Below are 72,089 nucleotides of genomic sequence, written 5' to 3' on the forward strand. Positions count from 1 at the left end.
TTAAAAATGCATTTTGTTCAGAAACATCCAAATGGATCACTTCTGTGTAGTCCGGTGAGGTGAGTGCAGCAGCTTGGGAGAGTACTTGTTTCATGTCAGTGAATGCTTGTTCAGCTTCAGAAGTCCAGGGTAGTCGTTCTGTGAGGTTTCGAGCCCCTACCTCGTTGATCATTGTCCGCAAAGGTTGTGTCCGATTGGAGTAATCAGGTATGTGGGATCGGCTGTAGCCCGTTAGTCCCAGAAATGACAGCATGTCTGCCACCGTGGTGGGCTTTGGATGGTGTAGGATTGATTCCCTGTGGGCCGTAGATACTCCCAATCCTGATGCCGAGATTTGTCGGCCTAGGAATAGGACTTCTTCTCTGCATAGCTGCACTTTTTCTCTCTTGACTTTGTAGCCCTTTTTGTGCAGAACTGAGAACAGTAGGGCAGTGGCCTCCAGGCAGAGGGTAGATGTTTCTGCTGCCAAGAGAAGATCATCTACATATTGGATGAGCACAACCCCTGGTGGCCATTGGAGTTCTAGTAGGTGTGCTTTTAGTACCTGATTAAAGAGACCTGGCGAGTCCCTGAACCCCTGTGGCAACCGATTGTAGGTGTACTGTTTGCCCCCAAACGTGAAAGCAAACATGGCTTGTGATGTTTGTGCCAGTGGAACACTGAAGAAAGCGTTTGCCAAATCTATGACAGTGAAGTATCGAAATGCTGGGCTTAAACTCGTGAGTGCTACGTGTGGGTCTGGTACTGGATGAACATCTGGAGTCGTTACATCATTTATAGGGCGGAAGTCTTGTACCATTCTCCAGCCCTTTCCCCCTGCTTTCTGTACCGGTAGTATGGGAGTATTCCATGGGGAGTGGCACTCGTATATTACCCCGACGTCCAGAAGGCCCTGTATCGTGGGGGCAATTCCCTTCATTTGATCTTGGGTTAGGGGATACTGCCGTCGATAAATAGGAGGTGCATCTGGGTCTTTCAGGGTGACAATCACTGGTTGTGTTTCCAGGGCTCCTACGTCATGGGGGGTTATAGTCCAAAATCGTGAGTTCACCGCATTCAAAACCGCTCTGGCTCCTGGGTGGTCCGTACATGGGAGTCCATGTTGTCTTGGCAGTGGTATGTGTTCTGGGAGGGAGACATCCGTGGTATGGGGGCCCGTGAAGCACCACATATCTTCCTCTGGTGGGGCTTTGGCTCCTTGGCGGGGTTTTTGGACTTGGAGCGGCCATGTTGCTTAGATCAGTCAATTGAGATATGTCTACCCCTCCTGTGGGGAGGCCAAAGTGGTCCTCGTTATCTCTCATGAAGTCCCGATCGTATCCACATGCCGCTGATTTAGGGTTGTATCCTCCAGCCGCTCCCCGTTCCTCTTTCTGGCCGCCAATACTGCTGGCAGGTGACTTTACTCTGGTTGACCCCTCCTTCCTTGGGTCGATATGGTTTCCACCACTAGGTGGCTTCGAGGGATTTTTTGTGAGAGGTCCTTCTGGTTCACTTTCTGACCAGGTCTTTTCTGAACTGCCTTGACTCCTTGATCCTCCAGGGGGCTCCAGTGCCGTTATTCGCTGTTGCAGTCTTTCCACTTCTCTCTTCATTTCCTCTCTGTCTTGGTCTTGTACGAGGACTTCCACGCCGGCCAATGTTAGTACTGGTGCTTGTACTGCTGTGTCTGTGGTCTGTGCAGGCATAAATCTTTGGTGGGTGTAGGGAGGTGGGGCTGTTGGGGGAGATGTCGTTTCTGGAGGCCCAGTTGTTAACTTCTCTGGCAGGACTGGATATATGCCCCCTCCCCCTCCCTGTGTCTCTTCATGTTTGTCTCCCCTCTCCATTCTTCTCTGCTGTAACAGGTCTTTTAGCATTAGATTTGTTACTCTTGTCTCTTCTTCTTGTTCTTCAAAGATCTTTTTGAGTGGTTTGAAAAATGATCGCTTGTCCTTTTCAGCCTCCATGTTCTGTCGAGCTCTCTCTAATCTTTGTTTGACATCATTCACCATTATATTCATAGCTTCTCTTGATGGCAGCCCGTCCTTGGTGATCCATCCCTTTATCTCCCACCTTTTCGCTACTGATTTAACTATCTTCCCATCTCCCTTTTTACTTCTATCCTCAGTCATAACTCTAGCCTTCAAGGTCTCTACGAAGTCTTCCATTTCCCCCTCGTTCAATCCCTCAATACAATCAAAAGAATCGCTCCTAACGTTACCCAGACCAGCCCCAATCCCACTAGGTTTATTTAACAGACTCGTCTTAATAAGTTTTTCTAGTTCTAGTATCTGTCTACTCACTACCGTTATCGTTGGTATGTGTATCTCTGCTGTTGCTGCTGAGTGGAGAGTGTCACTTCCTAGAGCGTGCAACAGGGTGTCGGCTGCTTCCTCTTCTTCTTTGTTATCTATCTCTCTGAACTCTTCTATGTCTATATCATAAAACTCCATGCCATGTCTAAATTTTCTTGTATTACAACCACTGCCTACGCTTCTCTGCTCGACAGCGCGGTTCCGGAGAAATTGTATCGTTTCCAAATTACTATAAGTTTTCCTGTATTACAACCACTGCCTACGCTTCTCTGCTCGACAGCGAGGTCCCGGAGGAGTTGTATCGTTTCCAAATTACAAAGTACTATTTATGCAGTCTGTTGGTTAACCCAAAACACGCTATGTTCGTTAATAGAGTGACTTAATTATGTGCAAGAATTCTCATGTTTCACGGGGTGTGGTGGGTCCGCTACTTCATGATACTGTACACATAAAAGCCCTTCTATTCGTCCTTCATCTCGTGTTTTCTGTTAGGTTCAGTCACACATGTGTACACACTATGGCAGGTTTATTTTATCACTTTTGCAGAATATGTTTTCCTTCTATTTTTAACATTTTATCCTTTAGTTAAATTTTGTCTAAAGTATTCATACTCACACTCGGTAGTTGTTGATCACCTAATTTATATTTTTCAATATACAGAATTCAATTAAATAGGTTTCTGCTTACCTTTTCGGTTGAGCGCTCATGTGATCAACTTTCCCGAGAGTGGATGAATCCTTCTGGCCTCCACTTTCTTTCAGGAAGCCCCCCTCCTTCTGCAAGACAGGAGGTAGTCGTTAAAATTCTTTCCTCCTCAAGCTTTTCTCCCAACCATCCTCTGCTACCAGATTTGTTGTGAAAAAAAATAGTAAGCTTGAATATAGGAGGAGAGTCTATGGGTTGTATCAATAACAGCGCTTTATTAGCACAAATATCAGGAAAACATATTCCGGCAGTTATACGTGCACGGACCTAAAAGTGAACTCAACATAGGGTTGAATTTACTCAAAAGGCGCTTTACAACAGAGTGCGCAGTGTATTTCAAGAGACTCCGCATGAGTCTGATTGGCTCATTCTATAGATGCAGGCGGAGCGTAATTTTAGCATGCCGCGGCCTGGTTGGAGCGCTGGGTATCTCCACCCACACTGGCTCATACGGTCCATCCCTCCGGGTGCTGTCTTCTATGTATGTGTATGTATGTTGTCGAGATGCACATATATCATATACTCCCCCCCTGTGCGGATTCCGCTAAGGAATGTGTCCTATGTATATTGTTTGGCCCCTACCCCCGCTGCTCTCTCGCCTGTGCCTGTGGGTGTGTATGTGTGTGTAGTAATTTAAAACATGTGTGATTAGCTTATGTATTTACATTTTTCTCCACAGTTTGCTTTCGGGATTTTTCCTTTTACTCAACAGTTTAAAAACATCATCATCGTTCATGACTTCGTCTTCGTACAATACAGACTCCGCAGCACGGGTCGCGGTGTGACCAATATCTACCTGCAGCTCAGCAACTGTCTGCTCACCTTCCTGACTCATCTGATCCTCCGTGCCCTCACCTTCCTGATCGCTGTCAGCCCTGTTTCTTTTCTGAGGATCCTGCGTGTTCCTCCGCGACTCGGCCGGCGCAGGGGCACCGCCACCGGCTCCAGCCGCGGTCCCCGCCGTGACCGAAACCGTGGCCCCCGCCGCGACCGAAACCGGGGCAAGAGCCGCGGCCCCCGCCGCGACCGAAGCCGCGGCCCCGGCCGCGACCGAAGCCGGGGCCGGAGCCGCGGCGGAAGCCTGCGCCAAAACCGCGGCCACCGCCGCGACCGGAGCCGCGACCGAAGCCGCGGGCGGCCCCCCCCGCGGCAGGAGCGGCCGGCGGCCCCCCCGCGGCCCCCCGGACACGAGCGAATCATATGCCCTTCGGCTCCACAGCCAAAACATTTCATTGTGTCCGAGGTCACATGTACAATGTAATCATACTCGTCGATCCTAAATCTAAAAACCAAATTCAGCTCCTCATCATTTTTCTTTAGGACCATGAACACTTGTCTCCTGAAAGATACGACATGCTTCAGGTGGGGAGACTTGCAGCTAATGGGGATCATCCTCACGGGGGACACCAGCTGTCCGTGTCTCGCTAGCTCTTTTTCCAACAGCTCATTCTTCAGAAAAGGGGGGACATTTGAGATGATAACCTTTTTTGCAGGGTTAACGAGTGATGACACAGGGGTGAAAGTACCTTTATGATGTGGTTCGTACTGAACCTGGCACGGCAGTCATGGGTCATCAGGGTGAAGAGCAGTAGGCTCAGGACGCAGCCCTGGGGGGAACTGGTGCTGAGGGAGATGATGCTTGAGGTGTTTCTGCCAACCCGCACAAACTGGGGTCTGTCTGTGAGGAAATCCAGCAGCCAGTTACACAGGGGGGTGTTGAGTCCAAGGGGGGCCAGTTTGCTCATCAGGTGCTGATGATAGTGTTGAATGCTGAGCTGAAGTCCAGAAACAGCATACGCACGTGGGTGTTGTTCTTCTCCAGGTGATCCAGGCTCAGGTGGAGTGTGGAGGAGAAGGCGTCCTCTGTGGAGCGGTTGGAGTGGTAAGCAAACTGGAGCGGATCAAAAGAGGGGGGGGGGGGGGGGGGGGTTGGAGATGATGTGGTCCTTCACCAGCCTCTCGAAGCACTTCATCATGATGGGAGTGAGTGCCAAAAGGTCCGTAAGGACGTGAGCCAGCTGGTCAGCACAGTCTTTGAGCACCCGTCCCGGTATGTCATTGGGGCCCACTGCCTTTCCTGCGTTGATTCTTCTCAGCGTCCTCCGGACCTCAGCTGTCTCAAGTCTGATTGCCTGTTCATCTGGGTGAGATGTGGATTTCCTCGCAGGAGTGTTGTTGAGTGCTTCAAACCGACCAAAGTAGTTATTGAGTGCGTTGAGGAATTCTGTGTTGTCCTCACAGGGTAAAGGAGCAGCCTTGTAGTCTGTGATGGTCTGCATGCCTTGCCACATGCATCTGGTGTTCGTCGGGTCGTGGAAGAATCCCTGGATTTTCTGACCATAGGCAAGCTTTGCTATTCTGATGGCACGGTTCAGGTTGGCTCTGGCTGATCTGAGCGCCTCTCCGTCCCCAGACTTGAACGCTACATTCCGTACCCTCAGCATTGCACGTAACTCATTGGTCATCCAGGGTTTCTGATTTGCCCGTGTGATGACGATCTTAATGACAGAGACATCCTCCATGCATTTCTGGATGTATGCAGACATAGATTCAGAATACTCCTTCACATTGATGTGATTGTTTTCAGTTGCAGCTTTCTTGAACATGTCCCAGTCTGTGCACTCACAGATTCTGTAATGTTGACACAGATCCCTCAGGCCAGACCCTCACCTGCTTCACAGTGGGTTGTCCTCTGGTGAGCAGGGGCCTGTATGCAGTAATTAGCATTACAGAAAGATGTTCTGATGAGCCAAGGTGGGGCCGGTGGGGCTGCATTGAATGCAGCCTTGATGTATGTGTAGGCTTTGTCTAGTGTGTTTGAGCCTCTGGTTGCAAAGTCCAAATGCTGATGGACATGAGGGAGAACTGTCTTCATGTTGCCCTTGGTACTAAATGTGTCACACTATAGGGTCCTATACTATAACCCTGAAGTTGAATTAGTCAATAATAACAGGGCGTTTCCTTTTAAATTGAATCCAAAATCAATTGTAATTTGTCTCATATTTGACAGGCTTTTATTCTGAAACTATACATCAGAATGTTTTGATACTTACTGGGTCACACTACAGGGTCATATACTATAACCCTGCAGTGGAATTATTCCTTGATAACAGGGCGTTTCCTTGTAAATTGATCCCAAAATCATGTGTAATATGTGTCATATTTGACACTTTGACAGGCTTTTATTCTGAAACTATACATCAGATTGTCTTGATACTTACTGGGTCACACTACCAGGTCATATACTATAACCCTGAAGTGGAATTATTCCTTGATAACAGGGCGTTTCCTTTTAAATTGAGCCCAAAATCATGGGTAATATGTGTCATATTTGACACTTTGACAGGCTTTTATTCTGAAACTATACATCAGATTGTCTTGATACTTACTGGGTCACACTACAGGGTCATTTACTATAACCCTGAAGTGGAATTAGTCAGTGATAACAGGGCGTTTCCTTTTAAATTGATCCCAAAATCATGTGTAATAATTCTCATATTTGACACTTTGATGGGCTTTTATTTTGAAACTATACATCAGAATGTTTTGATACTTACTGGTTCACACTACCAGGGCATATACTATAAATCTGAAGTGGAATTATTCCTTGATAACAGGGCGATTCCTTTTAAATTGAATCCAAAATCAAATGTAATTTGTCTCATATTTGACACTTTGACGGGCTTTTATTCTGAAACTATACATCAGAATGTCTTGATACTTACTGGTTCACACTACCAGGTCATATACTATAACTCTGAAGTGGAATTATTCCTTGATAACAGGGCGTTTCCTTTTAAATTGAACCCAAAATCATGTGTAATATGTCTCATATTTAACACTTCAGTTTACCTTAGTTTGAAAGACACAGGAAAGACTTGAAACTTCCTGGGTGGCAATATGAGGCGGTGTACGTCTACTATTACCCTGAAGTGAAATTTGCATGTGGAAACATGGCCTTGTTAGAAATTTCAATAAAAAAATGGCTTAAGCTTACAATTGTCAATTATTTGAGCCTTTATTTTGAAAGTACATATCACAACGTCCGTACGTTTCCGTTGACAGTATTTGCTTTCGTTGACAGTCTTTCGCTATGTACCCGACGAATGCTTTTATTTTGAAACCAGTTCTGAGACGATATTACCGTAAAGATACTACAATCACGTACAGCAAAAAACTGGGTCGGCTGGCTTGACTGACGTTCACGATGTGTCGGCTGGCTTGACCGCAGTTAAATCATCTACTCATGACGCCGGCCACCTATGGTAAAATCGCCTACTTCCTCAGTTGATCAGATCATGTGATTTTACCCCTTTAAGATAATGGCCTATGTCATATATGTATTACACTTTTGGTGAAGTTTTTTGTGTTTCCTGAAAAACTTGAGAAAATGAGTTAGGCGATTATTTTAACAGGGTGACGAATACGGTTTTGCTAAATTACAGCTCTCCAGAAGATGGCAGTAGTAGGCTATAACAAGAATGACACGACAGTACAATCGAAGAAGAGAACGGAGAAACAAACATTTGACAAATATGAGATATGAGAAAAAAAAAATGCTCTGTGTCTTTCGGACTTGCTCAAGCACACGCACGCACGCATGCACGCGCTCAGTGATTGTCATGGAAACAGAACTGACCCATCAGAGCAGGTATAAAAGCGCTGTCCACCATTTGGAGTTCTCTTTTTGCACTTGGACTGGATACGAATTGGAAAGACTGAGAGAGTTGGACCAAACTGTGGAAAGTTTCAAAGCGCTTGCGAAAAACCAACGAAAACACATCTTGTCGAGAACCAAAGTAGAGGATAGTCAACGAGCTACTGTTTGGAAGAAGAAGAGACCGGCGACGACGACGGCGACGATGGTCCACTGGGATCCATGGATCCTGGAGGATCACCTGGACCTTGTTTTGGACCTCGACCTTGATGGTAAGACACCTTTTATATTTGTTTTAGTTTTATATTTGTTGATTCATAGCCTAAAAACCTTAAACATCGCCCCATGTCCAGAAATCAGTGAAACTATCGGAGTTTGAAGGTGAACAGTTCATTTGGTGAAACCAGACACTCACTCGACGGTTTCTCCATGTAAAATGATTATTTGTGGGACAGAATGTCTTAAATATGGCGGGAGAACCGTGTAGTGTTGTAGTTGTGTGGTGGTTCGGAAAAACACTGTTTTGGTTTGAGGGTGTCAAAACTTCAACATCTTACATTGAGATTTGTGAAAAAAGATGCGCCAGGGTCATATTTCATAAAATGCCCAAAAGTATTATTATTAGTCGTGTTCACCATGGAAACGATGGGAATGTTCGGGTCGAACGTCACAACGTCAGGACGCGGCGTACAGGTGCAGTGGAGCCGGGCTCGATTTGACCCTGAGTGTCTTTGTTGGGATGTTGAAGCTGCACTTCTTCTCCAAACATCTGCTCTTCTTCAACACATTCACTCCGGGTTGAACACGAGACGCCTCCACGATGACACCGTATCCTGCACGCGCTGCGACCTGCAAATGATAAACGGGGTGATGAATAAGAATAAGAATAGTATATCTCAAAAAGTCATAGTGTAGCATATTGAAAAAAAGTGGTAGTATGATGATAAAAGTAATACAAAAAATCATAGTATATTTTGTCAAGAAATGTTATAGAAGAGGCCCTGCGATAGATTGGCGTCCTGTCCAGGGTGTAACCTGCCTTCGCCCAATGACAGCTGGGATCGGCTCCAGCCCCCCCGTGACCCTAAATACAGGATAAGCGGTAGAAAATGGATGGATGGATGGATGTTATAGAAGAGTCAAAGTATAATATGGCTTTAAAAATCAATGGTGTAAAATGTGAAAAAAATAATTATATTGCAGGACAACAAAGTCGCGATATACAGTAGTATGTTGAAACAAGTCTTGTAAGAGTCATTACATAATATTCCATTAAAAAGTGATATTAAAGTATGTCAAATAAATTCATAAAGTCATTGTATTGCGTCTAAAAAAAGTTTAGTTATTAATTTAGTTTAAGTTTAGTTATTAAGTATAGAATTTTGAAATAATTCATGAAGAGTATTATATTCAAAGTATATGTCAAAAAAGGTCATACAAGTTCTATGTCAAAGAATTAAGTAGGTTAAAAAGTCAAAGTAGAGTTGGTCAAAAATAGTCAAATAGAATTGTATCGTATCAACACTGATGCATGCAGATCTGATTCTGGTCATGGACAATGGAGAGGTAACAAATATACACAAATACACAAGATAAAGTTTGTGTGGTCGTAAACCTAGACATACAATAAGTGTTCTGTCCAACAGGTGGCAGAATTAGACTGTCCAGTAGGGATGTCCAAATGAAGCTTCGTGAAGCATTTTCTTTATTTTCTGAGCCCAATAGATGGCGCTCTCTGTTCAACAAAGGGTTGAAGGCCGATATATTTCCATTGCTTTCAAAGCCCCCTATGAAGAAAAAACACACAAGGAAGTTTACGTCGCCCGGATTGGCGTCACCGGGGCCCCACCCTGGAGCCAGGCCCGGGGTTGGGGCTCGCAGGCGAGCGCCCGGTGGCCGGGTCTGTGCCCACGGGACCCGGCCGGGCGCAGCCCGAAGGAGCGACATGGGCCCGCCCTCCTGTAGGCCCACCACCCGCAGGAGGGTTCAGAAGGGGCCGGTGCGGTGCGATTTGGGTGGCTGTCCTGGACGGGTACCCCGGCGACCCAATCCCCGGACGGTGACTCTAGCCATGGGGACATGGAATGTCACCTCACTGGGGGGGAAAGAGCCTGAGCTAGTGCGGGAGGTAGAGCGCTACCGGCTACAGGTAGTCGGGCTCACCTCCACGCACAGTCTGGGCGTTGAGTCTGAATGGACCTTGTTCTCTGCTTCCATTGTGGACGCGGCTGTTCGAAGCTGTGGCCGTAAGGTCTCCGGTGCCTGTCGTGGTGGCAATCCCCGAACCCGGTGGTGGACACCGGAAGTAAGGGATGCTGTCAAGCTGAAGAAGGAGTCCTACCGAACCTGGTTGGCTCGGGGGACTCCCGAGGCGGCTGACGGGTACCGGCAGGCCAAGCGTGCTGCAGCGCGGGCGGTCGCTGAAGCAAAGGTTCGGGTCTGGGAAGAGTTCGGGGAGGCCATGGAGGAGGACTATCGGTCGGCCTCGAGGAAATTCTGGCAAACCATCCGGCGCATTAGGAAGGGGAAGCAGCCCTCCACCAACACTGTTTACGGTGGAGGTGGGGAGCTGCTGACTTCGACTGGGGATATCGTCGGGCGGTGGAAGGAATACTTCGAGGATCTCCTCAATCCCACTGACACGTCTTCCATTGAGGAAGCAGAGGCTGGAGACTCGGAGGTTCATCCACCCATTACCCGGGCTGAAGTCACCGAGGTAGTTAAGAAGCTCCCCGGTGGCAAGGCCCTGAGTACCTCAAGTCTCTGGATGTTGTGGGGCTGTCTTTGTTGACACGTCTCTGCAACATCGCGTGGCAGTCGGGGACAGTGCCTCTGGACTGGCAGACCGGGGTGGTGGTCCCTCTATTCAAAAAGGGGGACCGGAGGTTGTGTTCCAACTATCGGGGGATCACACTTCTCAGCCTCCCCAGGAAAGGAGAATTCGGCCGATAGTCGAACCTCGGATTCAGGAGGAACAATGCGGTTTTCGTCCTGGCCGTGGAACACTGGACCAGCTCTATACCCTCTGCAGGGTGCTTGAGGGTTCATGGGAGTTTGCCCAACCAGTCCACATGTGTTTTGTGGACTTGGAGAAGGCATTCGACCATGTCCCTCGTGGCATTCTGTGGGAGGTACTTCGGGAGTACGGGGTCGGGGGCCCTCTGCTAAGGGCTGTTCGGTCCCTGTATGACCGGAGCAGGAGCTTGGTTCGCATTGCCGGCAGTAAGTCAGACCTGTTCCAGGTGCATGTTGGACTCCGGCAGGGCTGCCCTTTGTCACCGGTTCTGTTCATTATTTTTATGGACAGGATTTCTAGGCGCAGCCGTGGACCGGAGGGGATCTGGTTCGGGAGCCACTGGATTTCATCCCTGCTTTTTGCGGACGATGTGGTCTTGTTGGCTCCTTCGAGCCAGGACCTCCAGCATGTCCTGGGGCGGTTTGCAGCCGAGTGTGAAGCAGCCGGGATGAGGATTAGCACCTCCAAATCTGAGGCCATGGTTCTCGACCGGAAAAAGGTGGCTTGCTCCCTCCAGGTCGGGGGGGAGTTCCTGCCTCAAGTGGAGGAGTTTAAGTATCTTGGGGTCTTGTTCACGAGTGATGGAAGGATGGAACGTGAGATTGACAGGCGGATCGGTAGGCTGGGTGAACCCTGCCTGAACTTCCGGGAAATTTGGATTTCGCTCGGCAGTTTAGGCTGGACACCCTCAGGCTTACTTTCGCTGTTACATTGCCAGAATCTTTGGCTCCAATCAGAAACGGCCATTCTCTCCTGGCACGCTATTGGCCGGTGACGTGACGATGACGAAACATAATGGGCATGAACGATGCCCATTGATCCCGCCTCTTGAGCAGTAGAAACAAAGCGCAGCTTCCCGGCCATTCTCTCCTGGCACGCTATTGGCCGGTGACGTGACGATGACGAAACACAATGGGCATCGTTCATTTGAACGATGCCCATTGATCCCGCCTCTTGAGCAGTAGAAACAAAGCGCAGCTTCCCCAGACTAATGTTCAATCTTAAAAGATTGACCTTAGTATGGTGAAAACCAGACTAGCGGATCGGTGCAGCGGCTGCAGTAATGCGGTCGTTGTATCGGTCTGTCGTGGTGAAGAGAGAGCTGAGCCGAAAGGCGGAGCTCTCGATTTACCGGTCAATCTACGTTCCTACCCTCACCTATGGTCATGAACTTTGGGTCATGACCGAAAGAATAAGATCCCGGATACAAGCGGCCGAAATGAGCTTCCTCCGCAGGGTGGCGGGGCGCTCCCTTAGAGATAGGGTGAGGAGCTCCGTCACACGGGAGGAGCTCGGAGTAGAGGCGCTGCTCCTCCACATCGAGAGGAGCCAGTTGAGGTGGCTCGGGCATCTGTATCGGATGCCCCCTGGACGCCTCCCTCGGGAGGTGTTCCAGGCATGCCCCACCGGGAGGAGACCCCGAGGAAGACCCAGGACACGCTGGAGTGACTATGTCACCCGGCTGGCCAGGGAACGCCTTGGGGTCCTCCCGGAGGAGCTGGGGGAAGTGTCCGGGGAGAGGGAAGTCTGGGCGTCCCTGCTCAGGCAGCTGCCCCCGCGACCCGGTCCCGGATAAGCGGAAGAAAATGGATGGATGGATGGATGGATGGAAGCTTCATTTGGACATCACTACTGTCCAGATGTGCTGAAGCAAAGACCAGACTCTCTGTTCGCCTCACTGCTTGCTGCTGCCAACACCGTGAACACCTGAACCACAGAAACCATTACTTTCTTCCTCAGCCCTCTCATATTGTCAGAACAAGACCATCTTTATCTTGCAACTGTGTATAAGTATTAATCTTTCTGAACCAATGGACAATGTTATTTCATAATATTTTGATACGAGTGGATGTGAATGTGTATTTAAAACATTATTTTTTATTTACATGCGGTGGCCACAGACTATTGCTCTCTCCTCATCTTTCCTGACTGATTTGCTGTAGTTTTGTGTTCTGCTCGTGTCCTTGACACTATACATGAAGCATGAGGTGGGCCCTGCAGCCCAATCAGGTTGCACAGGTGGTCCAGCTCCTCCAGGATGGCCCATCAATGCATGTGTTTGCAAGAAGGTTCGTGTCCCAGCACAGTCTCAAGAGCATGTATGAGATACCAGGAGACTGGCCAGCACACAAGGAGAGCTGGACAGGACCGTGGAAGGGCATCAACCCAGGACCGGTGCCTGCTCCTTTGTGGACGAGGAACAGGACTGCCATAGCCCTACAAAATGACCTCCAGCAGACTACTGGTGTTCATGTTTCTGACCAGACTGTAAATGAGACACTTGACCAGTGAACAGAGATGTTGCCTACCAGCAGCGTTGTGGTCAAGCCGCTGTGTTTCCTACATTATGTTCCCATAAATGTACCATGAGAAATGTCTTGAGAAAATAATCAAAAGGAATTGTAGGGGTGAATTGTATTTATTTGATTTGAATTTCCTCAGGGAAACACTTATAACCAGAATTAACTTAAAGGCTGATTCTTGAGATTAGGGACAAAAGTACTTTTGAAAAGTGACAAACAAATAATCAATGCCACATTAATTTGAATTGGATATCTTCATAAACACAGGTCTCATCTATCTACCATGAAAAGGAACAGGCAATTTATTTAACCAATTTTTATAAAAATTGACATTTACTCAGTGAGTAACTTGACATTTGTCAACTCCGTCTGACACATGAAAATATGTTTTTTGTGTGTTTGATCAATTCACCAACACTGTGAAGTCTTTAAGTGTGTAGAAATGGTGTGCCTTAACAAGCTTAAGTGATAAATTGCATTATATACACTTTTAATATTATTTTCCATTGTTTTGAAATGAGCCATTTTAAATTACCTTCATTTCGTTGAGTATTTTTTTTTTAAGCCTCTGTAGCAAAGCTCTGAGCAGCTAAAAATAGTTTACACAGACAAATAAAGGTAATGAACCTACTGCTGTGACTATAGGGATTATGGCAATGGGCCAATTTGCCAAAATGTGGAACTGTCCCTTTGTTTTTGTTTTGTTAAGATTTTTCTTCTGGCATAGACGCCTTTTATTTAGCAGTGGTCAGAGAGGAAACATGGGAGAGAGAGGGGGATGTGACATGCAGCAAAGGACCTCCGGTCAGGATTGGAAACAGGGTCGGCTGCATATATGCGTACATGGCATGTGCTCTAACCACTAGACCACCTGCGTGGCGGTGAACTATCCCTTTACCTGTAGCTATAGTCAGTTAAAGGGTTACCGTGGCAACTTGAAGTCCCCACCAGGCTGAGGGAGACAGAAACGTGGAGAAAAAGAGCCATTTTCTGCTTCTGCGCTGGTCTCACATTTGGGCTGTTTTTGACAAAACGCTAGGTCTTATCAGAAAAAAAACACACCATCATCGCTGTAAGGACTTTGTTTCTGCATACAAATACTGGGCAGACATACTGGGCGGATCCCCAAGAAGACATTATGAATGTTCTAATGAGCGGAGGATGGGGAGGTGGGTCGTGGGCACTGACCTAGAATGGGTGGGAATACTCAAATGTGCCTTATTCCTACATCAGAGTAAGCGCCGAAATTGACAGGCTCATCTGAAAAAAAGGGCGGGGTATTTTCAGAAATCCGTTTCTCACTCAAAAAAGCATGTGCAGCCTTATTTCACCAAAGACCCCAAACAACACCCCAAATCCCAGAAAAAGTGGGTTTTGTCATCATATGTCACCTTTAATTCAATCAAAATGTATACTTAGATTATATTAGCATGTTATGTAGTTGTTATGCATTAATTAATAAGGATTTGGGAGCCCTTTTCCACTCCGTCAGCTCACATGTCAACACCGTCAGACGAAATATCTGACAGAGTTGACGTCTGACGGAGTTGAAAAAATTACATGTTTTTTCAAATTACTCATATCTAGTAAATGGTAGCCATTTTGATTTTTCTCAGTTGTCAGCTGCCACTAAACTAAACCTAAATACCAACTTTTATTTCAAAATTATTGATTGAAATCACCCCTAATTTGAAGACAGTGTTGACACACACTAGCTGTGACCACAGAGATTTCAACTTGTTTGCTGAATATTTTTGAAAATGAGCCATGTGTTGGACTGCTGCATCCATCAGCAGGAAGGAGTCAGAGGGGGTCCTCAGGGTTAAGGCTGACCAAAATATGCCTGATTTATTTAGAATTTGAAAAATATCTTACGGAGTTGACTTTAATTAAGGACAAACTTTGAGAGGCTGTTGTAAATGTATAAAATAATGGAATGTCCACTTTAAATGTTTTGTGGTATTTTATTAAGCCATACAATTAACCTCATATTAATATTTGGACATTTTGGGCATTTTAAAACACTTTTTTTCAGCAGTTTGATACTGTGACCTCTATGGAGGACGAGTTCATTTGCATGGGCTTTCATAGTACAGTGCCGGTATTTTATCAAATTACTATGAAATAATATAAATATATACAAAACTAAGGGTGTACACATACAAAAGTCTTTCATATCCAACTTTTTAAAATAAAAAATGTATTGTTTTTTATACGACAAATTGCAACATCTTGATGTGGGACATGTTTTGTTCCTTATCTCAAGAATCAGTGATATATATATATATATATATATATATATATATATATATATATATATACACTCAACAAAAATATAAACGCAACACTTTTGTTTTTGCTCCCATTTTTCATGAGATGGACTTAAAGATCTAAAATTCATTCCAGATACACAATATTACCATTTCTCTCAAACATTGTTCACAAATCTGTCTAAATGTGTGATAGTGAGCACTTCTGCTTTGCTGAGATAATCCATCCCACCTCACAGGTGTGCCACATCAAGATGCTGATCTGACATCATGATTAGTGCACAGGTGTACCTTATACTGCCCACAATAAAAGGCCACTCTGAAATGTGCAGTTTTGTCTCACAGCAAAATGCCACAGATGCCACAAGCATTGAGGGAGCGTGCAATTGGCATGCTGACAGCAGGAATGTCAACCAGATCTGTTGCTCGTGCATTGAATGTTCATTTCTCCACCATAAGCCGTCTCCAAAGGTGTTTCAGAGAATATGGCAGTACATCCAACCGGCCTCACAACCGCAGACCACGTGTAACCACACCAGCCCAGGACCTCCACATCCAGCAGGTTCACCTCCAAGATCGTCTGAGACCAGCCACTCAGACAGCTGCTGAAACAATTGGTTTGCATAACCAAACAATTTCTGCACAAACTGTCAGAAACCGTCTCAGGGAAGCTCAACTGCATGCTCGTCATCCTCATCGGGGTCTTGACCTGACTCCAGCTCGTCGCCGTAACAGACTTGAGTGGGCAAATGCTCACATTCGATGGCGTCTGGCACGTTGGAGAGGTGTTCTCTTCACGGATGAATCTCGGTTTACATTGTTCAGGGCAGATGGCAGACAGCGTGTGTGGCGTCGTGTGGGTGAGCGCTTTGCTGATGTCAATGTTGTGGATCGAGTGGCCCATGGTGGTGGTGGGGTTATGGTATGGGCAGGCATCTGTTATGGACGAAGAACACAGGTGCATTTTATTGATGGCATTTTGAATGCACAGAGATACCGTGATGAGATCCTGAGGCCCATTGTTGTGCCATACATCCATGAACATCACCTCATGTTTCAGCAAGATAATGCACGGCCCCATGTTGCAAGGATCTGTACACAATTCTTGGAAGCTGAAAATGTCCCAGTTCTTGCATGGCCAGCATACTCACCGGACATGTCACCCATTGAGCATGTTTGGGATGTGCTTGACCGGCGTATATGACAGCGTGTACCAGTTCCCACTAATATCCAGCAACTTCGCACAGCCATTGAAGAGGAGTGGACCAACATTCCACAGGCCACAATTGACAATCTGATAAACTCTATGCGAAGAAGATGTGTTGCACTGCATGAGGCAAATGGTGGTCACACCAGATACTGACTGGTTCTGAGTCCCCAGACCCCCAATAAAGCAAAAAAATGCACATTTCAGGGTGGCCTTTTATTGTGGACAGTCTAAGGCACACCTGTGCACTAATCATGATGTCAGATCAGCATCTTGATGTGGCACACCTGTGAGGTGGGATGGATTATCTCAGCAAAGCAGAAGTGCTCACTATCACACATTTAGACTGATTTGTGAACAATGTTTGAGAGAAATGGTAATATTGTGTATCTGGAATGAATTTTAGATCTTTAAGTCCATCTCATGAAAAATGGGAGCAAAAACAAAAGTGTTGCGTTTATATTTTTGTTGAGTGTATATATATATATATATATATATATATATATATATATATATATATATATATACACACACACACACATATACACACACATGCAAGGCAACATGTGAAGGCATTCTTTTTTTTCAGTATATTTGTATTATCATTCTATGTTTGTATTAACCAGACCTCACAAATAAATAGGCCTATACTCACAGCACAATGCACAGAACTTTAGATCAAGCCATGAGATCAAAGCGACCAAAATAAAAAGGCAAATAATTTCACCACAAGGTGTCCACCGGGTGTGGACCTGAACACATGTCATTGAAATGTCATTGAAATGATCGCGAAAATCTTCTAAACTGAATGTTGTCGATCTAAAATAAAGACAGATTCAGCAACTGCATAGCTTATTTCTCGCTTAAAATGTTTTCAGAAACACCTTTCGGTGAACTATTTTCGTAAAACAAGAGAAAATTGAGCTGCCATGTTGGTCTGCGTGAACTCCAGAGCAGACAGGCCACCGGTGAAAGCGTTCATCCAATCAGGTGCAGCCATGAAGTGGTTGTAGCAAGCAGAGCGCCTGTCAATCATCCTCTAGTGGCCGCCCACCAAGCGTGCAATACTGGGAAGCGGCGCGTCCACTCGCGTTTAAAATCGCCCCTGTGGACACGTACCTTTAGCAGCCGACTGCAAAGACGTCACAGGGTCGCGACCATATCACGTGACCCAAACCATCGCGGGAACAAGTTTTTAAGAGCCGCTTCTTGCAGCGCTTGGCAGCGCGGTCTACGGCGGCTGCAACCGGCTTGTCCACACCTCCGCTACAGCGAAATGGTTCTCATTGGTTAAAAGTTCAATGACGTGTGTTCAGGTCCGCACTCGGCGGCCACCTTGTGGTGAAATGATACTTTTTATTTTGGTCGCTTGATCTCATGGCTTGATCTAAAGTTCTGTGCATTGTGTTGTGAGTCGGCCTATTATATGTGAGGTCTGGTTAATACAAACATAGACTGATAATACAAATACACTGAAAAAAAAATGCCTTCCACATGTTCCACCAAGCGTCCAATACTGGCAAGCGGCAATAGTGTAAAAACATTTTTTTACTCTGGATCATCTAATAATAATAGAAAAATAAATAAAATCCTTGTTATAGTAAGGACTTTTCAGTGGATCTTACTTTGTCCTTTTTCCCTTCCCCCTCCCCCAGGTGCACCAAAGATCCAGCTGAGTACTGGCAATTTGGAGGAGGATTCTTCTTTATCTGCTACATTGCACTGTCACCTCTGGTACAGATTAATTGACCTTTTGTGGTATGTTTTGATTTTATTTGATAATACACTTTACATTTAAGGTTAAATTAAGAGGGCTAAATAGGCTAAATTAAGAATGTAATGCATGTGCATAAATACTACAAATATTATTGGAACTACAGTATACAGAGCCCCCAAGGACAGGAGAACATTGTGGAAAACAATATAAAACTGAATTGGAAAATACAAGCTAAAAAACAACTGACAACAACCCCCTCAGCCCAGCAGCTCTCCACCTGTTTCAAAAGTGAAACGCCATCACCTCGTCATGATAGCACAGCTAACAGACAAGATAGACACATGGAGAAATAGAATTTTTAGTTTTTCAATTCTTCCTTGGGGGTCTCTGAAGAACTGTTTGTGAATAATTGGTTGATATTGTAAATTTGCAACTCAATACATTAAATAAAGGGCTTTTAGAATCAATATTGGTGTGTATTTTATTTGTAATTAAGTTTCGTGACCTACTTTAATTGAAACAGTGATCTTTAGATGTATCGATTTTGAATTTCCTAAGTATGTTTTGAGTTGAGGATATTTCACAATAATCTTTTACATGATATTTTCAGTCAGTACAGTATTACAAAATATTCAATGTATTACATTAAAACTGTAATATTACAAAAACTGAATCATAAATATTAATTATTGAAGGTGTTTGATTATAAGAATATAGGAAAAATATGTAGAATAGTGGTATTTTTATGCAGAACCATGCAGAATGAAAATTTCACTTAATCTGAATTAGATGTATTATTATAGATATTTGACTTTAATTTTAGGGTTTTTAGCCGTAGCTGCCAGTCATTTGACTGTTTTAAGGTGTTTGATTGCAGTGTTTGGAATAACGCCGTTATTTTTTCAGTAACGGGGTAATCTAACTAATTACTGTTTCCGTCGTTACAACGCCGTTATCGTTACTGAACATTAAATGCGGTGCGTTACTATGAATTGAATTTGTCGGTTGTCGGTTAAAAAAAAAAAGTCAGGATAATTATGCTTGCGCGCCGCTCGTGCCATGGTCTCGGCAGCCTGTTGTCCGTGGAGAAACGTGCAAACTTGCCGCGAGCTGGAGCCGGAGTTGTCCCACCGTTCTGGTGTTGGACGGGAATCGGTGCAGCTGTGGAGCGCGGATGGTGAAGACGGTGGTGATGATGATGATGATGATGAACGGCCCGGCGGCTCGTGGAGGCACCGGGGTCTCGCCGTCATTATGTCTACTGCTGTGCGTTCTGACCCTGTTTTGTGATATATGACAGACAGCGTTGTATAATTTCTCCTCAAGTTTTAATTATTCCCGCATGGGTGCGGTGGAGAATGCGATCTCAATTATTATACACAAGATACACGCTACGCGACTATAGGAGTAGACTACAAGACTACAGTTTGCCATCTCATTACAAGATCTTTTTTTGTGTGAAATGAACAACTTATCCCTGAATTTTTCATAAATTATACTTAATAGCCAAAATAAAAACATTTCACGCCGGTGCGTCTTTTACGCATTCCGAAGGTGCCCGTTTTATCTTGGATGGGCTTGGATTCGGACATTATTACATTTCAGGATTTTCAATGGTAACAGATAAGGCCCAGCAAACATTTTCTCGACCTACGTCTAGATGAAGACGTCTAATCGACGTCGCGTCACGTCGTGACTTTAATTCAACTGTTTTTCAACATCATAAAATAATATCATGGCAAATATGACCTAATTAAATATGCATTTTAGAGCGGTTTAACTGAATAAACACTGCCAAAAAACGTTTGCTCGACCTGCGTCTAGATGAAGACGTCCAATCGACATCGCGTCACGACGTGACTTTAATTTGACTGTTTTTCGACATCATAAAATAATATCATGGCAAATATGACCTTATTAAATATGCATTTTAGAGAGGTTTAACTGAATAAACACTGCCAGAAAACGTTTGCTCGACCTGCGTCTAGATGAAGACGTCCAATCGACGTCGCGTCACGACGTGACTTTAATTCGACTTTTTTTTCGACATGATAACATTAGGGGGAATACGATCTCAAAGAAAACATATTTAACTGAAAAAACACTGTCAAGAATGATTTCCTCTATCTACTGCTGTGTCGAGATGCAGATATCCAATCATGTCGGGACGTTTGATTAACGTAGGGCAGGCAGGTTGATTTGACGTCTACCTGAGGGGCTGAAATGACCAACGTCATTTAGACGTTGTTTCAACGAAATATCAACGCACGAATGTTAAAAACTATTCGAAATAATGGAAATATGTTCGTGAATTTAAGAAAATAATGTAGTGTCATATTGGCAATGTGGGCTAAAATGTTTGTGATTCTAGCATCCATCTAGGAACTATTTTTCCTCGCGTAGTTAGCGCACCTAGCGGTTTCCTACGCATGCGCAAGAAGAACTTTGCAGCGTCAGTTGACGAGGAGGAGACACAGACACCTGTGAAAGGTGAGTTACTAAAAGTACTGTAATTTAAAATGAAACCGTGTTTGGTAAGACATTATACGTTTATCAGTTTCATGTTAGAGTTTTGATTTTGTTGCTGCATCGTGTATTGTTACAGATAGCTGTTTTTTTGTTGCTTTTTTCCGTATCCGTACACAGGGAGTCTATCTGTGGGAGTCCATCGAGGAAGCCCATTGAGGTAGGTATAACATCTCAACCCCCCCCCCCCCCTCCCCTCCTCGCAGCCATGTGTCTTATCCCAGTCAGGACATCGCACTGGAGAAGATTTTACCGAAGTCCCTTCATTCGAGGCTGTAACCCATCCAATCTCTGCTACCCACCAATCTCCACTGGTAAGGAACTTGAGGTACTAGGGGGGCTGTGGAACTGCCAGTCTGCAGTCAAGAAGGCGGACACCATCTCAGCCTATGCCTCCCTGCAGACTCTCCACTTCCTGGCCCTCACAGAGACCTGGATCACCCCAGAAAACACTGCCACTCCAGCTGCCCTTTCAACTGCCTACTCGTTTTCACACTCCCCAAGACGAACAGGGCGAGGAAGAGGAACTGGGCTCCTCATCTCACCCACATGGTCCTACCAGGTCCTTCCTCTCGACCACCTACCCCGATCTACGCTTGAATTTCACGCCGTCTCTGTCACCATTCCTTTCAAACTCAACATCATAGTGATCTATCGCCCACCCGGTCCTCTTGGTGACTTTTTGGATGAGATGGATGCCCTCCTGAGCTGCTCCCCTGATGATGGCACACCGCTCATCGTCCTCGGTGACTTCAACATTCACCCGGGAAAGCTGCATTCATCTGAATTCATTGACTTCTTTTCCGCATTTGACCTCACACTCTCCCCCTCTCCACCAACTCACCGGGCCGGGAACCAACTTGACCTTGTCTTCACAAGATCCTGTGGCATCTCGGCACTCTCTGTTACCCCGCTCACCGTGTCCGACCACCACTTTGTGACTTTCTCCCTCCCCATGAAGCCCACCTCATCCCTCCCCTCTACGCCTCGAATGGTCACCAGCCGCCGCAACCTGAAATCCCTCACTCCCTCCGCTCTCTCCTCAACTGTTATCTCCTCGCTCCCATCCTCGGAACAGTTCTCCTTAATGCCTACTGAGGAAGCCTCCTCTATCCTGATGTCCTCACTCGCCTCTTCTTTGGACACTCTCTGTCCCCCAATCTCACGACCGGCGCGATCATCTCCCCCCCCTCCCTGGCTGTCTGAACCTCTGCGAACCAACAGATCATTGTTGCGAGCGTCAGAGAGAAAATGGAAGAAATCGGGACAGCACAAGGACCTTGCTCACTACCACCTCCTCCTCTCTGACTTCACCTCAACTGTTTCGGCAGCTAAATCTGCCTTCTACCTGGCAAAGATCAACTCTTCTGCCTCCAACCCCAGGAAACTCTTCTCCATGTTCTCTTCCCTCCTCACCCCTCCTACCCCTCTCCCTCCCTCCTCCCTTACTGCCGATGACTTTGCAACTTACTTTACCAAGAAAGTAAATGACATCAGCTCCTCATTCACGCCTATTCCCTCCCAGAAGACATCTCCCCCAACTCTCAACTCGGATGGTCTTACCAGCTTTAGCCCCCTCACCTCTGAAGACGTTCACGCACTTGTTACATCTAACCGTGCCACCACCTGCTCCCTTGACCCGATTCCCTCCTCTCTTCTCCAGGACATCTCACACGACATCTTGCCATTCCTCACCACCCTGATCAACTCCTCCCTCACCTCAGGTGTCATTCCAGCGGATTTTAAGACCGCTATCGTGAAGCCTCTCCTGAAAAAACCCACCCTTGACGCTACTGACATCCAAAGCTACAGACCTGTATCTCTTCTTTCATTCCTCTCTAAAACCTTGGAACGTGCTGCCTACAACCAACTGTCATCCTATCTCTTGCGGAAGAACCTCCTAGACCCTAACCAATCAGGATTCAGGACTGCCCACTCCACTGAGACGGCCCTCCTCACTGTGACCGAGTCCCTGCGAGACGCCAAAACATCATCCAACTCCTCCGTTCTCATTTTCCTTGACCTATCTGCTGCATTCGACACAGTCAACCACCAAATTCTCCTCTCCACTCTGGCTGAACTTGGCATAACCGACTCTGCTCTCACCTGGTTTACATCATACCTGACAAACCGCACCTTTCAGGTCACATGGAATGGCTCTATGTCCAAACCCTGCTCTCTGGACACAGGTGTCCCTCAAGGCTCAGTATTAGGACCGCTTCTGTTCTCACTATACACCAGATCACTAGGTTCTGTTATCACATCGCATGGATTCTCCTACCATTGCTACGCTGATGACACCCAGCTGTTCCTCTCTTTTCCCCCGTCCTCTGACGCTCACATTGCAACTCGCATCTCGGACTGTCTGGCTGACATCTCTGTCTGGACAACTGCACATCACCTCAAGCTTAACCTGAATAAAACCGAACTCCTCTTCATCCCAGGGAAAGACTGCCCTCGCATGGACCTGTCGGTCACTGTTGAGGGCATCACAGTATTTCCTTCCTCAACTGCGAGGAACCTGGGTGTAATCCTCGATGACCAACTATCCTGCACCCCCAACATCACTGCTGTGGCCCGATCCTGCAGATTTGCCCTCTACAATATCCGCAGGATTCGGACCTTCCTCACAAAGGATGCAACGCAGCTCTTGGTCCAAGCACTGGTCATCTCCCGCCTTGACTACTGCAACTCTCTCCTGGCCGGACTCCCGGCCTATGCGATTAAACCATTGCAGCGTATCCAGAACGCTGCAGCACGCCTTATCTTCAATCTACCCAAATTCTCCCACGTGACCCCCCTCCTCCGTGACCTCCACTGGCTCCCTGTTGCAGCACGCATCCAATTCAAGACGATGACACTGGCCTTCAGGGCCATCAATGGAACGGCACCTGCCTACCTTCAAACACTGGTCAAACCTCATGCCCCGAAGCGAGCACTCCGCTCCTCTACTTCAGCTGGCCGGCTGGTACCACCATAGCTGAAATCAACAAATGTCGCTCAGCAAAGTCCAGACTCAACTCCCGACCAATGTCAGGACAGCAGAGTCATTTGCCATCTTCCGAAAAAGGCTCAAGACTCACCTGTTCAGACTTCACCTCGACTCTACATAGCATGACCCACTAACACCCTCCCTCGACACCCCCCCCGCAAAAAAAAAAAAAAAAAAAAAACCTTACCTATAGCACTCAGATCGTAGCACTGTTGCTCTTGAAGTACTACTTTACTCAGATGAGGACCTAACACTTGTTCTATTTTTATGTGTTTATGCTCTTACTGCATCGGCAATGATACGTCGTGCTTTCTTTGTTTCCTTCTTTTGACAAATGTACTTATTGTAAGTCGCTTTGGACAAAAGCGTCTGCTAAATGACCTAAATGTAAATGTAAATGTAACCGAGCAGCGGCTAGCAGCCGAGTTAGCTGCCGTGTGAACTAGCCCTGAGTTAGCTCACAGGCTACGTGAGGTGCTCGATGCTAAACCGAGCCGAACATCTGTGCAACTCTCGGTTTAGCATCGTTACAGAACCATAACACTTTAAGGGGCCGTCCAGACGGGCGAAAAACGTTATTTTTTCTCCGTCTTCCTCTGCATTGTTTCAAGAATATTTGCATCTAGACGGATCCACCGAAAACGCTGTAGTTCATATGCCAGGCCTATAGGTGTCGCTTGACATACACCTAAAACGTGACGGAGAGACGGAGCATGCGCAGAAGGTTTTCGCTCTATAATTTGTTCTTGCCATCTATAAAGTGCATTTAACATCTGAATAGGCGCTCTGTAAAAATGTTTATTTTTTTATTATGCCCTCTCTCCAGCTGCTGTGAAGAGATGGAGTCCAAAGGCCACAGATGCAGAAATAGAGAGTGTGATTCAGAACCATTTTAATAGCGCATTTAATAGCGCATTTAAATCTGATCAGTTAACCGGTTTAAACTGGTTAATGAGGCTCGGTGGTCGGTCAAAAATATTTTTAGTTTTGGCCATCCCTAATTCGAAGAAGCAGCAGAGATGGCGAGTCCGGAGCAATCCGATGAAAAGTTGGCATTTTCAAGGTGGAGATGTCTGTTCTACTCATTTCAACTGACTTGTGAAAACTGCTCAGAAAAATCCAAATTCTTTGACATAAAGCAACTTTTTTTTTTCTACAGTAACGCAAATAGTTACTTTCCCTGGTAACTAGTTACTTTTATTCTAAAGTAATTCAGTTACTAACTCAGTTACTTTTTGGAACAAGTAGTGAGTAACTATAACTAATTACTTTTTTAAAGTAACGTTCCCAACACTGTTTGATTGTAATAATTTAGGAAAGATCTGTAGAATAATGGTATTTTTCTACAGAACCTTTAGCACTGTCACTTTATTAAAGGTGTTTGATCATAAAAATCGAAGCAAAATCTGTAAAATAACGGTATTTTTCCTGCAGAACATTTAATGAAATTTTCTGTAATAGTAATGTTTTTGCACTTTATTTGAATTAGGATATTTTACTTTAATTTTATGGTTTTTGTTTGGCAGCCGCAGCTGCCAGTCATTGACCGTTTTTTTTACACTTTTTTTTTCTTACAGTGTATCTAACAAACACTGAACAAAAAGGTGCAAAGACATTTCTTTCTTATTTTATTGTCTTTGCTGTTGCTTATTTTTTCTTATAAAATGTTATTTTTCTTTCAATGTCGTCTAATTTGTAAATTCAGCATTCCCATTATGGCATAATAAAAAAAGTAACATAGTAAGTAACATAGTCTGTTTTTTGCATGTATAGTGTATATTTCTAAATCTCTCACCCCATAAACACTTAAACATTGTCACTCATCTCGAGTTTCCACATTTGTGTGTCCTCGCCGGTGAACCAGCAGCATGTGACCAAACTGTCGAGCAACAGGAATAGTGGTCACCTCAGGGGCCCCCGTCGACCCTCCTCCTCTTCCTGCCTGTCATCACTCACCCCTGACCCTCATCCGCCGGGGAGCCGTCGCCCCACTGCCGGCCCCCTGTGCCGGTGTTGCTCCACAGGCCCAGCCAGTACGAGTCTCCCTTGCTCAGGCTTTCCCCACAAAAACACCTGAGCAAATTTCATCAGTTTGTTGAGAAATTATTTAATTCCTCACCCTCGTCTCCAGAAATGATTCAGCGTTCATTCAGCTGAGTTACATATACAGTAAAACAGTGAAAGACAAAACCTGTGATGACCTCAAACCGCTCATGCAGATGTCTCCATATTTCATAGAGGTCTTAAATCTATTCTTAACTTCGCTCTCTGATAGTGTGTGTGTGTGTGTGTGTGTATGTGTGTGTGTGTGTGTGTGTGTGTGTGTGTGTGTTGTGCATATTTAAACGTGTGACCCAACATCTGATATTTCACGGAAAGCATCTCAAATGTTTACAAGAGGACAGACCGCAGCATGGATGATAAATGAAGTTCCCTGTGAGACGCATGAATGCGAGGCCGTTTCCACCGATGTTAATATGACAGAGTAAAAAAGAATAGAATTAAACATTGACTTTATTTGTGGAATATGTGATGACAATAAGTCAGAGTGTATGGAAGTAGAGAGCAGAAACAAACCTGCTTCTCCTCCGTCCTGACTGTGGCTACATCGCCACCCAGTGCCATGCAGCGGTACTGGCTGCTGATCCAGTCGGCACATCGTCTCCATCCTCAGTGTCTATTCATCTATGTCCACATGCTGATGAGCTGTTCATGATTTCCTTTCATTCATGAATTACAAAATCAAAAATAACTTTGTTTGTCGTAATAATGGAGTGTAAAATGTTGTTTAATGTAAAAGTGTAGATTATGTCACTATTTTAGATAAAACATACAATACATAAAATAAAATAGCTGACGTGGTCACACTGCAGCTCTTTGTGGGTTGTGGAGGCAAATCACAATTTCTTTCTTTCTTTCTTTCTTTCTTTCTTTCTTTCTTTCTTTCTTTCTTTCTTTCTTTCTTAGTCACTGAGGTGAAACAGATCTATTGTTGAGAAAGTCTTACGAATACAAACATGTTGATGCAGCAGTTGTGTTAGCAAAGTTAACAATGCAAAACTCCAAAACTAAAATACGTCTTTGTACAGAATTGCATCGAATTATAGTACACATCTTAACTCCGGCCTTGACTTGGGCCCTACTATCCTTGATCAGCCCTTTAAACAGCCCTTTAAAGAAGCGAGAACCAGGTGGAAGGTCTTACCTTTCCAAAAAAACGTCCTCACCATCGAGGTCTAATCGTCATCGACCCCCGTACCCCCGGTGGTGGAGTTTCTGACTGGGCAGTACTGGCTCAGAGCCGGATACTGGGAGAACAGGAGGAGATACGACTGGTTGAGTGTCTCCAGTCTGCTTGGTTTCCTGCAGGGCCGACTGTGACTGGAACACGGCACTGATCTGAACCACTGTGATGTCAAACATACAAGAAAGGCAGAAAATTACATACACAATGTCCCGTCACCTAGTTTCCATGGATACAGGAGGATAAAGGATGTGTCGGGGAGGAAACAAAGCAGACTGGCAGAGGTATAAAAAAAGAATCATAAAGAGTTAATCCTCTGTAAGCCTTCAAATGAAGAGTCCAAAATAAGACGGAACAAAATAATGACCTGTTCATTTCCGATGAAAATGACAGTTGCTGGCACAACTTGAAAGAATATTCAGGATATTTGAAAGCAAAGATGATGAGATTGTAGGCTCATGACTGCTGTGGATTTTCATTCTTTAACATATGTACATTTTCAAGAAATCCAAAGAGAAGAAGAGAAAAAAAGAGCAACACAAAGAACAATGTGATCCCACTGATGAATATAGTTTGGTTCGTCAAACCCTGATGTCTCTCCTTCCTCTGTGTCCAGTTAAAAACGCATCATTGAGCCTCACCGTGGCCTAAATGTTCACCTTCATCACTATGAACGCACAAACAATCCAACATTCACCACAAACACTCACTATGCACCAAATGTGGATGAAGCCACCGCTGAAAATAGTTCCCAACAAATCTTAATTGTAGAGTTGGCTTCATCCATTTCTGAACCTCATAATGACATCTTGTATTTCTTTTTTTTTTTTATTATTCTGTATATTGTACTGGTTGCTCGATATCAAAAAGTTAACACGAAGTACTCACAGCAGGGAGTCTGCAGCAGAGCAACGACTGATATGGAAATTTTGTACTTCTTGATGAGAGATATCTGAACTGAAGACTTACACATGAGAAGGTTTGGTGAGAATGTAAATGTGTCCTGTGACCTGTGACCTGTGGCCTGTGGCCATTTGTGTGTGTTTTGCAACCCATGTGTGCCTTGCGACATAGTTGTGGTTTATGACCCAGGTGGGGTTTGTGACCCATGCAAGGCTTAGTTAAACATTGGAGTTTACGACTTCCATCCCTGTGAACTGAGTGAAAACACACCCACAAGAAGATGGATAAATATCATGTTCGTCTCACAACACTTTGAGTCTACACATTGTAACAGACCAGCATGTTGCTCTGTGAATTCTCCTCTTGATCAAGATTAAATCCCTGTTTGGACCTTGAGCTGACTCCGATCTCCTTCCTCCAGTTCTAAACCATCGGGTAATTATTTTAACAACGACGATGAGCAGAAAACAGAGCAGACAGTAATGAGCCAGCTGTCTGTAGCGAGTCAGCCAACCTGAGGGGGGAAAATCACGAAACAAAACACTGTCATATTGATGCTTTGAGACGTAGAAATTGTGCTGCTCCTCTTTGCAGATGATGTGGTTCTGTTTGCTGGAAAACGGTTGATTGCACCCTCTAAGTTGAGAGCGAGGGAGTTTATATAAGTCGGCGTCTCGTTATGAGTGAAATGGACAGAGATGGACAGTTGGGTGTAGCACTGATGCAGATGTTGCACCGGACCGGTGTGGTGCTCACCTGGTCATGAGCTTTGGGTCGTGACCAAAAGAATGAGGTCGCGGATACAAGCAGCCAAAATCAGCTTCCTGTAGCGCGGATGGATTCAGCCTTAGAGGTAGTAGTAGGGTACAATGGTGGTTGATCATGTGACCTAATAATGAGAGTGCTTGCACTGCAAAAATGGAATTTCAAGAAAGTAAAAAAAGCCTTGTATCAAGAAAATAAGTCTTATTTTTTGTCCAAAAAGAATATTAATCTTGTCAAGCAAGTTTTGCATTAGAAAAAATATATAATTTTAAGAAAGTTTGCCTTACTTTTTCTTGATAAGATATTCCAGCTAATTTTGAGCTAGAATGAACCAGAAAAAGAGTATAAAAATGTTTTACGATCAAACCCAGCGGGGCACCAAGATTATTTGCCTTATTTTAAGAGTAAGACCATTTGCACAACATCTCAATTCAAGAATGCCATGAAACAAGGACAAAAGTTTTTATTATTAATATTTTCATTTTCATTACAGGACAGTTGCTTGGTGAGATTGAAAACCATATGGGATATTATGCTGCAAACCAGCTGCAACATGATGTTTAGTTGCTATGCTGCTACAATAACTGATGTATTATTATTTTGATAGTGAGGTTCAAATCAAAACTGGCTTTTCAATCTGTTTGATTATGATGGATCTGGAATGCAGAAGTGCCCTTTTTTTTTTGGATGTTGAATTGAGCAATTGTATTGCAAAGTTAATAAAAAAAATTAACTGGGGCGGTCGGTGGCGCAGTCGATAAGGCAGCCGCCCCATTTACGGAGGCTCAGCCGGTGGCGCAGTGGATAAGGCAGCTGCCCCATGTACGGGGGCTCAGCCTCGACGCGGAGATCAGTGGTTCGACTCCCGGCCCGGCAATTTCCTTCGCGCATATCTTCCCCCTCTATCTCCCCTTTCCACACTGTCTCTCTCATAATACGAATAAAAAGGGCTTGCATGGCACTCCAGCCATAAAAAAATTATATATTTGTTATGCTGTTTTAAGAAATTATGTCTTATTTTAACTACTTTTATGCTCATTATCAATCCCAGATTAAGGTGTAATTTCTTAAATTAGTAAAGAGACTTAAATTCTAATTTTGAGTAATTTAATCTTGAATTAGTGTTTTTTTCATTGCTTGTTTTAGAAGAATTTGGATTAGTTTAAGATTTTCTGTCTAGTTTAAAGTCTCATTTTAGTCTTTCGGAGCTAAGAAATTTGGGCTTATTTTAAGAATTGCTTGTCAAGCAAAAAAAGCTTACCCCATTGGCAGATTTTTTTGCTTGATACAAGATAATTTGATTGAATATGAGAATATTTTACTTCTTTCTAGAAGGGCTGCTTTTGCAGTGTGTACTTGCTGCTTTGCCCAGAAATAGGATCTCCGTGTCTGTGGCCACAATCCCACGCAAAATTCTAAATTAGTTTGATCTTTTTCTGTCGGCAGCGGTTGGTCTGCAGGTGGAGATACTCCACAGAAGTTTACTTGGAATCGGATATCGAAAACTTCCAACTGCTAAGTCAGGCTCCCTCTAGTCTAAAGTGTTTGACCAGGTACATTTCATTACTGCTGACTCACAATGGAGGATCAACAGGCAGAGAAAGAAGACCATTCAACTTCCAGTCCAAGAAAAAGAAACAACAAACTAATGGAAGTGAAGAAGGAAAGTCATCAAGAAGCAAAGTGACCGCCAACGAGGGAAAACCACGGACCTCCTTTCAGTGTGGAGCATTTGAAGGCATCACACAGATGAGAGACAGTCCACACTGTTGGTGAGGGAGATGAGTCCCAGAGGCTCGCCTGCAGTTCCATCTACCGCCACAGAGGCCACTAGAAGCAACACATCTCAAATCTTACTGACTACAACTTGAAACTAATCTAATAACTAGACCTTCAAACCAGAGATAGCCGCTCATTAAGAACTCATCAGCTAACCATATTCTTCTAAAATCCACTTGACACAGTCCATGCAAGTTGTTGATTTTTCAAGTGAAACAGTAAAGTATAAAACACATATCAGATCATGATTTTATGAAGAAAAACACGTTAGAATGTATTTTAAAATGTTAGTTTGAATGCTGTCAGGACCTGTGACCAGAACCCAGGCGCAGTTTTAACAGTGATTTTATTGATGTACCAAAAAAAACCGAATGTGATTGTGACGGGGCGTACCCACCAAACGCGATGAAACTTCATCGCGCGACAAGATTACATGTAAAGTCAATGCAAAGACGCGATTAGACGCTTCATCGCGCCGGGCGACGCGATGGACGCGATAGCGCGGCGCGATGGACGCGATGGACGCGAAAAATCGCTTCATCGCTTCATCGCGCCATCGCTTCATCGCGCCATCGCGCCATCGCTCGAGTTGAAATAATTGAACTTTTGCGGCGAATTCGCGTGAAGACGCGCCGCGACAGCCTATCAGCGTTGAGATCGTCACCGACGTGCTGACGTACGGACGTCCTGGTGTTCCCTCGCTTTTTGCCACAATATTTATATATTATATTATATTATATATTGCCCATAATCAAAGTTGGGGGGCGCACGCACGCGCGCACACACACACACACATACATACATATCAATCCCAGCTCTTTCACACACAGAGATCTTTTTTTTTGCGATTGTTTATCACTGGGGCTTATGGCCGGCTATGAAGCACCAGTTCTGGGCAGAGCAGCAGCTAAACCTCCCGGTCCTGTACCCTGGTTAGCAGGTCTTCAAACTGGGCAACAGTCAGCCTGAAGTACCGCTGGAACCGGCCGTCGTCCAGGCGCAGCTCCTGCAGGAGACGGTGGAACTCGGCGAGCTCACGCCGCCTCCGTAGGGTAGCATGCACCCAGAACCGACGTCGGCGCCTAGCCCGCAGACGAAGCTGGGAACTTCTCCAGAGTAGATACAGTGCAGCGATGGTGGTTATCTCAGCCATGATCGACGAGAGAATGAAATGGCGGAAGAAATGTTGTTGTTTGGGCGAGCTCGACGCGATGACGCGATGCCGCGATGAGGCGTTTTTTGGCATATTGGACCGGCGTCAAAACTGGAGCGTCTAGCGCGACGCGATTTCATTTGTCGCGCGTTTCAATCGCGTTCATCGCGTTTGGTGGGTACGCTCCGTGAGAGGCCGGCGATTCAGTGGAGTCCGAGTGGGAATGAGGTCCGGGTTCCAGTGCAGGCTCAGGGTGAGGTGGCCTGAGGTGAGACGGGGAAAAAACAGGTTAGCAACCGGTTCTCTCATATGAGGTGATTCAACGATCCAGCAGGGACTGGAAGGTTGGCCTGGCTTATGAAGGGTGAGTTGATGGTTGAGGAGCAGCTGCTGAGTGCTGTGATGAACTGTGTGTAGGCAGGAGCTCCAGTGACCACGCCCACCAGAGGCTTCCAGATCCTGTGGGGAGAAAGCAGAACACAGAGACAGACACCAAACCAAAACACACCAAGCACACAGCAGGCACACCAAAAGGGAGAAAAAAGAATACAAAAACTACATTCACACACATACCCTTGTTTCTCTCAAGTTCTTTTAATACTTAAAATATTGTTTCCCTAAAGCAGGCAGGGTGCGAGTTACGGGGGAGCAGGGGGAGCCATGGCTCCCCTGGTGGCCACCTGAGCTCCCCTGGAAACATGATTTGTGAAATTTGGGGGGAGCTCTAAAATATTGATATGATTGCCAAATTAATTATATTTTGGCCATGGTTTTCCCTCAAAGGTGTAAAATAAGAGAAATAAAATTGTATTTTTAGTTCGTGATTCATGAAAAAAGTGTTGCCTGCTTGCACGTCGGAGGCGCTTGAAGCGTGGGGGCGCTGCCTGCAGGCCGCAGCTTCATGGTTGGTGCCGCTGGCTGCTCTTATCGCGTGTTTGGCTCTGTGTACAGCTATAGCCTATAGCCTTATAGGCTATAGCCCATGTGATGTATGATGTGATGATGATCGATCGGGTGTTTCATGTAAATATTGTACATAGACCTATGGTGTGCGTGCAACGGATTTTCTCTTTATAATAGGCATATGCTGTTGCTATTAATGACAGGATCAGCATTTAAACTTTGCCCCCCTCCAAAAAAAAAAATGATCGCCCGCCCCCAGCCCCGGCTCCCCCGGACACCGTGGTATAACTCGCACACTGAAAGCAGGAGTGAAAGAACAGCCCCGTGTTCACAGTGGAGAACAATAACTGAACATTCTGGCTCCTCTGCAGCCGTCTGCAAAGCACAGCTGACCTGATAACCAACCGAGCCGGTGGAGTTCATCAGCTGATGTGATCTCCAAAAGTACTGTACTATTACTGTAATTCATACATGTGATGCAGATAATACAACTCATGCGTGCTACAAGAAAGGAGTTCAGTGTGAAATCGTATTCATTATTTTTAAATCGTTTTATTCAAAATCCTGACATCTTTACAAATATTTGACAACGTTTATGATGCATTTTTTCTCCCACTTTCTTTTTTACAATTCAGTTTATAGTTTTGGCTTACACGTGAGGGAGGGACTGTTGACTTAACACACTGTAATACTTTGAATATTTACAGCCAAAGACACGAGAATAAACAAAAAACAAAAAAACTAATAGACATTAAAGTTTACACCAAAGGCGAGAATAAGCAAGTCCTGTATATGTCTTGTATTTGGATATCGTACATTTACATGTCATTTGTCAACATTCAGCTGAGAGACTACGCAGTTCGGTCGGAGGAGGCGTATAAACCGAAAGTCTAGAGATCAAAGACAGAAAGAAACATAACACAAATGTCGCATGCATTTGGCCCACTATCATGAGAGGTTTTAAAGTGCTGCTCGTCTTGGCATTACAGTCGAAGAAACAGTTTATTTTGCAGCTATTTACAGCTGTAGTGCGTTGATGATGATGATGGTCCTGATGCTGAGAGATTCTATTACCATGGCAATGACATATACCCTTTTTTTTACGGTCAATAGGGAGGGCTCATCCTCTCTGAGTTTAACTCGGAGGCGACAGGGTCATAAAGGACAAATAATAAGCAGTTTACTCAGCAAAGTCTTTACAAACAACCACACAGGGCTGAGAAAGTGCGATTAACTTATTTACTTATTTACAATGTGAGAAATGCTGTTAATACATTTTTTAATAATTAAAAACAACCTATCTGATATCATTTACATGTACAAAAACCTCTTTTTGTTATAAAAATGTGAAGGTGCGGCTACAAGCGGAGGTCGACGACATCTACGTTCACCTCTTTATCTTTATCTGTGAGTGTGTGTGTGACTGCCATGTGGTTTGAGCTGGTCGGAAATAGGCAGGATCAACCGCCAGCAGGTAATTCCTGCAGTAAGCCACCTGTTGCCGAGGAGACAACGACATTACCGCGGTGACATGATGGGGGGGGGGGGGGGGTGCCGTGTCTGACATTGAGCTCACGTGACGGTCGACTTTTTGAAAGGTGAAACAGATCCACTTACAGATGGAGAAAACATCACGCTCAGTCCCACGTTGACAAAATTGTATTTTTTTACGCTTCTCCAGCTCATGATACATGGATTACTTTATCCTCTCTGGGTGTCACGAAAGCAAGTTTTCTTTCGACAAAAAAAACCTGGAGTTTTCAATATGAAATACTAGTACAAAACCATCTCACCGTGCAAAATCAACATCAGTCATCATCCTGCAACAGCATGACTCCTTTGTCTCCGCAGCACAACGAGCAGATATTCGATCATCGGTACTTTGTGTATCATCACGGTTCAGGTCTCACCTTGGCTTTATTTGTCCCAGCCACTCTTTCTCACCTCCTGCAAAGTCTATGCCATTCACATACCGAACAAAAACACGCCAGAGCAGGCGAGCTGATGGCAACAGGCAAACCTTTGGACCTGGTTCTGATGGGATGTGTGTCGAGACCACGCGGTCGGTGAAATCCAACGGCGCTTTCAAAGTCATCCTGCTGAGAGCGAAGAAATTACGGTGTAGGTGGAGAAGGCAGAAAAATGGACGAAAAAAAAAATAAATAAAAAAAAACTCCTGCTCTGCCTGTTGCCCGTGGCTAAGCCTGAACAGGAGCAAGCAGTGAATTCAATCAGTCCTCCATCTTGGATCCATGATAAAAATCTCTTTTCCCCACTCTGAAACCGTTTTTATTTAACAGGGGCATGCTAATGTTAATGTGTGGATGATGATGATGCTATGTCTCTGGGGCTTGGGGGCAGGGGGGGTCCAGTGTCAGCCATCAGTGGCAGGGGTCAAAGGGGACCTCGGCGAGCCCCCCGTGGAGCTCCACCGACTCCTCGGTCCAGGACATAACATCACCAACGAGGTGGCCCCCGCAGGTCGCCTGGCTGTAGATCTCGTTGGACGTCAGGACCCTGGACCAGAACTGGAGATCGGATAACTGTCCCGTGAAGGACTGAGTGACATCGAAGCGGCCTCCCATCGTGTCCTGCAAGGTCCGAGAACAAATCAAAAATCCTCAAAAATGGAAACTGGATCTGAACACAACTTTTCCCTCCAAGACTGATGTTTATAGAATATAGAATATGTGCGTACTGTATGTCCTACCTGCTCCTGGCCCAGGATGAAGGTCCCTCCGGGTTTGATAGGGTGCCAGGCCGACAGGTTTTGCCCCGAGGCCTTCTTCACCCCGTCCTGGTAGGCCTCCCAGACGCCGTCGCGCGTCGTCCACGTCACGCACACGTGATGCCACTTCCCATCGGTCATCGTTATCGGCAATGTGACCGCCTAGAAACACAGACAGGTAGACAGACATGCCATTGAAGGGGAGGAGTCTCTCCCAAAAAAAAACACTGTGTGAAACAAATTTCCATGACATAACTCGATTGGATGAAAGCTCTAGGCAGCCTTACAGGAAAGTGCTGACTCATGTAGGGAAGGTGGATAAACACAGTATGGACATTTCCACTCTGTTCCTCCACACACACTCTTAAAATGAATTACCGACTGATCAAACTGCGCTCCGTGTCATTGATCTGTTCGATGACTGCCAAGTGTGTGACGAGAAGAAGGCAAACATGACAGTTTATCCCTCTTGTTAATGTCACTCTCACAGGCAATTAGGCCAATCAATTAGGATAATGAGATTAATTGCTTTGTTGATATGTTTGTCGAGCTCACAGTACCGGGGCAAGGGGAAGCTATCCGCTTTTCAGAGAACGAAAGATTAGACGGCTAATGGATTCATTGAATGATTCGTATCAACAGTCTGTGTGCAAGTTCAACGTCATGAAATCACGCAGGTGACATTCAAACTGAGGTGTTAACTGGTGACGTTCCTTTTTCTAATTTCCCTTTAGGGTGAGCGTGCTACTTCTGACGGACACCGGACTAACTGACTTGGGAGCGTGAAACAGGAAATATTGTGAGGTCACTGACCTCCACTGGCGATGCCGTCCAGTTAGTCTGAGCCGTGACCATCACACCTCACTGTTTAAGGTTAGTAACACTCTGGAGGTGTGAGAACTGCTGTGTTAGCTACTGATACTGGTCTAAGGCAGCTTGACTGGATAATCTCTTTGTCTGTAACCTTTAATATCCTGTAGCACAAGTGTTTTTCTGTACCAAAATCAGCAGGGAACACCACCAATAAGCTATGTGTCAACTTCATTTAATTAGTCAAAGCTTCAACAAACGTTGCTTTTACCTTGTCGCTGATCAGCAGCTCCATCGGGTTGCTGCCCCATTCTATGAGCACCAGCTCATTGGCCTGTCCTGGCACGGCATAGGAGAAGGGGGTCCCGAGACCAGGACCTGCTCCCCCCTTCAGCCAAAGGCAGACGGTCATGGCGAAGATTTCGTTGACCACCGACCGTTTCATCCTGGCGTACATGTAGTTGGTCTTCATGGGGAAGTCAAGCAGGAAAGCGCTGGGACTCTTTAGCTTCTTTTGGTTTCCTGATGAGACGGAGAGAGTGCAGAATTTTACATCAGGTACACATACTGTTCTGCTATTAGCATTCGGTTTAAGGTGAACATCTGTTGCAAGTAGCACTTTTAGTATCCAAGGTGAAAGATAGAAAAGACACTCTGGAGTGGCAATGGTAAAAAAAAAAAACAAGTTTGGCCTGCAATATCTTCCAGCGTGTGTAGATTTGACAAGTGTAGATTTTACATTTATATTGGTATCTTTTCTGCATGCCTGTTAATAGGCTACAGACATATATATGCAATTTTACGGCGTTTGAAATTGGTGGGAGTAGTCGATTATTATGGGCCAAGCTGATAAAAACATTGAAAACCAAAACTGTTAATTGTAAGTGAAGACTGAGACCCTCAGGTCCAATTCAGGTAAAATATATGTGCTGATTGTGAATGTGGCCCATGGATTACATGAGAGACTACACTGTTCAGCAGCTGTGTGTGTGTGTGTGTGCATGTGTGTGTACCCTGGTCAGTGTTGCCATGGTGCAGTTGGCTGAGCACTGTTTCCAGCTTGCTTTGCCCGCTGCCCCTCAGATTTGTCTCTTTGTTGCTGAAAGGCGGTCGCCGTGGGTTGTGATCGTTGCCGTGGTGATTGTCATGGTGGTCATCGTGGTGTCCAGGTCCATGGTGATCATCGTGGTGACCGTGGTGGTCATCGTAGTGGTCATCGTGGTGGTCATCATGGTGGTCATCATGGTGGTCATCATGGTGGGTACTTTGATGACTGTTGCCATGGTGACCACGCTGCCGGCTGCTGTGGCGCCTGTCGGAGTGATGGTCGGAATGGCGTTCATGGTGACCACTGCGATGGTTGTTCCTGTGGCTACTGTGGTGGTTGTTATAATGGCTGTTGTGGTTGTCGTCACGGTGACCCGTACCATGATGGTCATCATGGTGGTCATCACGGTGACCAGTGCCACGGTGGTCATCGTGGTGGTCGTCACGGTGACCTGTGCCACGGTGGTCGTCACGGTGACCAATGCCACTGTGGTCATCGTGGTGGTCATCGTGATGGTCATCGTGATGGTCGTCGTGATGGTCGTCGGGGTGACTGCTGCCATGGTGGTCGTCATGGTGGTCATCATGGTGGTCGTCATGGTAGTCGTCGTGGTGATCGTCGTGGTGATCATCATGGTGTTCGTTATGGTTACTGTAGTCATGGTGATCCCGGTAATAGCTGTGCAGCTGCTCCTCCAGGGCGGTGATCTTCCTCTGGAGGAGTTCTCTCAGGGAGCTGGAGTAGGAGCTGGACGAGTTCCTGGTCTGCAGGAGCACCAACACATCATGTTATAAAATCAAATTAAATATGGCTTTAGAAGTACACATATGAACCGGTCAAACTATTTAAACACTTTTGGTGCAAGCCTGAATTTTTTAAATCACAAAAAATGTTTCTTAATGCCGATGGCATTCATGTTTATCCAATATATTTAGTGGCACTTATCATGTACATTTTTCCTGAAAATGTAATAAAGGGAGCCTCATTTACAACAGGGGCATGTTACAAAAAAATAACAGAAAAAATAACAGATAATGAATAGAACTAATGAATAAATGAATAGATATTTCAGAGAAATGGATTGCTAAGTCATACCACTGTACACACACATTAATTGCTTGCTTTAGACACAATAAATATTAATTTGACAGAGCAATTCCAACTCAAGTTGAACTCTCTAGTGACAGGACAAGTGAGCAAATTCTATATTCTGATGAAGATGTGGCGTACAGAAAGGATCCTAAGTGGACCTTCATGCTTCAAGAAGTGTTTCAAGATTTGAGCTTGAAGAAACCCCCCCCCCCCCCCCCCCCCCCAGAAGTTATTTGGAGTAAAATCAGTGTTATGTAGTCAATAAAGAAGAATTATGGAATGCCATTTAAAGTTGCAGGGAATAGTTTCCATCCCTCCCTCCTCTCCCTTGCTCATCCTTGTCTTCCTCACCCGCAAATCCGGCTTTGTTCCCTGCCAGCGCACACCACGATTAATAGCCTCGTCAGGGAGGATGAAGCTAATTGAAGGTGAGGCCGGCTAGCGCCCTTCGGCGCGTGGCCAGAGGCTGGCGGTGTAGACATCCTGTTAAGAGGACGGGATGACGGGTAAGTAAATCCCAGCTCCACTTCTGTTTTGTCTCACACCTTCGAAGGGAGATTGAAGGGGATTTCTGGCAACACTTTCCCTGAGCGCCTCCTGAGACCACCTGCGCTGGCAACAAGGCTTTCACGGGCCGGTGGGCAGCAGGGTTTTAGTCTCGCAATGTGACACCAGCATCATTAAATGTTGGGACACAAATGAGACAGGAGAGACACATGTAGCTCACACTGTTCAATGTCTACACCGAGACAAACATGCTGAGATGTGTTTATTAATTTAGTGTGGTCAGTGGCTCCAACCCCAAAGGCTGACTTACTGGCCTGAGATCTTTTATCTCAATGCGATTAACCAGAATGAATAAACAACAAATGACTGTATGGATAACAATTTCTCAGAGAGGCTGGTACCTTCCACTCCTCCTCTAAGCTCCACTCGTCTCACCCCAACATGTGATGCTTAGACACAGGGGAAGTTTGAGGTCGGTGTGAGGGCTAATCAATTTAGAGCAGCTTCCCGTTTGAGCTCAGGCTTGGCCGCTGACATCGAGCAGAGAGCCGTATCAACAGGACATTAGTGTCCAATGGCTCAGAGACAGCAAGAAGAACAGCTGTGATATCAGCTTTGTGGGTGGTGTGTGTCTGACAGTGACTGGTGGGTGGTTCCCGTTGTGTGTGTGTGTGTGTGTGTGTGTGTGTGTGTGAGACGTATCTCCTGCATCTTACTTAAAAAGGATTGTGTTGATTCCAAAATTACAAACTAAAAGTGACACAAAAGTGAGTGTTTAAAGGTGTCCTTTTAATGCAGCGGACACAAACAGGGTCCTGTGGGTTACTATGTCTTCTCCAAACACATCCTTCTTACAGTATTTTGGCACCTGATTCGGCGGCTGAGCTCGTGACCCTTTATGACGCAATATATGACCCCAATTAAGTCCAGGAGCTCTTGCCGTGTGTTTACCCTTTTCACCCGAAGCCTCAGAGCTTTAATTATAAGCGATATGAATGTATTTACATAGGAGTCTTTCTATAGTTAAGAGAAGAAACTCTTGAATTGAATTATTTAAGAAATGGAGCAGCTCTAAAAAGAAGAACCCCTTGGCAGTAACATAATTTTAAATACATTAACCATTTGTGTTGTTGAATGGTTTACATCATAACTCAACGATAAACTAAATACTTTATTTGTGCATCTCCATGGGGCTGGAAGACAAAATGCACTGGTTTGTGACCAGAAAGTCAATACTGCAGCTGAATCTGTACAAGCTACCATTAAGGTGGAGCTCCAACTCTCAATTGTGTGTCAAAAATGTCCATCAGTGCATATCTTTCCTGGCATTGGTCAAAACTTGCTTATTTTTGTTGCTCGGTGGTGCAGAAAACAGTATTTTCTCTGAATATGCAATGCAAGATTTTTTTCACTCACCTGCAGGCTCTCCAGCCTCTCCTTGAGCGTCTGCAGTGTTTTGCCCGTCTGTTCCGGGGAGAAGGAGCTGTGTTTTCCGTAGGATGAGCCCTTCCTGTGGTGGGGGTCCGACCGGTGGCTGCCGTGGGAGTAGTGGTGGTCGCTGCCGTGATACGACGAAGGCCCGTGGTGTGACGACGACGGCACGTTGTGCCCGCTATGTTGCCCGTGGTGGTCGTCGTGGTGATTGTCACGATGTGTATCGTGATGGTTGTCGCGGTGGTTGTCACGGTGATCGGTGCCGTGGTGATTGCCAAAGCCCTCGCACAAGGTTAGCTTGGCGGTCAGCTCCCTGATGGTCTCCCGCTGGTCCAGGATGGTCTCCTTTTGCCTCACGAGGCTCTCACGCAGGTGCAAGATGGTGGCTTTGGCCTCGTCAGACATGACGCCTCTCCGGCTGCTGCCATTGTGACCGTTAGTGTTGCCGTTGCTGCTTGGCCCATGGGGCACGCTGGGTGGGGAGTAGCAGCTGGGGTCTGCTTCTGGGGGGATTGGGGTGCAAACAAATTTGGGGCTAACACCATAGTCATATTCAATGCCAGGCAAACTTCCTGTAGCCGTTGCTGCACATGACAGGAAGTAGTAGAAAATTAGAGAACGTAGGGGGAAGAAGGGGAGGATAAACCCCAAAGAGGCTACATCGAATTGCAGGTGTCTTGCAGACAGAGGCATAAGGCTCAGAGGACTGACATCTCTGGCCATGGTTGGCCTGGGTCCAAGTTGTTCCTTGACAAATGACCAGTGTCCTTCCAGGCCTTAGCTTTGTTGTGACGAACACCATGAGTGGAGATCATGTGTGATGTATTGAACGGTGGCGGGGCAACGCATGTCAACAGATGAATTGCAGATTAAATCTTGCCCCAGACAGCATTGATTCCTTTGAGAGGACGTAGTGGAAACTCAATGACAGTATTCCAAAAAGGTGCTGCCGCGTTCTTTCGTTGTCTGCCTTTAAAACAACCGTGCTGTGTCACCCAAGAATTCTTTGCTCCATGACAAGTCAACTTGCCTTGAGAGGTGGATAGTTCCTGCTGTCTCTGGGAAGAGGTTCAGGGCCACCACCAGCCAGGTGATCCCTCTTGGCTCCAGGGACCTCCTGTGTTCGACAGCCGAGATTAATCCCTTTAACTTTGGCTTTTAACCGCCCATCATATCCCCAGGTGATCTTACCTGTAGAACAAGCAAACAAGATATCAAGAAAACAGGTCAAGAAAACTAAGATAGTACGGTTAATAAATGACTAACCAGAACTTTGAATGACGTTGTTTAAAAAATTATTTGAGTGTATGATGTTATTGTGTGTACTTTCCAGTTTGAAGCACGGCTAATCTATCCTGCAAGCGACAGAGTGAGATTTAAAGAAAGGGAATCTGGGTCACGACCGAATTAAGAGAAATCAACATCAGCTTAGACATAGTGGTTTTATAGATGGATACAATTATGTTTAGCTAGCTTACAGGAAGAGAATGCGTACGTGACAGGTGACATGCATCATAAACAATTAATCTCCAATTATCAAATCGCTCCTTCAACGTCCGTCACCATTTCCGGCCTCTGCACTGAGCCAGCAGACAGCAGGACAAGTTCAGTGATGCCACCACGCAGGTAGACTAAGGTGGAGGCCGGTGGGGGAGGTCGTCAAGGCTGCACCAGGCCACGATGTAATGAGATTACAGCCAATTAATCTGCCCCCAAAACCACGGCCTAGCAATCAAAGTAATGGAAGCTGGTTTTCATTTGAAACATGGGTGGTACTGTGGAGCCCAGTCACTCACACCAGGGCCTTATAAATCAGTGCCAGACCCTGTCCGCCCTCGGCCAGCATGTTGATTGTCTATTTAGAGGGGAGGGAAGCGACTTGGAGGGATGTTTGTCCAATGATGACAAATTTAATGTTCCTATAGTCGTACAAGCTGCGTTGCTTGGAATCAGGAATTGTTCCCATGAACATAAATTTACAGAATATTGTGCACATGTTTGGTTCAATATCGCCCACTTGCACATACCCATCTGTCAAATTCTTTCTGGGTTTCACCAGTCAAAAACATCAGTTCCCCAAAACCTCGGAGAACCCAAACTCACATGGGGAGAATATGCAAACGCCACACAGAAGGAACCTGAGTCCATACGAGGAATTTAACCTCAGACCCTCTTGCTGTGAGGCAACCGTGCTACCCACTACACCACCATGCAGCCCTTGCATAGAATTCCTCATTATATGAAACATAAACTGATATAAACGTGTCAGTGGAAACTTTAGGAAGAGAATCAATTTGGCTATTTGCTGTTTTTTGGCCAAGGCAATCTATTATGTGTGCAGGTATCGCTGTTTTTTGCAATTCACATTTGTAAGGGCAACATTTTCTTCGAATATTTACGGCGAGGAATGCAACAACTTTGGTAGATTTCTCTATAACGACAGTGAACATAGTAAATCTAGTTCAATGTTTCCAACTGAGAAGAAAAATACTTCCATGTCACAGTATGAGGTGAGTCTTCCACATGCTTGTTGGGCCGCCCAGAGAGAATGATGCGAAGCCAAGAAGAAGAAGAACACACAGGAGGCTGTTCCCGCTAAGCTCCTTATCTCTATAGCCTATCACCAGTTCAAGCCGCTGAGTCTCAGGCACTGCACTCGCTGTGACACTGTCCTCAGAAGAAGAATAACAGCATTGGATGTTTGTGCAAACTTAATCTGTTTACATTCAGGTTCAAAGCAAAAGTTGAACATTTTTGAGATACACACTTATTTGGCTTATCTAATTTGTTTCTTGGCGAGTATCTTTCTTTTCTTGGTGGTACCTACTGCCATATAAAGTAAACAAACTTGCAGCAAAGGGCAAACTTATTGAAGAGAGGTTTTGCTGTAATGACTAAAGGAGTGAAGTAGTAATATGAAGCGCTGAGAGACCAAGTCAATTTCTAAAATGAACAAATGAACACACTCGTCTTGGAAAGCACATTGCTATCACCAGGTGAGTTATAACCTTGTTAATTAAAGTATGGGGGCATTCGCAAACTAATAGACATCTTTCTGGCCATTAGCTAGCTAGCTTCCTAATTCTGCCATGGTTCAATACTGCAATGGTTACAGAACATTAACATAAAGAAGACATGAAACTAGAGATTGAAAACCATAAATGCATGTTTACAATGTTAACTAAGATAATAAATAAGTAGAGTCATTTTTGCATAGACTTCTATATAATCAGACTTATTTTTACAACCAGGGGAGTCAACCCCTGATGGCCAGTAGAGAGAATGCAAGTTAAGGCACTTCAGTACTAATTTCTTAAGCATTTGCTATCTGACAATAAACGTGTGGTTGTGAGTGCAGTTTAATGAAGAATTTTGAGACCACAGCCAGTAGACTAAGGCCTTAATCTGATGGTGAGCCCTGCTGTCTAATACTTAAAGACAACATTAGCAGAGATTGAGGAGACATGATACCTCAATGAGGCAAACATTTTAAAATATATATTATACATAGGCCTAATGTTAATAATATTTGTCATAATATATTTGTCAATATTTGACAGCATTGATTCACATGACATACATTTTTATTCTTTTTAGATGACAATTAAAAATGTAAATGTCACATCTTTCTCTCAGATCATTACACATATTTTTTCCCCATGTATTTTTCATAGTCAGCGGCCAGGAGCACATATATTGACCAAGGCTCAGTGGCCCTAGAAGCAGCAGTACATCAGGTCGATCTGCTCATGTTTCCCTCAGCGGAGGCAGAGCAGACCACAGGAACACCTGCCTCCTTTCAAGGAGGAAAGACTAATAGGATTGGTTGGATTTAATGCTATTTAACGAGGGATTGGCTGCAGGGTCCTTGTTCTGCCAGAGCAACTTGCCCCCCCTCCTCCACCCACAAAGTCAAGCCATTGTTGTCACACGTGTCCCTGCAGAAGTACATGTGCGTCACATGCAGTCTTGATCCTTATGAGGCAATTAACAGCCAATATTTACACAAATCACATTTCTTGGTAAGCTGGAAGTTTTTCCTAAAGATTGCTTAAATATCCTGCTCAAATGTATTTACGATGAATCATTTCCTGTGGTTAAGATTTTATTTTTCAGTGAGAAAGACTTGCCAAACTGTTTATGTTTTTGTTCTTACTATGATGCACACTATAGAAGCTCTAAAAATCTATATCAACATGGTGTGTTCAGCTTCGCAGGACAATCCCAGCCACTTGCGTGGATCAGCTACCCAGGTTCACTTTATACACGTTCCACCGCACCAACACGTTCCACCAACAGCAATCTTCCTCCTCCTCCTGCCTTCCCTGACAGCTGTCTGAAGTCATGTCTACTGGAACGTGACTGCATGCCACAACACAACAACCAAGAGGAACTTTGAGGACGGATGGTGCAGGCGGTGTCCATCATGTGTCAGAGCTAAATGTTTGTATTTCTTCACAGTTAAGGCTTGGGGGAGCGCTCCAACACCTGGATGGACATCAATCTCACCCAGTTGATGAACATTGGTAAAAAGTAGATAAAGGGAGATAACTTTGAAACATTTGGGACATTTTGTATATTAGATATACGTTGGATCCATCCAGCAACTAAAATACATTATTTTAGTCCCTCAATTCTGTTCCCTACAAAATTAAGTTCCCCTACAATAAAACTGCAATTACATTTCCATTGAAACACATTTTCTTCCAGGTAAAAAAATCACAGTTTGAAACTGTTTAAAATGTATGTTAAAAAAAAAACTAACAAACAGAAAAATGCTACAAAAACAACTTGGTTTTCCCCACAGAAGCTCATTCTAAAAGGACACTTTTCATGATTCTCAGCAGACTCTAATTTACTGAATACATTTATTTGTATCTTTATTTACCCCATAAAAGTCACAGTGAGATTAATAATCACTTTCACACACAGCATGAGACAGACAACAAGGCAAGTTTGCTCTAAATTAAATCAGAATTGAATATCAAGTAGAGACAGACTAACAAGCTACTAAAATTATTTTAAAAAACTGTGTCCGTCGTTCTCTTTATGCCGTCTCAACAATATTATTGTCTGTCTGTACATGCAGATACAAAGCGGCCATCTCTCTGCATTATAAAAAAGCCTTTGTTAAACCTGACAGTAATTCAGTAAATCTCACAGAAATAATTGACACTTGTATATTTAGATTTAATCTTGTTGGAGAGAGCAATTAGGTTTGTGAAGCTGTTGAATTGTGAGCTATCTTTTATTTGGGGATGTTTTCCTTGTTTCATTGTGAGGACCTTTGAATTATGAGGACTTTTTAAATGAATAAAACCGATGTAAGGATGTTAAAGTTGTGGAAACTTCTGAGGACTTTTAGTTAGGAGGATCTTTCATTGTGGGAACTTTTTTTAGTTGTAAGTACTTCATTTCTAGGACATTTTAAGAAATAGTTTTTCTTTGAACTCTTTTTATGAGACATTAGTTGTAAAGACTTAATTGCAAGATGTTTTTTTTTTTGTCATGATAACTTCCAAAAGTGAGTATTTTTTATATATTATATATTTTATATGAACTTTTGTCTGAGATAATGTTTAGTTTGTAAGGACATTAACATATGAGGACTTTTAGTACTTTTGGATATACTGACATTTTAGTTGTGAAGGCATTTTGTGGTTTTGTTTAGTTTCAACTTTTGTTTGGAGGGATTCAGTACTAGTCTAGGACTATTTGTTGTTGGGGCTCAACACTCAAAGCCACACTGTCATCCTGCTGTTTTAATTATACATTTTAATGGGATACTACATTGGAAATGTCTCATCATTGTTCAGACATTTTTCCATATGGGAAACAAATGACCCATGTATTGAACATTTCTCCATTTGTCTTGTCATAGCTAATTATCACTGAGCCCATGTAGTCAAAATTAGGAGGGTGATGAAACATGACTTAATTTAAAAAGGCCATATGCGCCAATTAAATATCATTTGATGGCTTGGTGTTAAAATTCCTGTTTCATCTACATTTGCTAAAAGAAATGTCCTTCTAAGTAATTCTAACACAAACCTTGCTTTAACCCTATTTATACTTTGTTTCTTTCACAGTGTTTTATCTTCGGTCCTACAGATATCACTTAGTCTAAGCTGGAGTTAAACTGGCCTTTTAAAACTGAAAACATACATATAACCTAACAAGTTTCTGCTATCTCTGATAATAGTTTATAATCCGCTGATAGACACAACAAATTCAGCTTCTTTTGAACAAGAAATATGTGCAAATATGATCTCACGCACACACTGACACTGTAAAACAAGGATATATCTCCCTATCTTGACAAAAACAGGAACTAGCTAAATTAAAATAAACTGAAAAGGGTCAGACTATTTACTGATTCTCCCCTTTTAACCGAAACCCGCCTCACATCACACAGCTACATGGGATTATAGTGTAGAGCTGTCCGGGTCAACAGCCTTCTACTGTGGAGCTGCTAAGTGCCACGAGGGCTGAGTGGTTTCACTGCACCAGTTTTAAATGTTAGTCCATTTTGATGTGAGTAAAGTAGTCTTTTGTCATTTTTACAAAAGTGTAGTCATTCACTTCACTTTCAACTACATCATAACCCTGAACAGAAAGTGTCTCCAAAAGCTGCAAAACCTAGTGGCAACTCGTCCAAATTTATCCTCTCTTGCTTTCTTTTTTTTTTAGCAAGTTTCTCACATAACTCTTCCCCCTCAGAACAGATTTACAAGAGGTGGTGAAGTAAAGTTTTCATAAACGGAAACAATGAGCCACTTTGTAACACAATAGTGGTGCTTTTTCGGCTAGCCCCCCGTGCTCCTAGCCTGCCAGAGGAGCCATGACGAAGTGCAGCAACTTAACTGTCAGGCTTAAGTCTCTGGCGTCACATGGCATCGATGTAGGGAAATGCGCCATGGAAGTACTGTATGTCCGTGCACAAATCAGCTTTAAAACGTTTCGGTAACATTGCTGAAACATAGGCATACTAAGGCTAAGAGCAATATAGAGAAGACCTTGATACCTGCTTCCAAAAAAAAACAGGAAAGGTTTTCTGGAAGCTAAGATTATATTTTGCAGTCAAGTAATCATGGAGATTTCCTACAACAGCATTAAGAAACGTGGGTGAACTTGGACCTGAGTGAACTCAAGCTAGCCCCTGCTGCTCATTTGGGTCAGAGGTCAGCGCCCTGCCTTCACCCTGACTAAAACACTCGCTGCCTGGGGTTGCCCTCAGCCAGGCCAGCTGGGAATACTTGTGATGCCGTGGAAGTGAGAGTGAAAACACGAACCAACTATGACAAAACAATACGCTGACTTTGTTCAAGGAGAGTTGCAGGGAGCTCAGCTTTCTCAACAAAAGGTCTGGGCCGTCTATAGATCCTTTTATAGCTTGTAACCAGTGATGATGTACGTAACTGCGCACTCGCAGCTTGGCAACAGATGGTTGAGTCCAACAGCTTGTCAAGCAATACAAGAGCATTAACCACCAAGATCACAAATACAACCTAAACAAGTTGACTTTCCTATCTGTGTGCTATTAGTGAGTGAGTAGCATACAGATCACGATATGCTAACAACAACATCATCTGTGGTCATGTACAGAATGACAAATAGGAAGAAAAATACTTTTACTGTTTTTGTGTCTGTTATTGTGTTTAAAAATGTCTGCTACAAACAGTCCAGTGGTAGTCAACACGTTTAAAAGCCTAAAGCCATAGGCGCCACCGGTGTTTCGGTTTAAAGAGTGACCATGTTAACTGGTGAACAATGGCCATTGAAATCTGGAACAAAAGATGCAGAACTTGAGTCTGAATACCAATTCACTGTTAAAGCTTATAAGGCTTCTGGGTGGCTGGGGCGAATGACACTTCCGTTGACAACATGCACATGTATATTTTTCATGAGGACTGCTGTAAAAGTATCTATTGTAACAAAGAATTCAATCACACAAAAGTCTTAATGTCAAGAGCATCAACAGCTTTGTAAGAGAGTCACATATTTCCTGATTTCTTTTAGCGTGCGGGCAATGGCGAAGGACAATTTCTAATGTTCTGTCAGACAGGCACTTGATGTGAGACCTTCTCTACTACTGTGTAATTTATATATTTCATCTGTCAAGCACTTCCATGTTGAGAAGTTGAGCAGAGTGAACCACTAATGACAGCACGGCGGTAAAAGCTGCTTAATGTGAGGACAACAACTGACATTTAAACGCAAGGCAGTGACACGTTTTCCTCCGCAGACCAACATTTTAGAAATAACTCACCTGCATACTTTTGATAATCGATGGCAGAGTTAAAAGCGTTGCCAGTTGTAGAGCTTACAGACTGTATCTCCTGAATCTGACTCACTGAATGGTACACCTTTTCCTCTTCTGTATGTCTGTTTGATGCATTTTGCTGATGTTAAGTTGCTGGTGAAATTAAATTCAGAGACACAACGACTATTTTGCAAAGCAGATATCAAAATAACAAAACGTATGCTAATGGAATGAAAGCAAAGGGATCACATTGCTTTGGTATGTTTCCCATCCCAAGGAAGCCTGAGTGTCTTTGCTTATGCAATTTAATGATTATTCACCAGGATGTGTTTATACTCAAATAATTCACACAAGGTGTTTGCTTACTTACTATTTGGATTAAAATGTGGCAGGAAATGGTACATGTAATGGAGGAATTAAATAATAAATGTATGTCTTTGTGCTATGAATTTAATTAGAATATATAGTTTAAATTATAGGGGTAGGATTAGATAAGTTTATACTTCTTCCTACTCCTTTCGCTCATCTCATGCGTTGCTTATGAGATGTTACTTTTTTGTGTATACATTTTTGCTGTTCACTTATTTCCTTATTATATTATTATTTTATCTTATTTATTTTATCTTTTTACATTGTCGTTTACATGATCGAAATAAAGATATCAATCAATCAATACTCGTGAACTCCAGCAGTTCAAACACATAAGGCGATTGCAAGAAGGCTAAAGACGAAGCGTTAAACAAGTCAAGATCAGGTCGCATCTTTAGCTAAAACCTGCTGAATATTAATCGTCTAACACGAGATGCACTCGGTCTTTTAGTTTTAAAAACAAAAAAGCAGGCAGACTTTTATGGATAAACAAGAAAAAGTATACATATGCAAATGAGCAATGCTACCGACATTTCTACAATCTGTTCCTGCGCGGTCGAAAAAATATCTTAAGCGGTAAAAGCCTCAGTGAGCAAATTTCACAGATTTCAAGGCTGTTTAAAAAAAAAAATGTATTTCAGAAGAAGCTCAGTATGTACATCTGGGACATAAGCTTATAGCTTATGGTCTGTGCACCCTTGAGAGAATCCTTATATATATATATATATATATATATATATATATATCCTTATATGTGCATTACATAACTAAATGAATCACACCTTATAGCTTCACTGTTGAAGAAGAGATAAACAGGTTTCCCTAAAAAGTGCAGATGACTTGAAGAGAAGCATTATTTCCATCAATGGTAACAAACGTGAAGTCCAACTTTGTGTTTGAGCAACACTTAATCGCACAACTAAAACAATTTTAATGTATTTATGTAATGTTTAAAAGGGGTTTACTTATAAAAGAATTGATTAACTTGGTGAGAAAGAAACTAATAGTTTTCTTACCTGCTTGTGAGTGCAGTCACCAAGCTGGTTAGTCCATTCAGCACACTGATGAGCTTGAGGAGGATTGGCTTTAGGTGGATAATTTTCTCTCTCTCTCTCTCTCTCTCTCTCTCTCTCTCTCTCTCTCTCTCTCTCTCTCTCTCTCTCTCTCACTCTCTCCTCTCTCTCTCTCTCTCTCTCTCTCTCTCTCTCTCTCTCTCTCTCTCACTCACACAATCACCTCTTAACTGTCGCTCATCAAAGGCTGTTACCCCTCAGGTTTTTCTCACTTTTGTGAGCGACTTTTGTGAATATGTTTTAATGGGAACCTGCAGCAGTGAACTTCAGCAACAAATCATAACAAAATACACATTTAGGTGTTTATTTTACTACTTTGTCTATTTGTGTCTGTAGATTTACTCTTTATATATTTTAACTACAAATTTCAGAAACATTTTTCTTTCACATCTGAGCCACAAATCTCCACTTCAGTAGGACTAACATCCACCAACTTTCCAGTTTTATTCCAATCTATATTCTCACATTTTTTACAGAGGGGTTTGTTCATATATCATTCATAGTCTAATTTATGGAAGATTTTATTACTTTAAAAATGCTGAAAATTTATATTTTATGGCGGTTGACAGTATTTTCTGATGAATGATAAAAAGAAATATCAAAAATCCCCTTTAACTCTATTATGCAAACACAATTAATTAAACCTGGCTTCATCAAATGTTCAGATTACTGTTTTGAAAATGAGCATGGATTAGATATGATCATGTCTCATTTGTATATGCAAACATAAAATTGAGAAAACTTGTAATACAAAAACATTATTGCCTTAATATAAGTAATCAACCGATGAACTGACGTGGGTCACCAAATATAAAATATTAAACTATAGTAAAATAAAATGAAATACATGTTCTACAGTGGTATTTAAATGGTCTTTTTAAACTCTGTAAACACATTTCAACATCTTAAACTGTCTGTACACGCTTCCTGTGAAATCCCAGATCTGGGTCAAACTGTATTTGAATTCACTCCAAACACTTTGGCATCTGAAGTCCTTTTAATTGAAGATTCGGTTGAGCCTTTAGCGTTGACCCAGCGTCTACGACTCTCATCCCCCTATTTACAGTTTTAAGTGCTTCACAGCAGCTGCCTGCACTCCCCTATGGCAGAAGACCCAGACTGGAAAAGTCCCACATACCTGATCGGCCGGATGACAAATGATGTCTACAAATGATGTCACAACAATCCAAATATGTGATTTAAGTGAACGTATGTAGCAGCTGTTGTTTTTGTCAGGGATTGTAATATTTATTAAGATGACAGAAATGTACTGCTCATTCGACTCCATTGAAGTGTTTTTTTTTGCGTATGTAAACCTATGTTGTCAGTTTATTTCTAAAAGACACTTTGCATGTAAAGAGCGGAAACTGAAACCTCTTAGTCTGCTCAACAAGTGCCGATAGATCAACCGCAGCTATCTTGTCCTGCACTATATTAGCTACAGGAGGAAACTATGGCTGATACATTCCTGGAGAAAATAGCTTGATATTTGGACCATGATTTCCAATTCATTATTTTTCTTTTATACAAAAGCTACACAATGTTATACTTTATCATCAGAATACAATTCAACCAATTAACTTTAGTGTTTGGACACCATTTAAAATGTGATCAGATTACTTGGATGGAGCATTACCACTAAAAGAACGCAACATTACCAGAGACTTAAAAACAAGGGACTGTAAAAACAAGTAATGAATATCATAATTCAGGATAATGAAAAAAAGCAAGCAAGAATCAGTTGTAGCCTACCATTATAGACTTGGGAACCTTCAAAACAAGTTTACTTTCGGTTAGAAATGGAAACCAAATGGGGTTCTTAAATCCAATGTTTTGTCTCTGACTTTGTTGCCCTATAGCAACATCACCTGACTTCTTCCTTAGCTTCTTATGTCGTGTTGCACTCTCAGAGAGATGTTAATGTTTGGTCATGTTGTCCAGGCGTTTGTGAACTCACCATCATCTTCATCCGTCCTTGTGCACTTCTGCAGCAGAAACGATTTCCTACAACTCCCTGGTGACAGAACTTAAATGTGTTGCATTCACTTGTGGGTTTACATGTAGGTGGAGAGTGGTTGTGGTAGTAGAAGAGTGTGAAAGTTAAAGGTAGTTTCAGTCTAGGAGAAAAGTGAGAACTACACAAAAGCCGGTATTATGTCTGCATTGCATTCTGGTCTATTTTCTGCAACATGTGGGTGTAGAAAAAGGTGGTGGAAGGAAGCCATTGTTTCCTCTTTGAGTTGGAGACATTTACTGTGCTTTTGATTTAAAACAAGGGAATGTTGAGTTCTACACTGAAATTATAACTACGGGAAACGTCTTGATGTCTCACTATGAACATCCAAATGGAGTGACATATAATTAGCTTCAAATGTCACACAACTTTTAAATTAATTTAAATGTTGCATGCTTATTAATTTGTCATGATTAGCATGACAAAGCTCTTCTTATTATTGGTATTTATATATGGTTTGTGTGGAAATGCAAGCATGCACTAATTCGATTTTCATTCACACTTTGAGATTTTGGGCCTTTTGTCTTCTCTCAGATTAACTACTTTGTCTATTGCATCTAGATTTCTCTTAAATTCAACAAAAGTCACCATTAGATAATCCCTCATTTGCACATTAAATCAGGACTTTTCAGAAAACATAAAGAAAAACTTAATGTAAGTATTACCATGAAACTTCTCCAGTTGATTATGTATTATTTACCTCTAATGTCTTCTTTTTTCTCCACTTCATCAGCTCTTACATCCACCAATCTTTCCGGTTTCACTCCTATCTATATTCTGAACGTTTTGGGGCTTTGTTACATTTTGATATAAAAAACATGGATATTTTTTTTCATGGCTGTTGACAGTATCTTCTAATTTATTGAGTGATACAAAGAGTTATTCCAAATTCCCCTCTGCAAAACTCTAAAATGTCCACAAAATGAAACAATGATCTTAATCTGAATTCAGTCAGTGTTCTGGACATGTATGAACATTATCAGCAAGATAAAATGGACCATTTGTATTTTTAAACATAACATTACAGAAAACTTGAAATATAAAAAAAATATTGTATAAAATACCTTGTGTCATGGTGATTTTTATTGATTAAGATTTAGCCTCTTCGCCTGGAACCAACTATTAAAGGTGTGTTTGTGATCTCCACATGAGTGGTGTTGGGGTGACGCAGGGGTCACCAGTAAACGTTCCAGCTTACATACAGGTCTGGACCTAAGTATGTTTCATAAGCCTGTTTGAGACTGGCCTCCTAACCCCGGGGCAGGCTAAATCCAGGTCCTTTCCTCTTCTCTGACCCCTGCTATTCTGCTCAGGGCAGCTAAGTGACAGCCAGCAGGCCAGCCACTTAACTGTTACTACTGTGACTTTCAGATTGGGTCATAGTTATGGTTTGTTCCATACATAGAAACATGCTAAAAATATGCCAGACTGTAGCTAAAACGGAACCGGATTGTCGGTGGTTATGTGTTCACTGTTTGCCAAGTCATTAGCAACCTGCGCCGCCTCACTTTGTTCCCTGTCCTCATCCACAACGCGATAAATGCACTTCGCATGAACTCCATAAACTTTCTTTTACAACTATTCAAAAGAATCATTCAAAGCATGAAATGGGCATTAATGAAACACTTAAAAGATTTGTCTCAGTGAAAGCAGCCATTGTACAAAGTGACATCTTAAGTGAGGGAGAAATATGTTTTGGTTGTTTTGCTCTGATGATGAATAATATTCGTATTAGGGCTGCAGCTATCAAATCTTTTTGTAATCGAGTAATCTTCCGATTATTCCATTGAATAAAAAATGAAAATTATATATAGTTATATACACTGTTAACACATTCAGTCAATAACTATAAACAGGAATAAATACGAGAAGTTTTTCGCTTTTTTAAAATCTCAACACAAACAAGAAATCAAAATAACCTAAATTGTTAAAAAATTAACTCATAATGCTAGTCTTTGGTGATATTATAAGCAGTGTTTATGTTACTATCATGTCAGACTCCTCACTGCTCCGGTTTGTGGCTGTCTGACGCTGAGACCTTGGGGGGAGGGGAGGGGGGCTGCTCGGACCACCACCCACCTGTCCCGGTATTTAACGAAGCTTCGAGGCATAGTTTTTGCCTCAAGCATTTTTTGTAATCGAGTTACACGAATAACTCAAGTAATCGTTTCAGCCCTAATTCTTATGAGTCAGTCTTTTAATCAAGGCTTTTAATGTTGAAGTTTAATTTGTCAATTTGTATTCTACAGGGTTACTTTTGAGAAGGAAAAATATAAACACTGAGCACTAAAAATGATTCATCTACACTCAGTGTCAAACTTAATTTCTTCAGTTAAAAACCTACGTCTGACCTCTGATACTTTATCAGTCTGACACCAACGTAAGTTACCCTTTCACATCTGCATGAGAAGCGCCTGCCTTTGATCTAACTATGATATAAAATCTCAGAGAAAATGCTCTATGATGGATGGGTCAGACATACAGACAGTAAGGAAAGGATTTGATCAGACCCCTGGTTTTTGTCACGGCTCAGTGTGTTGCTCAGGGTCTGATGCTGGAATTGAACCCGAGTTTAATGATCAATAGGTTCAAAAGTTTTCATGTTTGAAACATGTCTATATTTAAATTTAATTGATTTAAATACTATTTTCTAAACATTTTCATACATTTAAATAAATGTAGCATTGGAGGCTACATGTGGCTTCTGCACTTTAAGCTGCTAACTCTGGTTCTGTGAGGTTGTGATACATTAAATAGTGGTTAGTGATGAAAGTTGTTAACAAATTAAGCCTTTACTTTGAAATGAGGCTCTAAAATGTATCCAAGGAAAATAATATGGAACCAGGAAGCATCACATATATATTCTGGTTTTTAACCATGATTGGCTTTTCTGTAGGTGTGTAAATGCAATGACTTTTGCGGTTGATGGATGAGAACTCATATGCTGTCAGTAGGGCCGGTGAGTCCATGGTGCTATTTTTGCAGACCAGCTCCCTTTTTCTAGTGCTGCTGAGTGATAGATGTCAGGAAATTAGTTTATCCCCAAATGTATTCATGCCAGAATTAAACAAAGCTCTTCATGTGGCAAAAGCATTTCAGGCAGTGGAGGACTGGCAGATACATAATAGGTTTCTTTTAAATGTTAAAACACAACTACATAGGAATAAAACTATGAATACATTTGAATATTTCTGTTCAAACTGTGGAAAAATAAAACTGTATTTTCAGATAAAACATTTGATTTACAACTCACACAAGCTGCCGTGCTACTTTGTTACAAATGCATGGCCTGTGAACAAGAACAATGTCTGATTTCAGCTATTTGAGGGCCAAGTTGTAAAATAAAGTGAGCTTCTGTTGCTTTTGAAAGCCGATTGTTACAATAATGAATGTTTGCCGTTTGTTCCCTCTCAATGTCAAATGTTCAGACATTTCATGTTCAGACGAGATTTGTTTGTCTGAGCTTTTATGATATTCCTGTCAGGTTCAGATTTATGTGCAAGATATTTGCATGAAATCAAGTGCTTGTGTTTGTGTTCCTGTTGCTTCTCATAAACTAAGCGCGTCAAACTTTCTTTGTTATTGTCCTCGTCTTATTTGTTTCATTATCTTATCATCGAATGATTTGAACAGGCAAGAGTCACCTTTTGAGGCTCATGATATAATGATTAATGCAAACAGCAAAAATATCAAATATCATAAGTGCTACAGCTTGGGAATCAAATGCATGACGGAATTAATAAACAAATCCAATGAGGGGCGCGGTAAAGAATCATCACCCTGTGGGTGTCACTACAAGCGGATATTTTACTGTAGGATTGGTCCAATGGGTTTTGCAAAGACAAGTGCTTGTTGATCTACAAGCAAGGCATGAAGAAGTGTTTCAGACGGTAAATTATCACGTCCTTCACAGCTGTTCCTTTCAAATATCTCAGAGATAGAGCGAGTCGTCCTTCAATCAGAAGATTGGCGGTTCGAATCCCGGCTCCTCCAGTCTGCATGCCGAAGTATCCTTGGGCAAGATACCGAATATACAAGTATTCCTTCTGTGTGGAGTTTGCATGTTCACCCCATGTAAGCGTGGGTTCTCTCCGGGTTCTCCGACTTCCTCCCACAGTCCAAAGACATGCAGGATGGGGATAGGTTGATTGGTGACTCTAAATTGCCTGTAGGTGTGAATGTGAGTGTGAATGGTTGTCTGTCTCTACATGTTGGCCCTGTGATAGACTGGCGACCTGTCTAGGGTGTACCTGCCTTCGCCCAATGAGAGCTGGGATCGGCTCCAGCCGACTCCGCGACCCGGAATATACAGGATAAGCGGTAGAAAATGGATGGATGGAAGATAATGAATCCCCCATTGCCCCCGATGCTGCACCATCGTTGTGTGAATGTGTATGAATGTGTTAGATCCTGATGTGCAGGCGGCTCCTCTGCCATCAGTGTATGAATGTGTGTGAATGGGTAAAAGTGACTGTAGTATGTGAAGCACCTTGAGTAGCTAGTTAGCTAGAAAAGCGCTGATGATTTGCTAGTTTTTTACTTCTCATTCTTTCTGCCAAACAGACAACCAGAAGTTTCCGAAGCAGTTTACTTGCAATGGAACAATGGAACAATGGAACAAAAAGGAGGCTTTAACAGTTTTACAAATAATTTGAAGGTACATCACAATCTGACAATTGTATCTCTAATGTGTGTTTATAAAGACTTTATAAAGACTAAAGATGCTGGCTTTGTTGAGTTTTGTTCTGCCACAATTACCGTAACACATCATCAACACAAAACTTTTTTTTTAAATCTGGTTATTTGGACCGTGACCTGCAGGCCACCACTGACGCAGGTGGACAATTACGTCTAATTGTCTTTCATGCGATAACAACTGAAAACAGAGGACAGCTGCCGGTGGAGGGAGGAATTGGATGAATAACGTGGTCACAGAGGAAGTGAAGAACAAACAGAACATTGCAGAGAAAATTGTGTCTCTATTGTTTGTGTACCTACGTCTGTACATCACCAGAGAGATGAGATGAGCTTGATTAGACACGCCAGCGGGCTGCCATCATCTCCGTTTGTTTCCTTAAAAGCTCCCTTTTCTGTTTCCAAACTTTTTTTGAACGATATCTTTCCGCTTTTCTCTAATTCTGTGCCTTGATGGTGACCTCCTTTTCTCTCTCTGCTTAAGCCACTAACTTAACTTCATGAGAGGCACAAGAGAAGCAGCTGACACATCTCTGCTCTCACTGTGCTAACACAATGACCTTTGAGAAATACATGAATACATATATTGGAATCTCACCTTCACCAAGCTAACTGAGCTTGCAACTTCATTGAAGGTTACGTTAAACCTACATTGATCAGTCTACTATTTGTATGGTTCAAAACAAAAAAAGCAAAAGCAAAATGAAGGAAGACATACTGATGCATGATTACATTTTTTGTTGGTGTAGAACTGCTATCCCCCTGTTTGATCCACTGTTTGGGAGACAGTCAGTCCTCATAATCGGAGCCTTTACTCTTATAAAACCAAATCATGGTGTCAGAAAACACATCTGATAAAGTGTAGCCATATCAACGCCTGATTAAGGTAATGTAACTTCCTTTGGGCCTCTTGTGTAGCCTCTGATTAAATTGATGTCTCAGAAATCTTTATTATACATTCCTGGTTATCTTTCAAAGAACCCTTAAGGTTTCTTGCTGGCTTTCATCTTTGTTTGGAAGTGTAGTTGTAACATCATCGTTTTTTGATTTACAGCGGCTGAGTCTGAGGATTGAAAAAGTGTAATTGGATTTTTGCAAGATCACCAGGGATTTGGTGTCCGAGAATGAGCTCTGTGATTTAAATGTAGTTATAACCTGTGAGGGAGAAACACTTTTACTATTACTTAGTCTACGAATGTCTGAAATGATAAAAACATTAGTGACATCGTTAGTAAGATCCCTCGGATGTTTAGGCAGTTAGCCCATTGAGGCCGAATCACGCGAATACCATGCAGGTGCATCATAGAATGGATATAAGAAGTGGACGTTGTCACAGTTGCCCTAAAGCATATCCTGCTTTAGGGTCTAGCTGACTTTAAATGGGACCATCATTTACTAAGTGAACATCATGCTGTATCTCAGAAGTCCACAAGGTCATATTTAGAATCTTTACTAAGATGATAAATCAAGTGAGAAGTAAGGTCATTTTCTCAGAATTCCATACACTTCTTTTGAAGTCGCCCTCTGCTGGCCATTAGAAAGAACGTTCGTTTAAGACACTTTGGTTTGTTTCTCACAGTCAGAGGTTGCCGCCTGCAGGGAAATAATATAAATACCATAAGCCAATTTACAAAAATCCTGTAAAGATGTATCAATTTCATCCATGCTTGTTACATTGTGGAAATTTTTCCTTTTTTTCCGCAAATTTGCTAGTTTATTACGATGCTAACAACCAGCATTTATGCTAGCTAACTTCCCATGATTGTCGCTTTTATCTTTCTTTCTTTAATTAATCCATCCCAACATGTGACAATGCATTGCTAAGGTCCTTAGGGTGATGGCTGTTGATCGTTTTTGTTGGTTAATTGTTTTAGCATCATAATAAACTAGCAAATTTGCCACTTTTTTTCTCAGAATATTGCCCACCTCTCTCGGTTCTGTTTTTTTTTTTTTTTTTTTTCTACAGTGGCCCTAATACGCCGTCTTAGGTTTGCTCTTTTTTTGCTGTAAAAAAAGTTGACAAGGGTTCAAACAAATAAGCATTGCCTTTCCTGGGCAAAAAGGTTTGGGCAAAACTCGAACTGTGCATCAGATGCAGTTTGGTATATGACAAGAAAGTGTATATTCTCAGGCTCCAAACATGAACCTGAAATGTGCTTTATCCCCAAAAGGTCATACAGCCTAATGAATCCTATTGCCCCTTTGAGTTGTTGTAATCCCATCAGACCTCCCTGCAACCCACAAGTTCAGGGTTCAGTAATTCGCCCTCCACCCATCCCTTCATGCATGCCTCCCTGCCAGGGAGTGCCATCTTATGGTTAAGGCACACTACTGCATTGGGGACTGATGCACAGACAGATTTAGTCCCACCGTATTCCATAAAAGATACATGACTACATTTATACAGCAGCTATGTTTATTGGAAGCTAATATTATGCTGATGAGGAGTCAGCCCACCGGAGGGTCACTGGTTCATGTAGCCTGAGTGGCTGAGTGAGCAAGGAGGAGAACGTGAATAATAAGACTCTTTTTCCTGAACACTTAATGTCCGATTGTCCTTGAACAAAGCGCAAAACCTTCAGTTGCTCCTGTGCACTGTGGCTGTGAAGTTCTGTGTGAAGTCACCTTTGTCCTGTTTGAATAACAGCTCAAATAAAACAAGGAAAGTAAGTTTAACAGCGATTATAAAATTGCAATAACACATCACAGTGTTGTTAAAGAGAGCAATTAATAAAAAATAAAAAAAACATTTCACAAAACCACACATTCACTGATTTCTACAACGGCATATTAGGGCCAAGTATTAAAATACCCGGGGGAGGGGGGTAATATTTCGAGGAAAATGTCGCAGATTTATGAGATTAAAGTGGCAAATTTACGAGAAAACAAAGTTGCAGATTTACGAGTTTAAAAAGTGGCAAATTTACGAGAAAAAACTCGCAGATTTACAAGCCAAAAATTTACGCCGATGCTAACAACCGGCATTTATGCTAGCTAACTTCCCATGAATGTCGCTTTTATCTTTCTAATTAATCCATCCCAACGTGTGACAACACTTTGCTAAGGTCCTTAGGGTGATGGCTGTTGATGGTTATTGTTGGTTTTACATGGGCCAAATTGTCATCTTATGTATGTTTATTGATCTGGTGTATTGGCTAAGCTACTGGTAGCTTTCACTTGTTGTCATGGCAACGGCAAACATCCGGGTCAAGCTAGGTGTTTACTTCCTCTATGACCTACCGCTAGCTTAGCCAAACCACCCAATCACCAAACACCCATAAGATGACAATTTGGCCCATAAAAATTAACCAACACTAACCATCAACAGCAATCACCCTAAGGACCTTAGCAAAGTGTTGTGGATTAATAAGAAAGATAAAAGCGACATTCATGGGAAGTTAGCTAGCATAAATGTCGGTTGTTAGCATCGGCGTCTGTGGTTGTGTTGAGGTTGCTTGAAAAAAACAAAACACTATTTTTACGACTTTTTTCTCGTAAATTTGCCACTTTTTAAACTCGTAAATCTGCAACTTTGTTTTCTCGTAAATGTGCCACTTTAATCTCATAAATCTGCGACATTTTTCTTGAAATATTACCCCCCTCCCCTCGGTCTGTAATTCTTTATTTTTTTTCATACTTGGCCCTAATACGCCGTCGTAGATTTCAGCATCAGAAGAGATCAATAAATGAAGCAATGCATGCATTCATTCGTGCTCAGTTTCGGAAGAAAATCAACTGATTTGCTTTATGAATCAAAACAGAAGGTGGAAGTGTTGGGGTTGTAGCAGGAGCAGATTTGGTTATCAACAGTTAATTATTAATATCAATATGATTATCGGTATTAATAATTATATTTAATATATTATCATGATATAATCATGAATAAACGGGGCACCACCCTGGGATCAGGGAAAAGATAACCTAAAACTGTATTCAGTCTCAATATAAAGGTTTTATACTCACATGCCAATCATCGTGATCATTGGCATGGAAGCATAAAACAATCTAACAATTAAGAAGGGCGTGAAATTCAAGCACTAGCCTTCACAACCTGCTGTTATCCAGTGACATATACACAACAAGCACAAGAGACCGCTAGTTATAATATAATAAGATTTATTAAAATCAGTAATAATGATCACAATCAATAACACTGCAATTAACAAAGCCTTATTACCTAACTACCTAACACACAAAGCTAAGCTTAAACAAAGGGAGATACACACGTGGAGTGTGTGTGTGTGTGTGTGTGTGCGTATGTGTGTGCGTGCGTGCGTGTGCATGTGCGTGTGCGTGTGTGTGCGTGCGTGCGTGTCGAGAGAGAGAGAGAGAGAGGGAGAGATGGCTATGGGCGGCCACCAGATGGAGCTATTCCTCGCAGCGTTCAGGGGCGGAGCCACTGAGGTTCGATGGGGTAGCGAGAGAGAGAGAGAGAGGTGGAGCTATTCCTCGCAGCGTTCAGGGGCGGAGCCACTGAGGTTCGATGGAGTAGCGCGAGAGAGAGAGAGAGAGAGATGGCCGTATGTAGCCACCAGATGTAGCTATGTCCCTAGCGTCCGCCGGGAACAGCTGGCTCTGAACACGTGTGTGCGGCGTGTATGTGTGTGTGTGTTTAGCGGGACACAAACAAAGAGAGAGAGGATGCGCGAGCGATATTCGGAGAGACAGAAAGCCGTGCTGCTATCACACGGGCTCGAGTGAATAAACTGGCATTTATTCCGCGAGACCGGTCTTTTAACTGATAGTAGAGGCTTTCTGAGCTCGCGAATATGGCGGAGGTTAGTCGCAAACACTGTTACAGAAATCAACCCAGCTGCGTGGGTACACGATCAGTATTCAAATACAGCAGCACATGAACCAACGGACTCGGCGGTCCGCGATCAGAACTTAGAACACATTAACAAGAATTACAAGCATATCCTACACTATCACTTGTGTCTCTGCCCAGACTGATAGCCTCTTACTGGTATCGTTGCGTAAGACGATGACGGCGTTCCGTAACGGCGGTGGTTCGTGAGTCCCCGGCATCAGCGGGGGACGTGATGAGTCGGCTTCGTCCAGACGAGAGCGGAGCGGGTTTCCTCTCGTTGATCAAACTCAAATAAAGAAAACAGTTGGTGTTTCCTCCTTCCACGAGCGGTGATATAATCGCGGCTTGGCGATTTAGTCAGCTTACTTCAGACAGCGTCTGGTAGCTGGAAGGCAGGAACCGGCTTGGTTCCTCTTGTTGCAGCGGTGCGCTGCAGGAGGGGGTCGCCTCCCGTTGCAACGTGGTGTTGCGCCGGTTGTAGGAAGAGACGCCCGAGTAGGAGTCGGAGTAAGAGTGAAGAAGAGCGTTCTCCGGGCGGCTTCGGTTTATAAAGCTCAGGCCGCTCCAGGGGACCCCCCGGGGTTCCCTGAAGATGTCAGCCAATGGGGCACTCGTTGGGTGGCGTCGCATCTCTCACCTGGGTGAGATGTGAAACTAAAATGGCGGTGTAGTTTTTAATCCCCTTTGTCCCTTTGTCCTGGCCGCATGTGTAGGCTTCCGTAGGCCGCATTGTGTAGTCCTAACGGTTAGGTCCCAACAGAAGGTTGAAACAGAATTCATTGCATTATCATGTTTTTTTTTTGTATTCACCAGTCACAGTATTACCCATAAAAGTGTTAACTGGTGTTCAACCCGTATTAGCCATTAGCTTTCCAGCTGACTATAAATCCTTTTGAAAATGTATGTTGATAACTGAGCTGCTCTGCATCAGCCTCCATCCTCCTCAGCATGATGTGCATTTTAATTCGGCTGCTCCGGCTCAGTGGTGAGGTAACTGTCTGAGCCTGTCTCACGTGTCCATCATTCTTTGGTTCTTCTCTTTCCTCTCTCTCTCTCTCTCTCTCTTCTTCTTCTTCCATCTTCTACTGAATCTTTCTCTCCCTGAATCAACTCAGTCTTCCCTCTTGGTCCTTCTTTGTCTGGCTGACCTTCTTGTTTGCTCACACACCGTTTATCACGATGCCAGGCACATCTGACTGCAGTATTCTCTCCCTTTCTTACTCTCAGTCAGCAAACAGAACAGGCAGTGACCCTCGATCAGATTAATGAAAAATGAAACAATACTTTTATGTTTGTGCAAAGCCAGCTAGTCCACTAGCACTTTGCATTAAAGTCCCAGTCGGCAAAATTTTTTTGATCATATTCACCGAAGCTGACAATATGCTCCGATAGAACAACATAAATCATCCGGTTTTAGAAATAAAACGCGCCTCTACGTGCACATAGAGCCTGTTTGTTTTGCAAAAATCGACAGCGCCCAGATCGGCACGCAGGGCTAAGTTCGTTCACACACAGAGCCCCTCCCCCCTCGGGTCATTCCACTATCACAGGGGGGAGGCGAAACGAGGAGGTCCAAAACAACCAAGAAAAAGAAAGATTGCGACGGTGCCTGTGATAAAACCAGAGTCAACATCGGAGCCGCGTTTCAAAGGTGCCGTGATCTAAGGGATTTCAAAGGGCACGAAGTCGAGGGGAAGGAGCTCGGTGGTCTTGGGGGAGGAGTGTGAGAGTTGTAAACATTCAAAATCTGACAGAGTGCCCTCGATCCGCCAGACTTGGTTTATTTTTGGTAGCCTTCCATGACTATATCGTAGCCTATAGCACGAGCTAACAACTAGACACAACAAACACAAATGTGTCACAAATTGCTCTACAAAATTGCGTTTAGGCGTCATGTGCCTCCTCAGCGGTTATAGTCTTCAAAATGGCGAACAACATGGAAGCTTCCTGAGGACTTACCTGTCCAATGTAAATACAAATATGAAATTATTCGCTTACAAGGATAAATCAGATTATTGGCAGAGGTAATTATACACTTATGAGGACCTATTTGTGAATGAAGATATTGATATTATTATTTAGCTCATGAATTACTTAAATGTTACACACTGTCCCTTTAAATTATGTGTTTTTTTTTTCTAATGGCCACAAGGTGGATTGGTGCTTCAATATGTCGAGCACATAATCATTGAGAACTTGTTGCAAAGTGTCATTGTATTAAAGTCAACAGAATTCAACATTGGTCAAGATAGGGCTATCAGCCGAATGGCTTAGTACTGGCACGATGGTACGTTATGTATATCTGGTAAATGACCCCACTAATAATGCATGGAATGTTACCAAACTTCTGCAGTAGTACACATAGGGTCTGTACTCACAAAACGAGGCATTTGAAAGTTTGTAAGTACACCAGGTGTTTATTTAAAAGAACACTGATAGCTTCTATCCTCTGCTGCTAACGCTACCGCAGCATAGACGCCACTTCCGTGTTTACCAAGCTGTTTCCGTCAAACGAGTTTCACACGAGTATGAAAAAGTTTCGCTGAATTTTTATAAATGCTTGTATTATCAGGTCAACACTTGTCAACACTTGTAGACCTAATAATACAAGCATTTATAAAAATGTGTTGACCTGATAATACAGGCATTTATAAAAATTCTGCGAAACTTTTTCATACTCTTGCATGAAACTCGCGTCACGGAAACAGCTTGGTAAAAATGTGTTTTGGTCCCAATGCTCAGCTCTAATTAAGTAGTTTGTGACAATGTTCACAAGCTACATCTGTGATTGGCTGGCAATAGTAATGGACATGCCTTGCTGCTTATTAAAGTCATGCAGATTCCCAGACAAGAAATAATTGTACTTTTTCATAATGCATCTTGTGTCGATCTCAATAGTCCACTTCGCTCACGTGTTGAATATGACACTTCCAGCCTTTTCTTTGAGAGTAAGTCCTAAAGACAGTCATGTTTTAGTCAGAAAAAATGTATAAACTGCTGCATTGCATGTGTCAGCAGGCAACAGGATGTGACCGTTTCACCGTGCGGTTGGAAACGATCTCGCAGCTCCAGAATCCAACCACGTGAGGCAGCCGGCAGTATAACTTGTTTTCAAGGTGGTGAATCTACAATTCCCTCCTCAATCAGCGGGACGTTGGGGCGACGGCCTCAGACATGAGCCTCACAGCCAGAGTCGAGCTGACAGAAGCCCCCCGCTGCAGCCCTCCCCCCCCCCCCCCCCAGGGTCGGCTTTAATGTCATTAACAGGTGGGCGGCAAAAATAGATAGGAGGGAGGCATAACACGCACGCACACACAAACACACACACAAACATGCACACACACACAGATAAGGTCTTGCACTTGTCTGTGTGTGTGTGTGTGTGTGTGTGTGTGTGTGTGTCTGGTGTGCCACACTTCCACACAAGTACATTTTAAAGCCGAGACCAGCACTCTGTCCACGTTAGCATAAACAAACAGATTAATTTACTTGCCCACACACATGTACACATACAGACAAACACACACATACATACTTACATTACCAACAGTGGACCTCTCTTTCTGCTCTTTTTGAAAACACAAAAATAGAGAAGAAAATGTACTGGATACTGATACACACACTGCAACCCTATATGTATGTGTGCATATGCTGTACACACAAATACAGTACACACAGGGGCATTTAGCTGATGATCTCTTTCACCTCCACACACACACCCGCCCCCGACCTCGGACGTAACACCGACTCCGACCTCCACCCTCATTTCCCCCTCCCTCTGTCTCTCTCTCTCTCTACCCTTGCTCACTCCCTCTCCTCACCACGGCCTCCGTCACACCGGCCAGAAGCACACACACAAAAACCAGGTCAGGAACTTGTTCATGTCATTCTTCTGATATTTGTGAAATGGTGGCGGGAGTTGTGGAGCAAGCTGCTCGTCTTAAAGAATGTTAATAAAACGAATGTGTTTCATTTCAAAATTATATTTTTTTGGATGGTGAACTCTTTTGGGGAGGGGGGGGGGGGGCGCTGGTGGGTAAAACTGAACAGGCTCCTTCTTCAAACATTGTCTATGATGAGTGTTTATGGATTCCAGTTTGCTTTGATATACTTTTTTCTCTGAGACAATTCCATGTGGGCTTACTTTTGGAGATATTTTAAGAGAGTGAACTTGTGAAAGAGTGTTTGTCGCTGGTCACAGCAGCCGTAATGAGTTCCTTCGATGCTACTTTCCAGTGAGGCCGATTGGATGCCTTATTAAAAGAGCAGTGTTCACATTTCAGTAGCAAAGTGGGTGTTGTTGTGTTGTTTACCGTCGTTTTGTACATTTAAACCCACAGTGAAAGACTTTCATCACTTCCATTTTGGCATACTGCACGCACTCTTTTAGGTTTGAATATATATTTTTCCATGACATATTCACATGTCATGTAATTTCAGGTGTTGCATTTATAACTCTTGCTTTAGTGTTGGACATATCAGGAACTGTGCGGTAACATACAACACAATAATCGAGTAGTGAAAAATGCAATCAATATTCGTCGTTTGTCCCAATAGCAGGGTATGATATATCCCATGTAATACAAATGTTGCAGGTTTTAATTCCTGCAGCTGCTGCACATGCCTGCTAAAGTACTACTAAAATTACTTTCACTATTACTTCTTTGACTATCACTGGTTCTTTTGTTCTATTACTTCTAGTCATTATAACATCTTAATACACTTTAAATCAGAGGATCTATATTTAATATTTGTACTGAGATGAGAATTTTGAGTGTAGATTCAACATCAACTGACCATTAAGTGGTATGCTGCTGATTGCAAGTTATCGTTTGTAAAATCTAATGGTTTCAGTTTGAAGGTATATTTTCATAATTTACCCAACTGAAATATGACCTTTTTTCCTTTAATTTATTATTATGTATTTATGCCTCTGCTCAGGACTCTCTCAAAAAGCAGGCCTCTTCCATGATAACACATAAAACAAAGATCATAAAAGTGTAAAATGTATTTGTGACAATTTTCATTTTTTTTTATTTATATAATTTGAATTATTATATTATTATTTTTATACAATTATGACTCCGGTATTTTACAGTTTCTGCATAGAATACATTTTACATGAAGCATCTAATGCATTGGCACATTTCCTTATATGGTGTACTACTGCAGCTTAAATGTATTATTTGATAGATGCATTAATACTAACTATGGACTATTTTAATGAGGTGTTTGGTAACTGAAACTGAATGGCTGTGTCATGTTTTTATTATTATCATTATCACATGAAGAACTTTGCTGGAAAACGAACCTTAACTCACCCTCTCTCAGTTGTTAACTTGTCAGACGGTGATGGGAAGTAAAGTCGTGTGTCCTTCCCAGGGGAAGTGTTTAATTTTTGCTAACAGGAGGGAGGGCTCCATGTCATGTCTGTTGTCACCACATCCTGGTGGAACGCTGCAGGACAGGTGCTTCCTTCACCCTACTGACATAAGGGTTTAAGATTCAATTCATCGTCGGCGTAGCTGCGTGATTTCTCCATCATAGTGCTTCTCTGTATGAGAATAGATAATTGTTTATGGCTTGAACATCATGAGTGTTTTTGTGCTACTGAAGTACCACAAAGCGTCTCAGAATAGAAAGCAAATTATGATTTCAGCGTCCGGACTGTTTTTTTTAAATGTGTTTGCTGTCACATAACATCTCAAAATAGATAATTGATTGTGATTCCACGATGCTAAGTGCTTTTGTATTACTTTTCTGTCCTGAAAAAGCAGAACAGACAGTACAGATAAGTGTTTGTGATTGGAGGAAGCGCTCTCCGGTTCTATGATTTTCTTCTAACAGAAGCTCACACTGACAAAGAGGAACCAATGCTTTTAATTTAAAGTTACTTGGACTCATTAGAGTTCCGGTAACCTGCCACCCTTTTACATTTCACTAATTTTGGCAGCAATGGCCCATTTTACCCTGATATCAGAATGCACGCATTGCATTACATTCATTTGCTTAAAGTGACTTAAAATAATGGTATTTAGACTCCATAAGAATATCAGATGGAGGACATGAAAGATTGTAAATGGATCATTCCAAACCAAGTAATTAAAAGGATATTTAGTTGACATTTAGCCTGCAGTGTGATTGTATCTTAATGCACAGCTGGTTGAAGCCGGAAGCCTTGTAGAGAGCTTCCCAGGTCGCTAAATTACGAATCCTATGTTACTTACTATAGGCATGACCCTAGCACTTGTTGCATTCATTGGTTGGATTGGTTACATTTTGGCATGAAAAGTAAGATTGGTTAGGGTAAGAATATCAGGGTAAGCCAATCAGAGGCAGAGTATAGGGCGGGTCATGCCTTCGCTATGCAGTCTTTGAAATAACAGTTTTGAAAGGGTCCTTCCTGAAGGGCTGATGTTATACCCAGAACCAATTGCTTTTGAAGAACCCCCCCCCCCCCTGGGTGAGTTCTAGATTAAACACTTAGAATATAAAAGTCTTCTTCTTAGCACCCTTAGAAAGTGATCTAGATCAAACCTCCTGAGAGGGTTTTACAATACACTGAGATCCCTATGCAGACCAATTATCCTGATAACATACCCAGATGCGGACTGCATGTTAATGCCATAGGTAAAGGGGCTGTCAAATCTCTATTCTACTACTAATTTATGTTGTGAAAATCAGTATAGAAGTAACACTTGAAGAAAAAGCTGAATATAGGCAGTAGTCCAGATTTGAGTTTATTTTGTTTCAACGTTCCAATCACAGTAGACAACCGTGTCTAGCTCTGTTTGCTTTTCATGTATTTTTTCCTCCCACCTACTGAATATTCTCTGTGATCGTGGAACCTTTGTTTAGTACATGATCTGTAATGTTTGTTTTTTTCTGTTGAAATATGTATTTTATGGTTGTCATAACAACACCAAAGATGGAAATTCCCAAAAAAGCATATTTATTTCCATTATTGCTCACGGCTCCAACATTTAAGAGAGCACAGATCTTATGAACCTATATACATTACACAATACAATCTCCTACTCAATGTCTACAATGTTAAATCTGATTTACTGGTTTCTTGGTTTATTTTTGTACCACAGATGAATAGCAATTCGTACACCAGCATCATTCCTCTGTTTATTCCGGACTTTTACATTTGGATGTTAAAAACGTTATAGTTTGTGCGAAACACCAGAACCTCTGTACATGTGATCATATATATATATATATATTAGGGCCGGGACTCGATTAAAAAAATTAATCTAATTAATTAGAGACTTATTTAATCGAAATTAATCACATTTCAATCGCATATAAATTTGACCTGAGAACAGTGAAAAAGTATTTTTTTTTCACATGGATTTTTAGTATACCATTGAATAATGACTGAATACATAAGCTTAAGCAACAAAATGTTGTTTATTTTTGTTCAACCAAGTCCAACAGACCAGTGCAATTTTTGCCATTAAGTGTAGCAATAGCATCTGGTGGAGTGTGGGTTGGGTGTGGGTCCTTACTCGGAGTCGGGCTAACTTCCACGCTAGCTACCACGCCAGCGTCCACGCAAGCTGCTAGATGTTTTGAATTGAGGTGATACTTGAGGCTCGATGTGCTGCGGTGATAAGCGAATTCCTTGTTGCATAGCTTGTACACAACCATGCTCTTATCGACGCTTCCATCTGTTCGTTTTTATAACAAAATTTCCCATCCATGGGGCCAATCAAAACGGTCTCATCAGCTTCTTCTTCGTTCATGTTCACTGTGGTTTGTTGTTGTCTGAAGTCATGAACGCTAGTTGGTGCTGGAGTATAATTGGTCCGCCTGAAACTCATCCAGTGAGAAACGTTCCGCGGTGCAAAAATAAGTGCAATTAAAATGCATTAATTTTTTTAACGCGTTAATTTTTGTGTAGCGCGTTAAAGTCCCGGCCCTAATATATATATATATATATATACACACACACAGACACACACACACAGACACACACACATACACACAAATGCCTTACATAGTTACTTTTACCATCGATTTTCTTTTGTTTTTTCTTTCATTTCCATCTCTAGGAAGCATCACTTCATCCACTCCTGACTTCTACCTCCACCGACTCTCAGTGGCGAAACTTTTTCTACACATATTTTCTGTCAATTTTATTTACGATGATGAGTAATGTGTCTATATTGCATCTACTATCAAAGCCACTATTTTGTTAGGCCTTTTCTCAAAAGAAGGCTGATTCCTCTCTTTCCAGAGATGTGTGCTCAGTTTTTTTTTACCAAGGAGACTTTTTTGAGTTTAAAGCTATTCTTTTTGCTGTTACTTCTAATAGCATAGTCATTTTCTCTTTTCAGTTCATCTTTCTACCTCTTCTCTTGCTTCTCTCTTTCTTTTTTGTCAAATTCTTCTGTCAACTTTCTTTATGGGCACAGACTAAGAATACACAATAGTTTTCCTTTTGTTTTTGTTCCCATCTTCAATTTTTCTATTGCTAAAATTGTAACTATCCCTGTCGGGGGAAAAGCTCCAAGCAAAGTTGCTGCCAAACTAAGTCCCACTTGGCTCTCTTATTGTTTTTAAATTTGGCAAAATATGTGGTCTACCTTTTTCTTGACTGATGAGGAGGGCCGCACAATTGGTCCAGCGGCACCAGGGACGGTTGCTGCACCGGTAGGAGCGCCCCAGGGTGCAGGAGGTCTGGCCAACCTCATGACTGGACGGAGTACATTTGGGGGGAACAAGCGGCGCAGGACGACGTCAACTGGACACGTCATGAGTGAGGCCCAGGAAGGGAAGGTGACTGTTTTTATATTGTGTGAATGTGTGTTCTCCCTCAGGCTGTATGAAAATACTCTGGTGCCAATGGAACCCGCCAGTCATACAGCTGCCTTTTCATCTGAAATCGATGCACATCCACAGGGCAAGGAACACTCCACAAGAGCAGATCTAATGTTAGAAAATAAGAATTGGCTAAATATCTAACACGGTTTAGTAATGTTACAGAAATAACATATTATGTAACCATTAGCACTATTAGAGTACTAAATGCAGGTGGGATATGATTTCTCAAAGATGACTAAACCAGCTGAGATTTCATCACTTTGACATTTTCCCATACATGTACAAATTGTTTAGAGGACCTTACTTCCATTCCCTTATACTCTATGCCTAATGCATAACAGACAAAACGTCCCCACTTTCAAAAAGCATCTTCACTCTCAACATCTCAACACAGAAGGACAAGAGGCCACCCACACATCCCAACTGCTTATTAGGTGGGTTGATATTTCATCTCCTGAGGACACTAAAAACAACATGCAGAGAATGGCCTTTCCCTTTGAGATAGTTACTTTCTCCCTTACTGTAAGATATCTGCTCTTAGCTTTTTTTAATTAACCGGCTGTTCTCTTTATGTGTATGACAGCACATTATGCTCCAGTTCCAATGTCCATCCCCTATGTACTGAACATCCACAGACATTTGATGATGCCAGGAGCATGATTGTTTTTGTAAGTGCCAGAGAAAGGGAGGGTGCAAGGGGGCTCAATGTTGTACTAGGAAATGGACATGATTTCATCCGATGGACCTTAACCGTGTCCTGTGGTGTAGTTGCGATGGAAGATGGTCTATTTATAGGAGATATGCAGCATGTTATACTGTTTTGAAATCATGGGGTCTTCAAATCAATTTACCAACAGTCCAAACTGTCTGGAAACACTAAAGTTGTTCAAAGTTAAGTTGTGTTAAAGAGATCCAGGATACGTTTTCCATCAGTCTTCAATAATGTGGTATCACTGGAAACTAAGAATTATAAGCAATGCAAATAAATCCACCTTGACTTAATAAAATAAAAAAAAAATGAAGCATCCAAACTTCACTATTATATTTATATTCATTTATATTTATAAAGTATTTCACCAAGGACTATTTGTGACTTAGTTTCACATATCTGCAGCAAGTATAAACCACGGGAGACTCACAAAGACGTTTTGGCTCAAACGTTCAAGTGAGCTCTGGCTCTTACTGGTACTTTGATACAGCCACTAAATAGTGACAGGCAGCTTTAATACCATTCCCTGATTCAAATAAATCTAATAATACATGTGTCAGCCCTGTGGGCCTTTGCATTCTCCATTTATCTATCTTATAGCATGGAGTTCTTCAGTTGTACATGAATATTGATCAATATTCATTGTTTTGTATTACTATTTTAAAGAATTGAGGGATTTGTTAGGCTACATGGACATGAATGAAATTAAACCCACAGTAAACAGACATCTTATCGCCTAAACATGGAGTCCACCTAAGCCTTTCTTCATAAATTGTATCATAAATGTTGTCTTAGATTTTAATCAAATTTTCAGATTTTTTTTTTACAGCCCCAAGTCAAAAGTAGTAGAAGACATTCAGTTGCATCATTATCCATGGGATCTAAGCTGTAGCCTACTGGTGACATTGTCTCTGAAATGTAGATTTATATACATTTAAAGCTACATAAAAGCTAGAATTGCTTACTTCACAGAAAAGCATTTCATTGTGAGTTATTTTTGTAATTTCAAATTGGATTTCCTGCCCATGATTTTAACGTCAGCACACTTTTTTGTAATGTGTTCTGTCACCAGATCAAGTTGGCGTTCTTCGTTGCCATTGTAGGCGTAGTCCTGACGGTCCTCGGGATGGGGACAGAGTTCTGGGTGGAGCTGGCCCCTGCTAAAAGTTTCTATAACAACCAGGTGAAATATTGGAATACAGACAATAAATGTGAGCTTTAAGCTGATATGACTTAATTCATAGGTCCATATTAATTTGTCTGTGAAA

At 42.9% G+C, this 72,089-nt stretch overlaps 2 protein-coding genes and 1 pseudogene across 4 annotated transcripts in view; 1 reads left to right on the forward strand and 2 right to left on the reverse strand.

Annotated features, from left to right (window-relative positions):
- Nucleotides 1-8,447: 8,447 nt before the first annotated feature.
- LOC311027456 lies at nt 8,448-27,113 on the reverse strand (annotated as a pseudogene). Its single transcript has 4 exons — nt 26,950-27,113; nt 26,268-26,359; nt 25,647-25,763; nt 8,448-8,508 (listed from the first exon to the last, which is right to left on the reverse strand). The product of its transcript is annotated as an uncharacterized misc_RNA (transcript).
- Nucleotides 27,114-32,983: 5,870 nt separating this feature from the next.
- On the reverse strand, nt 32,984-49,758 carry LOC311027917 (uncharacterized protein). Of its 2 annotated transcripts, none has more exons than XM_084032138.1 (6): nt 49,705-49,758; nt 40,039-41,247; nt 36,989-37,787; nt 36,247-36,497; nt 35,148-35,327; nt 32,984-35,028 (listed from the first exon to the last, which is right to left on the reverse strand). In XM_084032138.1, exons 2-6 carry the CDS (start codon nt 40,777-40,779, stop codon nt 34,819-34,821), a joined length of 2,181 nt encoding a protein of 726 aa, XP_083888264.1. In that variant the 5' UTR covers nt 40,780-41,247; nt 49,705-49,758; the 3' UTR covers nt 32,984-34,818. The 2 variants fall into 2 exon arrangements, with proteins under 2 accessions (XP_083888264.1, XP_083888263.1); XM_084032137.1 differs by having other exon boundaries at nt 35,136-35,327.
- A 15,254-nt stretch (nt 49,759-65,012) lies between these two features.
- Nucleotides 65,013-72,089, forward strand: part of LOC311028188 (voltage-dependent calcium channel gamma-6 subunit-like) — a 12,750-nt gene continuing 5,673 nt past the window's right edge. The window contains exons 1-3 of the mRNA XM_084032540.1: nt 65,013-65,146; nt 69,341-70,067; nt 71,894-72,004. Of these exons, the coding sequence (XP_083888666.1) occupies nt 69,864-70,067; nt 71,894-72,004 (315 nt within the window). The 5' untranslated portion in view covers nt 65,013-65,146; nt 69,341-69,863. The remainder of the gene's footprint in view (nt 65,147-69,340; nt 70,068-71,893; nt 72,005-72,089) is intronic.

Source organism: Eutrigla gurnardus (genome assembly GCF_963514095.1).
Source record: "Eutrigla gurnardus genome assembly, chromosome: 17".
NCBI classification, from domain to species: domain Eukaryota; kingdom Metazoa; phylum Chordata; class Actinopteri; order Perciformes; family Triglidae; genus Eutrigla; species Eutrigla gurnardus.

Coding starts and splice junctions, on each gene's coding strand:
- LOC311027917 (XM_084032137.1), bottom strand. CDS start 40,779: ATGGCCAGAGATGTCAGTCCTCTGAGCCTTATGCCTCTGTCTGCAAGA. Junction 36,498..36,988: donor CCATGGCAACACTGACCAGG/GTACACACACAT, acceptor CCGTCTCATCAG/GAAACCAAAAGAAGCTAAAG. Junction 35,029..35,135: donor AGGAGCAGGTAGGACATACA/GTACGCACATAT, acceptor CGGACCTTGCAG/GACACGATGGGAGGCCGCTT.